This window comes from Arachis hypogaea, chromosome 20 (assembly GCF_003086295.3).
Source record: "Arachis hypogaea cultivar Tifrunner chromosome 20, arahy.Tifrunner.gnm2.J5K5, whole genome shotgun sequence".
Classification (NCBI taxonomy): domain Eukaryota; kingdom Viridiplantae; phylum Streptophyta; class Magnoliopsida; order Fabales; family Fabaceae; genus Arachis; species Arachis hypogaea.
In genome coordinates, this window is record NC_092055.1 from 2532671 (window position 1) to 2604759 (window position 72089).

Here is a 72089-nt window from a genome sequence, read left to right on the forward strand (position 1 = left end):
AACAGGAAGACATCATGGTGGCATCCACTCATAACTTCTACGACCGCCCCAACCAAGGGTACATCAAGGTGGAAATAATAACCATGGATGGCAGGACAATTCTAACTAGAATTGGAGGGACAACAATAACAGAGGAGGCAGAGATAATCAGGGAAATCAGAGGTGGAATAATAACAACAACAGGCAACAGAACCTTACAGAGCACCTCACCTAAGGCAATCCCAAAGACCACAGAACACCCAACAGCAGACCTCTCAATTTACTCATTCTTCTTTATCTCCTAATGAGGAGTTACTACAATCTTATGAGTGGAGACAACATACCATGGAAAATAACATCATGAATAACATTAATGCCAGTCTGAATGGTCTGACCTCTACTTTGCAAGCTCTTGTTTCACAGATTGGATCAATGCAAAATTCTAGTAACCAACCTTCAAGCTCCACTGGAATCCCCTCTCAACCATTACCCAATCCAAAGGGAGGCATTAATGCCATCACCCTGAGGTCTGGAACCACACTGCAGGAGAGGAATCAGGAGGAGCCAAGCTCACCAGAACACGCCTCAGCTAAAGAGGTAGTTGAATTAGAAGATGTTGAAGAGGAAGAGGACATACAAGACATAGCTAAAGAAGAAGAAGCTCAACCACCGGAGGAAGCACAAAAAGGCGCAGACACTGCAGAAAACACCACTCCTATTCCATTTCCACAACTTGCAAGGAAGCCCAAAAAGCAGCTGGAACCCGATCCTAAAATGGTAGAAATATTCAAAAAGGTTGAGGTAACTGTTCCTCTTTTTGATGTTATTCAACAGGTACCTAAATATGCAAAGTTTCTAAAAGATTTATGTATACATAAAGACAAAATTAATGAATTAGAAACTATTCCTTTAGGTAGTTCCATATCTGCTTTAATGGGAGGATTACCTGAAAAATGTAGTGACCCAGGTCCTTGTATAGTTAGTTGTACTATTGGTGGTGTAGTAATTTATGATTGCATGTATGATTTAGGAGTATGTGTTAGTATAATGCCTTTGTCTATATATGATATTTTGAGGCTCCCCCCTTAAAAAGGTCAGCAGCTCGTTCTGTGTTAGCAGATAAAAGCATTATTACAGTGGCTGGAGTTGCTGAAGATGTTTTAGTGAACATTAAAGGGCTTACATTTTCCACGGATTTTTATATCTTGGAGATGCCCCATAATGACTCAGATAAGCCATCATCAATCCTACTTGGAAGACCATTCCTGAAGACATCAAAATTCAAATTGGATGCTTTTTCAGGAACATACTCTTTTGAAATAGATGGCCGCATAGTAATCTTTAATCTGAATGGAGTCATTGACAACCCTCTAGAAGATCATTCTATCTTCCAGTGTGATGTCATAGATAAAAGTGTAGCTGAAGTTCACAAGGAAGAGTTAGAAGAGAGGCACACTGGACAAGGTCCAAGTGTGGGGACCCTCTTAACTGACAATGAGGGCACTTCGCCATTTTCACAAGCTCCAGATAATCCAGAGCCTGCCCATGATCAGAAGTTAGAATTGAAACCCCTTCCTCCACATCTCAAATATGCTTATCTTGAAGATGAGCAGAAGTTTCCAGTTATCATTGCAAGGGAACTCACTTCTCAACAAGAAGAGCAGTTACTTGATGTACTGAGAAGGCACAAGAAGGCAATTGGGTGGAGTTTGGCAGACATAGTAGGCATCAACCCTCAAGTATGTGAGCACAGAATATTTTTAGAAGAGGGAGCAAGACCTGTCCATCAACCCCAGAGGATATTGAATCCCACTATATTGGAAGTTGTCAAAAAGGAAGTGACCAGACTATTGGAAGCAGGTATCATCTATCCCATTTCAGACAGTGAATGGGTTAGCCCAGTACAAGTGGTGCCCAAGAAGTATGGAGTCACTACAGTGAAGAATGAGCATGGAGAGCTCATAGCAACTAGAGTTCAGAATGCTTGGAGAGTCTGCATTGATTACCGGCGTCTCAACCAAGCCACCCGTAAGGATCACTACCCACTTCCATTCATTGATCAAATGCTGGATCGCCTGTCAGGTAAATCAGATTATTGCTTTTTAGATGGTTACACAGGTTATTTCCAGATTCATATAGCTCCTGAGGATCAGAAAAAGACCACTTTTACATGTCCTTTTGGGACTTATGCTTACAAGAGAATGCCCTTTGGCTTGTGCAATGCACCAGCTACTTTCCAAAGGTGCATGATGAGTCTTTTCTCTGATCTTATTGAGGACTGTATGGAGGTTTTTATGGACGATTTTAGCGTTTATGGTGATTCTTTTAGCCTTTGCTTAGATGGATTATCTAGAGTATTAGATAGATGTGTTAATACAAACCGTGTATTAAATTTTAAAAAATGTCACTTTATGGTAAAACAAGGGATTGTATTAGGACATGTGGTATCTAATAATGGCATTTCTGTAGACCCAACAAAGGTGAATGTTATTTCTAGTTTACCTTACCCCTCCTTTGTGAGGGAAGTCCGTTCGTTCCTTGGCCATGTAGGTTTTTACAGGAGATTTATTAAGGACTTTAGTAAGGTAGCACTTCCCTTATCCAGATAACTGCAGAAGGATATTGAGTTCGAGTTCAGTGAGGATTGTAAAGAAGTGTTTGATAAGCTAAAGACCGCTCTGACTCAAGCTCCAATTGTGAGAGGACCAGACTGGAGCCAGCCGTTTGAAATCATGTGCTATGCTTCCAACCATGCAGTAGGAGCAGCGTTGGCTCAGCGTGAAGGTAAGGATCCTTTTGTTATTGCTTATGCGTCTAAGACTTTAGACACTGCCCAGTCCAATTATACTACTACTGAGAAAGAGCTTCTTGCTATTGTTTTTGCTCTGGATAAATTCCGAGCTTATTTACTTGGTACTAAAGTAGTAGTGTATTCGGACCATGCAACTTTAAAGTATCTATTAGCTAAAAAGGAGTCCAAACCAAGACTTATACGCTGGATACTGCTATTACAAGAATTTGATTTAGAAATAAAGGATAGGAGTGGTAACCAGAATTTAGTGGCAGACCACTTGAGTCGCCTTGAGCACATTAAGGATGATTCTACTCCTATAGATGATAATTTCCCATTTGATAACCTGTAAGCAGTATCTGAGGTAGTCCCTTGGTATGCACCTGTAGCTAATTATCTAGTTAGCCGCACATTTCCTCCAAACTTTTCTAAGCATCAAAGAGACAAGCTGAAAAGCGAGTCTAAATATTATATATGGGATGACCCATATTTATGGAGATGTGGCGCTGATCAGGTAATTAGACGTTGTGTGTCTCAATTAGAATTTCAGTCCATTTTAGAGGCCTGTCACTCATCTGAGAGTGGAGGACATTTTGGCCCTCAAAGAACAGCTAGGAAGATCTTAGACTGTGGATTCTGGTGGCCTACTCTTTTTAGAGACGCTGCTGAGTTTTGTAAATCTTGTCTCCCATGCCAAAAATTTGGTAATATATCCAGGAGGGATGAGATGCCTCAACAAATTATGCTTTTTTGTGAAATTTTTTATGTTTGGGGCATTGACTTCATGTGTCCATTTCCAAATTTTAATGGATATTTTTATATATTATTAGCTGTGGATTGTGTTTCCAAATGGGTGGAAGCAATTCCTACCCGCACTGATGATGCTAACACTATTGTTTCCTTTGTGAGAAACCATATTATTTGTCGCTTTGGATCACCACGAGCAATCGTGAGCGATCAAGGCACCCATTTTTGTAACAGGAGACTAACAGGATTAATGAGGAAGCATGGGATAATTCATAAGGTTGCAATAGCATACCACCCTCAGACCAATGGGCAAGCCGAGGTGTCAAACAGAGAGATAAAGCGTATCTTGCAGAAGATAGTCAAACCTCATAGAAAGGACTGGAGCACCAGGCTACAAGATGCACTCTGGGCATATAGAACAGCATATAAAACACCCATTGGGATGAGTCCTTTCCGCTTAGTTTATGGAAAAGCTTTCCATCTACCAGTTGAAGTGGAGCACAAAGCCTTTTGGGCAGTCAAGGAGTGCAACATGGGAATGGAGAAAGCAGGAGCTGAAAGGAAGTTGCAACTGCAAGAACTGGAGAGCCTTCGCCTAGAAGCTTATGAGAACTCAAGACTATACAAGGAGAAGATGAAGGCTGTACATGATCAGAACATCAAAAAGAAAGAGTTCCAACATGGGGATTTAGTCCTCCTTTATAAATCTCGACTGAGGCTCATGCCAGGCAAGTTGAGATCAAGATGGGAAGGTCCATATAGAGTAGAGAAGGCCGAACCATACGGAGTTTATCACCTAAGCCATCCCTCAAGCTCTGAACTTTCAAGGTTAATGGACAACATCTGAAGCTATACCATGGCGAGAAGATGCAGAGAAACAAGGAACTTGAGATCTTCCTCTTGGAAGATCCCCACATAGTAGAAGATTGAGCTAGTGGAGCATCCAACTTACGGGCGTTAAAGCAAAGTGCTAGGTGGGAGACAACCCACCATGGTATGATCGTTCTTTTCTTTATTTTTAGTTTTTCCTATTCAATGACTCTTCTCTTTATCAGTACATTTCGTGCATCTGCATACCTTTAATTTAAAAAAAAAAATTGCCACGCGACGCGATCGCATCAGCAACGCGTCCGAGTCGCATGGAGAGGGGAAAAAAATAAAAACGAACAGAGAGTCACGCTAGAGCGTGGCTGGAGGTGTGCCAATGGCACAAATCGTCCCACACGACCGCGTCGCTGATGCATCCGCGTCACATGGGAATAATGGCTTCCCACGCGACCGCGTGACCCACGCGGCCCCGTGCCCTGATTTTCGACGTAAAAAGGGTGCACAACGAAATATTGTGCGAGAGTGGTGCTGGATTGGTGCTGGACGCACAATCCCTATCACGCGACCGCGTCGCTGATGCGTCAGCGTCATTCCTTTCTGGAGCCCACTCACGCGATCGTGTGACCGACGCGATCGCGTCACCCCAATTTTGGCAAATAAATTAATTTGAACAGAGTGTAACTCGCGCCAGAAGCATAACATGGGTCACGCGACCGCGTGACCGACGCGACCGTGTCACCTTACTTGAAGCGCATTCACGCGCCCACGCGGCCGCGTCGCATGCGCCGCACAGCTCAACCTAAATTGCCAAAATATCTTATCTTTCTCTTCTCCAAATCCTAATTTTTCTTTTCCCTCCTTATTCCTTCCTTCTCCCTTCCCTCTTCTATCTCACCTTTCACTCTCTCTCTCTCTCACCTCCATTACCAAGGTTCTATTTTCTTCTTCCCTCTTTCCTTTTCTATCATTCTTATTATTTTATAAGTTATTTTCTTTTCTTTTCTTTTCCTTTTCATTTTTCATATTTTCTTTCTTCTTCTTTTCCTTTTTACATGGTGTTAGAAATTTATTTGAGTCATTATTCCTCATTATATGCTTGTGGATTGTTGCAAATTGTGTGGCAATTATATATTATTTTCTTTAAAGAGTTGCTTGCATGTTCACTTTAATACTTTCTATACCTTATTCACCATGCATGCTATGTGTTTGTGAAAAAGCTCATATGGCATTATGCACTTCTCTATTATACTTTCTACTATTCAATGCTTGCTTTTTCATAAATTCTCTTTACTATTGTATTACTTGAATTTAATTGTCAATACAAACATGGCGATTTATTACAAGTAATGCCTGATTCATGCTACTCATGGCCTTTGCCGGCATGCCAATAAACACCTTGCATTCACTTGTCCTTATATGCACTAGCTATTTTCCATTGATGGCTTTTCACATGTACTCGCGAGCATGTGTTAATGTCAGTATATCTTAATGTGCATCCATCACCACCTTTTCCGTTCCCTTCCTTGCTGTATATCCCTTTGAATTTAATTTACTTTCTCTTCCCTTTTTCAGGATGGCCACCAAGAAAGGAAAAGAGAAAGCTACTCCCAAACCACCAGCAAGAAGAGGAACTAAAAGAGCACTAGTGGCAGAGCCTTCTTCAACTGCAGTCAAGCCCTAAACAAAAAGAGTTAAGAGGATTCTCAAGGTTGATGAAAAGGAGAAAGCTTTTCCATCAAAGGACACTGCGCGATTTCCCAATCGCTACTTGATGAGCGGATAATTTATACGCTTTTTGGCATTGTTTTTAGTATGTTTTTAGTAGAATCTAGTTACTTTTAGGGATGTTTTCATTAGTTTTTATGTTAAATTCACATTTCTGGACTTTACTATGAGTTTGTGAGTTTTTCTGTGATTTCAGGTATTTTCTGGCTGAAATTGAGGGACTTGAGACAAAAATCAGATTCAGAGGTTGAAGAAGGACTGCTGATGCTGTTGGATTCTGACCTCCCTGCACTCAAAGTGGATTTTCTGGAGCTACAGAACTCAAAATGGCGCGCTTCCATTTGTGTTGGAAAGTAGACATCCAGGCCTTTCCAGAAATGTATAATAGTCCATACTTTGCATGAGTTTAGATGACACAAACTGGCGTTCAACGCCAGCTCTCTGCCCAATTCTGGCGTCCAGCGCCAGAAACAAGTTGCAAAGTGGAGTTCAACGCCCAAAATGGCACAAAAGCTGGCGTTCAACTCCAAGAATGACCTCTCCACGTGTAGACTTCAAGCTCAGCCCAAGCACACACCAAGTGGGCCCCGGAAGTGGATTTATGCATCAATTACTTACTTCTGTAAACCCTAGTGACTAGTTTATTATAAATAAAACTTTTTATCATTGTATTCGTAGTCTTGGTTACTTCAGTTCCCCTCTGGGGCCGAGACCAATGAACTCCATTATCACTTATGTATTCTCAACGGTAGAGTTTCTACACTCCATAGATTAAGGTGTGGAGCTCTGCTGTTCCTCAAAGATTAATGCAAAGTACTACTGTTTTCTATTCAATTCATCTTATTTCGCTTCTAAGATATTCATTCGCACTTCAACCTGAATGTGATGAACGTGACAATCATCATCATTTCCTATGAACGCGTGCCTGACAACCACTTCCGTTCTACATCAGATTGAATGAGTATCTCTTAGATCTCTTAATCAGAATCTTCGTGGTATAAGCTAGATTGATGGCGGCATTCATGAGAGTCCGGAAAGTCTAAACCTTGTCTGTGGTATTCCGAGTAGGACTCTGGGATTGAATGACTATGACGAACTCCAAACTCGCGAGTGCTGGGCGTAGTGACAGACGCAAAAGGATAGTAAATCCTATTCCAGTATGATCGAGAACCTCCAAGATGATTAGCCATGCAGTGACAGCGCATCGGACCATTTTCACAGAGAGGAATAGGATGCAACCATCGACAAGTGTGATGCCTCCAGACAATTAGCCGTGCTGTGACAGAGCATTTGGACCATTTTCCCGAGAGGATTGAAAGTAGCCATTGGCACCGAGGACATCCTTACATAAAGCCAGCCAGGGAAAGGAGTAAGACTGATTGGATGAAGACAGCAGGAAAGCAGATGTTCAGAGGAACGAAAGCATCTCTATGCGCTTATCTGAAATTCTCACCAATGATTTACATAAGTATTTCTATCCCTATTTTATTATACTATTTTCGAAAACTCCATAACTATTTTGCATCCGCCTGACTGAGATTTACAAGGTGACCATAGCTTGCTTCATACCAACAATCTCCGTGGGATCGACCCTTACTCACGTAAGGTTTATGACTTGGACGACCCAGTGCACTTGCTGGTTAGTTGTATCGAAGTTGTGACAATTTATGAATTGAGATTAGAGCACCAAGCCTTTGGAGCCATTACCAGAGATCACAATTTCGTGCACCAAGTTTTTGGCGCCATTGCTGGGGATTGTTCGAGTTTGGACAACTGACGGTTCATCTTGTTGCTCAGATTAGGTAATTTTCCTTTTGTTTTATTTTCAAAAATTTTTCAAAAAAAAAAATTTCTTTCAAAAAATTTCTCATCTGTTTTCGAAAAAAATAAAAGTGTTTTCAAAAATACATTTTTCTTCAGAATTTTTAAGAATGAATTCTAGTATTTCATGAAGCATATGAAGCCTGACTGGCTGTAAAGCCATGTCTAAATTCTTTTGGACTGAGGCTTCCAAACCATCAGCATAGAAGTAAGTTACCTTGATAAGTAATAAGCAGTATATTCTCTGATGTTACATGCTAAAGCTTGGCTGGCTATTAAGCCATGCCTGACCCTTTGATTGGAGCTTTAAACTAAAGAGCATAAGATTCCTAGAATTCATATTAAAAATTTTGGAATCCTTATTTTTCTTTTTCAAAATGATTTTCGAAAAAAAAATTAAAAGAAAATAAAAAAAATAATAAAATCATAAAAATCAAAAATATTTTTGTGTTTCTTGTTTGAGTCTTGAGTCATGTTATAAGTTTGGTGTCAATTGCATGTGCATCTTGCATTTTTCGAAAATTTTCATGCATTCATAGTGTTCTTCATGATCTTCAAGTTGTTCTTGGTAAGTCTTCTTGTTTGATCTTTGCATTTGCATGTTTTGTGTCTTTTCTTGTTTTTCATATGCATTCTTGAATTCTTAGTGTCTAAGCATTAAAGAATTCTAAGTTTGGTGTCTTGCATGTTTTCTTTGCATAAAAAATTTTTCAAAAATATGTTCATGGTGCTCATCTTGACATTCATAGTGTTCTTGATGTTCATCTTGACATTCATAGCATTCTTGCATGCATTCATTGTTTTGATCCATAACTTTCATGCATTGCATCATTTTTCTTGTTTTTCTCTCTCATCATAAAAATTTCAAAAAAAAAATCAAAAAAATATCTTTCCCTTTTTCTCTCATAAATTCGAAAATTAGATTTGACTTTTTCAAAAATTTTTAAAATCAAGTTATTTTTATGAGTCAAATCAAATTTTCATTTTAAAAATCTTATCTTTTTCAAAATCTTTTTCAAAAATCAAATCTTTTTTCATTTTTCTTAGTTATTTTCGAAAATTCCAAAAAAATATTTTTCAAAAATCTTTTTCTTAATTTTATTACATAATTTTCGAAAATAGCATCATCAATTAATATTTTGATTCAAAAATTTCAAGTTTGTTACTTACTTGTTAAGAAAGATTCAAACTTTAAGTTCTAGAATCATACCTTGTGATTTCTTGTGAATCAAGTCATTAATTGTGATTTTAAAAATCAAATCTTTTTCAAAACTAATTTCAATCATATCTTTTTAAAAATATCTTCTCATCATATCTTTTTCAAAAAGTTGATTTCAAAATATCTTTTCTAACTTCTTATCTTCTTATCTTTTCAAAATTGATTTTCAAAATTTGTTTCAACTAACTAACTAACTTTTTTGTTTGTTTCTTATCTTTTTCAAAACTACCTAACTAACTCTCTCTCTCTAATTTTCGAAAATATCTTCCCTCTTTTTCAAAATTTCTTTTTAATTAACTAATTATTTTAATTTTTTATTTTAATTTTCGAAAAAAACTACTAACCTTTTTCAAAAAAAACTATTTTCGAAAATCACTAACTCTTTTTCAAAAATTATTTTCCAAAATTCTCTCCTCCTCTCATCCCCTTCTATTTATTTATTCATCTACTAACACCTCTCTTCATCTCACATCTCTGCTCCTATCATCACCTTTGTGTTTGGATTCTTCATTCTTCTTCACCCTTATTCCTTTTCTTCTTCTACTAACAATAAGGAACCTCTTTACTGTGACATAGAGGATTCCTCTTCTTTTCTTGTTCTCTTCTCTTTCTTATGAGCAAGAACAAAGAAAAAGGCATTCTTGTTGAAGCTGATCCAGAACCTGAAAGGACTCTGAAGAGGAAACTAAGAGAAGCTAAAGTACAACAATCCAGAGACAACCTTATTGAAAATTTCGAACAAGTAAAGGAGATGGCAGCCGAACCCAACAACAATAATGCAAGGAGAATGCTTGGTGACTTTACTGCACCTAAGTCCAATTTACATGGAAGAAGCATCTCCATCCCCACCATTGGAGCAAACAATTTTGAGCTGAAACCTCAGCTAGTTTCTCTGATGCAGCAGAACTACAAGTTTCATGGACTTCCATCTGAAGATCCTTTTCAGTTCTTAACTAAATTCTTGCAGATATGTGATACTGTTAAGACTAATGGAGTAGATCATGAAGTCTACAGGCTCATGCTTTTCCCTTTTGCTGTAAGAGACAGAGCTAGAGTGTGGTTGGAATCTCAACCCAAAGACAGCCTGAACTCTTGGGATAATCTGGTCACGGCTTTCTTAGCCAAGTACTTTCCTCCTCAAAAGCTGAGCAAGCTTAGAGCGGATGTTCAAACTTTCAGACAGAAAGAAGATGAATCCCTCTATGAAGCTTGGGAAAGATACAAGCAACTGACCAAAAAGTGTCCTTCTGACATGCTTTCAGAATGGACCATCCTGGATATATTCTATGATGGTTTATCTGAGCTATCAAAGATGTCATTGGATACTTCTGCAGGTGGATCCATTCACCTAAAAAAAACGCCTTCAGAAGCTCAAGAACTCATTGACATGGTTGCTAATAACCAGTTCATGTACACTTCTGAGAGGAATCCTGTGAGTAATGGGACGCCTATGAAGAAGGGAGTTCTTGAAATTGATACTCTGAATGCCATATTGGCTCAGAACAAAATATTGACTCAGCAAGTCAATATGATCTCTCAGAGTCTGAATGGGATGCAAACTGCATCCAACAGTACTCAAGAGGCATCTTCTGAAGAAGAAGCTTATGATCCTGAGAACCCTGCAATAGCAGAGGTAAATTACTTAGGTGAACCTTATGGAAACACCTATAATCCATCATGGAGAAATCATCCAAATTTCTCATGGAAGGATCAAAAGCCTCAACAAGGCTTTAATAATGGTGGAAGAAACAGGTTTAGCAATAGCAAGCCTTTTCCATCATCCACTCAGCAACAGACAGAGAATTCTGAGAAGAATCCATCTAGCTTAGCAAATTTAGTCTCTGATCTATCTAAAGCCACTGTGAGTTTCATGAATGAAACAATGTCTTCCATTAGAAATTTAGAAGCACAAGTGGGCCAGCTGAGTAAAAGGATCACTGAAATCCCTCCTAGTACTCTCCCAAGCAATACAGAGGAGAATCCAAAAGGAGAGTGCAGGCCATTGAATTGATCACCATGGCCGAACCTGTAAGGGAAGGAGAGGACGTGAATCCCAAGGAGGAAGACCTCCTGGGACGTCCAGTGACCAATAAGGAGTTTCCCTCTGAGGAACCAAAGGAATCTGAGACTCATCTAAAGACCATAGAGATTCTATTGAACCTCCTTATGCCATTCATGAGCTCTGATGAGTATTCCTCTTCTGAAGAGAATGAGGATGTTACTGAAGAGCAAGCTGCCAAGTTTCTTGGTGTAATCATGAAGCTGAATGCCGAATTATTTGGTAATGAGACTTGGGAAGATGAACCTCCCTTGTTCACCAATGAACTAAGTGATCTGGATCAACTGACATTGCCTCAGAAGAAACAGGATCCTGGAAAGTTCTTAATACATTGTACCATAGGCACCATGACCTTTAAGGCTCTGTGTGACCTTGGTTCAGGGATAAACCTCATGTCCCTCTCTGTAATGGAGAAATTGGGAGTCTTTGAGGTGCAAGCCGCCAAAATCTCATTAGAGATGGCAGACAATTCCAGAAAATAGGCTTATGGACAAGTAGAGGACGTGTTAGTAAGGGTTGAGGGCCTTTACATCCCTGCTGATTTCATAGTCCTAGATACTGGGAGGGATGAGGATGAATCCATCATCCTAGGAAGCCCCTTCCTAGCCACAGCAAGAGCTGTGATTGATGTGGACAGAGGAGAGTTGATCCTTCAAATAAATGAGGACAACCTTGTGTTTACAACTCAAGGATATCTCTCTGCATCCATGGAGAGGAAGCGAAAAAAGCTTCTCTCAAAGCAGAGTCAAACAAAGCCCCCACAGTCAACTCTAAGTTTGGTGTTGGGAGGCCACAACCAAACTCTAAGTTTGGTGTTGAACTCCCATATCCAAACTCTAAGTTTGGTGTTGGAGAGTCTCAACAATGCTCTGAACATCTGTGAGGCTCCATGAGAGCCCACTGTCAAGCTATTGACATTAAAGAAGCGCTTGTTGGGAGGCAACCCAATTTTTATTTATCTAACTATATTTTTTCAGTTATATGTCTTTATAGGTTCATGATCATGTGGAGTCACAAAATAAATATAAAAATTGAAAACGGAATAAAAAACAGCAGAAGAAAAAATCACACCCTAGAGGAAGCACCTGTCTGGCGTTCAACGCCAGAACAGAGCATGGTTCTGGCGCTGAACGCCCAAAATGGGCAGTATCTGGGCACTGAACTCCCAAAATGGGCAGCATCTGGGCGTTTGAACGCCCGAATTGCACCCTGGAGAAGAGCTGGCGCTGAACGCCCAGAACAAGCATGGTTCTGGCGTTCAACGCCAGAAATGGGCAACAAATGGGCGTTGAACGCCCAAAATGGGCACCAACCTGGCACTGAACGCCCAGAGTTGTGTGCAAGGGCATTTTACATGTCTAATTTGGTGCAAGGTTGTAAATCCTTGAACACCTCAGGATCTGTGGACCCCATAGGATCATCTCAGGATCTGTGGACCCCACAGGATCCCTACCCACCTCACCCTCTCTTTCTCCATTCATGATCATCCCTTCTGTTTTCCATTCACCACTCACGTCCATACACACATCCCTCCATCTCCTCCATATCTTCTTCTTCTTTTATTCTTTCTTCTTTTGCTCGAGGACGAGCAACATTATAAGTTTGGTGTGGTAAAAGCATAGCTTTTTTATTTTTCCATAACCATTAATGGCACCTAAGGCCAGAGAAACCTCAAGAAAGAGGAAAGGGAAGACAATTGCTTCCACCTCTGAGCCATGGGAGATGGAAAGATTCATCTCACAAGCCCATCTCTAAGAAAAGGATGGAGCAAACAAGAGAGCACATTCATGGATCTCAACAGGCACATGAAGAAGCTCATCATCAAGAAATCCATGAGATACCTCAAGGGATGCACTTTCCTCCACAGAATTGTTTTGGAGCAAATCAACACCTCCCTAGGAGAATTAAGTTCCAACATGGGACAACTAAGGGTGGAACATCAAGAGCACTCCATCATCCTTCAGGAAATCAGAGAAGATCAAAAAGCAATGAGGGAGGAGCAACAAAGACAAGGAAGAGACATAGAAGAGCTCAAGGACATCATTGGTTCCTCAAGAAGGGAACGCCACCATCACTAAGGTGGATTCATTCCTTGTTCTTACTTCTTCTATTTTTCGTTTTCTATGTTATGTGCTTATCTATGTTTGTGTCTTCATTACATGATCATTAGTAGTTAGTAACTTTGTCTTAAAGTTATGAATGTCCTATGAATCCATCACCTCTCTTAAATAAAAAATATTTTAATTCAAAAGAACAAGAAGTACATGAGTTTCGAATTTATCCTTGAACTTAGTTTAATTATATTGATGTGGTGACAATGCTTCTTGTTTTCTGAATGAATTCTTGAACAGTGCATATGTCTTTTGAAGCTGTTGTTTAAGAATGTTAAATATGTTGGCTCTTGAAAGAATGATGAAAAGGAGACATGTTATTTGATAATCTGAAAAATCATAAAAATGATTCTTGAAGCAAGAAAAAGCAGCAAAGAACAAAGCTTGCAGAAAAAAAAAAGTAGCGAAAAAAAATAGAAAGAAAAAGAAAAAGCAAGCAGAAAAAGCCAAAAGCTCTTAAAACCAAGAGGCAAGAGCAAAAAGCCAATAACCCTTAAAACCAAAAGGCAAGGGCAAATAAAAAGGATCCCAAGGCTTTGAGCATCAATGGATAGGAGGGCCTAAAGGAATAAAATCCTGGTCTAAGCGGCTAAACCAAGCTGTCCCTAACCATGTGCTTGTGGCGTGTAGGTGTCAAGTGAAAACTTGAGATTGAGCGGTTAAAGTCAAGGTCCAAAGCAAAAAAAAAAAAAGAGAAAGTGTGCTTAAGAACCCTAGACACCTCTAATTGGGGACTTTAGCAAAGCTGAGTCACAATCTGAAAAGGTTCACCCAGTTATGTGTCTGTGGCATTTATGTATCCGGTGGTAATACTGGAAAACAAAGTGCTTAGGGCCACGGCCAAGACTCATAAAATAACTGTGTTCAAGAATCATCATACTGAACTAGGAGAATCAATAACACTATCTGAACTCTGAGTTCCTATAGATGCCAATCATTCTGAACCTCAATGGATAAAGATCCGATCGACCGGTCCGTTCCAGTTTCGAGGTTTATTGTTGAGAACAAAAACCGCTATCAATTAAGCATCAACACATTTCGTGTTCAATAGTGAGGTTGCAATTTTTCATCTTTTTATTGCAATATTTTTTCTGTAGGAGCAGCATGAAAGAGGTCCTGATGGAGGACCATGATCTATTCTCTTCATGGCAAATCTTGGTCCAAACTGCACTGAAGATGAACTCAGACAAACTTTCTCAGTGTGAGTTGTTGTGTTTATAGTAAAGTTGTTCTTATTGGAGCAGTGCTGGACCTACTGGTTCTTCTTATATCTTGATCTTGCAATGTTCATCTTCCACTTGATTTTGAGTTTTTACTATCGAGCTTTAATGTCTTAAATCCATTTTCCAGGTATGCTGGATTCAACATGGTCAAAATCCGTTCTAGAGGAGGAATGCCGGTTACATTTGCTGATTTTGATGTGAGTCATAGTTCTTGTTCAATCCCCTGATGGTCAGTGTAGTAAATTTTGCTTGCTTACCCCTTATCAATTTACTAACCTTTATTCTTTTACAGGTAGTTGAACAAGCTACTAAGGTCATGGAGCAGCTTCAGGGCAGCATGCTGTCGTCGTCAGATCGGGGTGGCATGCACATAGAGTAACTTCTAACCTAATGGTTTCTATTAATTTTAGATACTCTAGCTAGGATTGATGTCTTATGTCCCTAAATATTTTCTTGTAGATACGCAAGGTCTAAAATGAGGAAGCATTAGAAGAAAGGGAAGCAAGCCAACCAATGAATTTATGTTGTCTGAACCCTCTCAGGATTGTCATCATCAGCCAACCAATGAATTTTGCTTCACATGATTCCTAGAAGTCAAGAATTCAAAAAAGCATAGGACATTGTCAACATCAGCCAACCAAGATTTTTTGGTTTTATTAATTGCTTCAAAATTTTAAGATTTTTAAAATGGATAAACTCTATCAGTCTCATTAACTGCTACTATATATTCAGCATTTTTTGCTTTTGTTTTGTCATGTCTATACTTACCTCTTTTTTAATTATGAGATATTAAGATTAGTGCTATATTTTATAAAATATGAAGATATTGTGTCATGAGTCATGAGACTTGCATATATTAGAGTTTAGTGTACATTTTCATAAATAAAATGTTTCTGATATCATTCAAACTCAAAAAGGTGAAGTGTCATTATTAATTACCCTGTGATTTTAGTAAAAGGCTAACTCTGATTTGTCTGTGTCACTGTCCAAGTTGGTTCAGAACTTTAGGTGACAACCATCAAACCATGTTTGTTTGCTTCTCAACGCATGCATGTGCATGGACACGCACATGGAAAGTGAAAAGGGATAATTAAACCAACAATCTTTGAACTTAGAAGAAGCTACTCCATTTCATTTCATTTCAAGACCCCACAAACTCTCTCAAGTCAAAGAGGCCCTTTTAGGCACAATAGTGTGTACATGATTTTCCCTGAAGAATTTCAAAAGCTTCTATATTTTTTTACCTATCCTACTTTCACCCTGCTATTATACACATGCAAAATTAGATCACTGCAGAAACATAGATAGAAAGATGCAAAATTACAAAATAGGAGGGAAAATAAACAAATTTAGCATAACAAGAAAAAAGCAATTTTCAATTTTGATCAAGTATCAACCCCTTTCTAAATGTCATCTTCACATGAAGTCCTTCTTGCTTTGTTGTCCCTATCCCAATATGCAGGCTTGTATTTGTCAAGAGATATCTTCCCACTGAATGATTCAAGTGACTCCTCTAACAGAGGACCGCTGTAATGGTGCTGCCTCTGCAGCGGCTCCGACCAGATTCGGCCACTCCGGTTTCCCACATCATAACTTGGAGTTGAAATGTAACTTGTGTCCATGACCATGTCGCCGTCCAGTATACGAAGAACCTTGAATAAACAAGCAAAAATAATTTTAAAAACAGTTAGTCAGGGAACATGGTCAAATTCAAAAAACATGATCGAAACATGCAGCATTAGCTTTTCCTATTGATTTTAACTTAAAACAGAGTTTGATCAAATTATAATAAATATGTGATTGAGAATTCTTCAAAGCAATTTTTTCCAACAAAAAATAAGTTCAAGAACTTGTTTACCTGTGACATGCGTGGTCTAGAATGAGGATCTCGCCGTATGCATAATGATGCAGCATGCAACATGCAATAGACCTCATTTTCTAAGTATTGGTTCCCCAGCCTTGGATCAATCAGTTCCTCAATGGCATATTCTTCCAACAGAGGTGGTGCCTGTTAAATATCAAGACATTTACTCAAATTTCGACAAGACTTGGCATGAACAACCAGAAACATAAAAGGATATTAATATAGGATTTCTGATTGTTAATTATAGACATAGCCATACTTTAAATCTTAGGCAATGTTTGGTTGGGGATAAAATAAAAGGTGAAACTTTTCACAGAATGATTCGAGTAAAAATTGCAAATATAACTTACCCACTCAGTAAGACACTGCTGTCCCTTAGGCCGCATGAGATCCACAGCTTTTCTCCCTGTAACAAGCTCCACCAATACCACCCCAAATGAATAAACATCAGCTTTTTCAGTTATTTGGCCGCTTTGAGCATATTCAGGAGCCAAATACCTACACAATAACGACATATCTTAATTGTGAGTTCATATTTCTCAGACAAGTTTTGATTATGAAAACCATTCAGGACAAACACAAATACATACCTGAATGTTCCAATTACTCGGGTTTCCACACCCGTGTCTCCATCAGGTTGTCACCTCGCCAATCCAAAATCACCAACCTTGAAATCACAATATAATGCTGTTAAAAAAATTAGGCATGTATGTAATCCAACTCAAATTCAGCATACACCAGAGTTTAGAATGTAATCTATACAAGACTCAGAAAATTTTGTCTTTTACATCCAATGGTAATTAAATTTAAAAATGTAGATGGGTGGATATTCAAAAGTGAGGTAAAGGTGCCTTTTATAGTGTAAACTACAAACCTACAAGAATGCATTGTACAATAGGCAAGCACTACCATACCAGTGGTTCAAAATCATGAGTTATGAGAATGTTGTTAGGCCGCATGTCACGGTGGATAATGCATTCCACTCTGCACTCTTCATGAAGATATTGTAACCCACGAGCAGCTCCAATGGCAATTTTTTGCCGTGCAACCCATTCTAATGGTTCTCGCTGTCTCCCTGAAATAGTTTGAAATATTAGACTAATTTTCAATCATATCAGGAAAATATATGTCTTGTTTCAATCACTGTATTCAAAATGAAAAACATCGTCACATTAATCCTACTTCACCACCTGCTTTTAGTTGGCATCAGATTAATAAAAATCAAAGTAGCAAACATAAGTCTGATATTATAGTCTAGTGCAATTGAAAAAAATTCTGTAAGAACAGAAGTTCGGATGCAAGAGAGCAAGAGAAATCACCATATAAATGTGAATCCAATGATCCATTGCATATGTACTCGTAAACTAGTAGCCTTCTCTTATCCTCTATACAGAATCCAATCAGCATAACAACATTTCGGTGCTGAGCACAACTCAGGACTTCTACCTCTGAGCAAAACTCAAGGTCACCTTGAGAACTAGCCAATTTATGTTGCTTGACAGCAACGACTTGTCCATTCGGTAGAACCCCTCTGTGAACGGATCCAAATCCCCCCTCAGCCAGGAAGTTGGCCTCAGAGAATCCACCAGTGGCAAGTTCTAACTCGGCATAGCTGAACCATCTTCAAGTCAGTCACTGACTTGCCATTATCTTACACAAGAAATTAAGTAAGTATTTCATGAATCAGTTTAACATGAAGCCAACCCTTGAAACTATCTAACTAATACAAGGTTAGCATTGGCTGACGGCTCTGTGAGTTATGGTTAACAGATTGGCTTAGAGCATGAGAGAGATTTGCTCTCAGTATAGGTAAGAATTTCTCTGACCACGCTCACTATCTCAGATTTTAGAACTATATCAGATTGAAGAAACAAAAAATCATGAAATTTTTCAGAACAATATCAAATCAATAACAAAATTTCCAAACAATATCAAATCAATAACAAATAAATTCAGAACTGTATCATAATTCAGGCAAATCAAATTCATGAAAAATAAGTTATCTAAAAAAAACCTCAGGAGGGCAGTTCCAGAACTGTTTTGCTAGAAAAGGGGAGTTGAGGGAAGGGCGAAAGCGAGTCGGCTGCTTGAGGGTGAGAACGATGGTGAGCGTACGGCTTCTTGGACGGTGAGAACGAAGGTTGGGGACTGGGGGGGCACTAGTGAGTAAAGCCCGCCTTCTTGGTGTTATCATCGTTCTGCTTCTTCGTCGCCATTGAAGCTCAAGCTCTGAACTCTGAATGGGGATGATTGATTTTGAGTCTGAGCAAGCCGTGAGACACCTACTATCATTTGAGCCGCAAACACAATATCACCAAAACAAAAGGAGTAGTCTGGGTGCTCTACAAGTTCGTAGGCGCTCACAGTTTCCTCTGTTTTTTCTCCAACAAAATTATCTTTATTGGAAATGGAAACAGCTTTCCATTGTACAGAGTTGAGTTGATTTTTTCTTCAATTTCAGAAAAAAATGGGATCGAGGTGAATTGAGTTTTTGCACAATGATAAAAATATAATTTTACTTTTTAATGTTTATAGAAATTATATATTTATCCTTCTTATAAAAATATTTAATTACAAAATTACCCTACTTTAGTTAACATATTAACTCTTATTGAGTTAAATTAACTCAAACTAAAACTAAGCATCCAATTAAAACACGCCACGTCACAAGGGGTAATTTACATGTTGGAATAGAGGGGGTTGGGTAGAACTCACCTTTATTTTAACATCATATTATAAAAAATATTTAATATTATTAATTATTACTATTTACTAATTTTTTTTTGAAAAATCTTGGGGGAGACCATGCCACCTTAGGCCCCCATCAATCCGCCTCTGATGCTGGTTTTGGTTGTATCATTCGAAATTCTGATGGATGTTGGTTGAGAGGTTGTATTGAAAAAATCGAAGTGTGCAGTGTTCTTTTTGCTGAATTGTATGCGATTTGGAGAGGTTTACTTATAACTTGGGATAGTAGATTTCGTGAGGTTATTTGCAAAACAGACTGTTTAAAAGCTTGTTTTGATAAACCAAAGAATGTTTGGTAATGATATTCCGAAATGAGATTTGACAAAGCATGAACAGGAGCTTATGAATTGGAATTAGAGAATCTCTATTCTTTAATGCAGAGAAATACGAATAGTGTTGTAGATTGTATGGCTAAAGCAGCTGCTTTTAACGCGGACATTTATTCGAATTAGAGTCAACCATGGAAATATCACTCCAAACCAAACCATTTTAAAAAAACCAGTTTTTTTTTTTAAAAAATCCAAACCACATTGCATTAATTTTATGTGGCGTCGAGCTTCCCTCGGCGCTTCTCCTTCGGTCTTCTCCTTTCTCGTTTGCGGTTGTCATCCTTTGATTTCACCGTCTCCGTCTCGCCGACTTGCCGTCACAGGTGTGGTCACAGCGTTAGGACCATTACCTAATGCTCGTAGTCTTTGTTTGCTTATGATGTTTCTACCTTCCAAACTTGTTATTCTTCTATTTTTCTTGCCACTGGGTTAGGTTAATTTAGTTAGTTTACTAGTTTCTGATTCTTGGCTCAATGTATTTGGAATTGTTCTAAGTTGGTGATGTATGGTGGAGATTCACTATTTTACTACTGTTTTTCTGAGTTTACTGTTATATTCTGTTGAACCAGTTTGATTGATGTTTTTGTTGGATTAATGGATAATTTGCCAACGAGCTAAATTGGTTACTTGATCTGATTGTCTAAATTCTGTTAATCCATGATATTGATTGCTGGATTCTTTGGTTTTTACTTTATTATTGCTATTTGCCATGCTGTTATGCTATATGGTTTAGTGAATATGTATTATGTGCTGATGAATTGGAATTGCAATTTATTGATTTGATCATGCCGAATTTCTCAGCTATCTTGTTGCTTTTGTGTTATTAAGGCTGAATATTTTATCTCTCATCCAACGCACTATTTTTTTTTTTTTGTTCCCTTTTTTTGTATTCTTTTTCATTCTTATGTGGCTGGGGAAGAAACAAAAGCTATATCGAAGCTTTGCTTCTACTTTGAGGGAGTGGCTTTAGTCTTTAGCAAGAAAAGGTTGCTAAATAATGTAACAAGACATTTTGTTGCAAAATTTAATATCGTTTTGGGTTCTTAGCGAATTCAAAATAGATCCTATATCTGATTTGTACCTATGTACAGATACTAGTATATATTCTACGAATTAGCCCTGAAAGTTGGACAGAAATGACAGAGAGAGAAGAGAAGAACAATATTGGTATTAAAGTATTTGTGAAGGAGGTTTAGGAGTTTTAGAAGGAGATAGAAAAAAGAAAAATACATCTGTTAATTGTGAGAACAAACGTGGGGATGGTTTAAGAGTGAAAGTCCTCAGTTTTTGAGATTAGCCCATCATTTTAATTTTAATATTAATGCTGAGTTGTTTAAGACTTAAGAGTCCAATAATCCAGATATGTTGTAGTAAGTAGTCTATAAAAATATTAACAAAACTAATCAGTTGTTCTTTATACTATGTGATAGGGGTGTTCAAAACCGATCCAAACCAAACAAAACCGACCAACCAAACCGAAAAACTGAATAAATCAAAAACCGAAAAAACCGAAAAAATAACATTTTGCAGTTTTTTTGCGGTTTGGTTCGGTTTTTGGTTCTTCAAAAAAAACCCTAACCGAACCGAACCGAACCGGTTCACTTAAAAAGCCTAATTTATAAAGCCCCCTCCCTCAAGCAGATAACCTAGCTAGCCGCCACTCTCTTCACTCGACCACTCCACAACGCCAAAACTCCTCCTCCCACCCTCCTCTCTGCATCTGACTCGCCGGACAGCACAGTCACGGCGGCCCTTCCGCATCGCGCTCCTTCTTCTCGGCGCGATCCTTTCTCTGCCTCCCTTCCTCGTCGCGCTTCCTTCTCGCCGTCGCACACTAACCCTCAGTCAGGGAGCGAGCCCAGACCCCAGAGCTCCCCTCCCTTTCCCCTGCACAGCGCCGTCTCCGATATTGCAGTCACAGGTTGCTGATTGCAGCGTCGTAATTGTCCTCTACTACTCTGCCATACGTCTCCGTCTTCTTTAGTAGGATTTTTTTAATTCTGATGATTTTGGGTTTCAATTTGTGTTTATGATTCTGAATTTTCATTTCTATTTTGATGATTCTGTCATTCAAATTCTGTGTTTAGGGTTCTGATTTTTTTATTGTATTTTCAAAATCTGTTATAATTATGCAGTTATGGGACTTGGTGTTAAACCTCTTTTATTGTTGATTTGTTTTTTATTGATTATCAATGTTCTGAAAACCGGATCGGACCGGCCAGTCGAACCGATCCAACCGTGAACCGACAGCTTAAACGGTTCGGTTTACTAACAGAAACCGCTATTTTAAAAACCGGATATGAACCGCTGAACCGGCCGAGAACCGGTTGGTCAGACCGGACCGGAACCCGGCCGGTTTATAAGAAACGACGCCGTTTCCTTCTTTCGTTGAATGAAAAGGTTGCACGCGTTTCTCCCCCAGCCCCATTCCTTTCTCTAACTCTTCCCTTCAGCAAATGCCCTAGCTTCACCAAAGAAAGAAACCCTAGCCTCCACCAATCTTGTCGCCGTCTGTCGGAGTGGGAAACTGCTGCTGCCGCCTCCGTTGCACTCAAGAACTTCCGTCTTCGTGCTATCGGCGTTCGCTACTTCGATCTCACCAACCCCTGTTCGCTCTACATCCCCTGTTCGCTCTCACGAATCGCCTGGTCGCCGTCGTCTGCGCGCTCAACAGCTCTTCGTCGTCCGTCGAAGGTCAATACTCACTGCTAGTGGCTTGTTCTTTGTGTTTTTTTATTGTCTGTTCAGAAATCAAACCCTCTTCGTGCTTGTTCATCGATGGTCAGTGATAGTCATTTCTAGTGTTTTTGTTTTCATTGCTTGATGATTATTGATTAAGTGATGCGTTGCTGTTTTCTTTTTTTACTTTGTGCTTGAGATTGAATGCTCTGTCAGTGCTTAGTGCTTGTTCTTAGTTGATTGGCTTTGCTCACTACTCTGGCTTGTTCTGGCCTGCTCTTGATTGATTAACTCTGTTACTGACTTATTGATTGATGATAAATTGCTACTGATAAGCTGTTACTGTTTTGTTAGGGATAAATTGTTACTGTTACTTATAAATTGTTAGGGATTAGCTGTTACTGTTTTGTTATGTTTGTTGCTTAATGGTAAAATAGAAATCAAATCAAATATTGTTTGTTGCTGAATGATAATCTTTGTTGCTGAATGCTGTTGGTAGTATTAATTCTGTGCTGCTATTAATTCTTTGGCGGTGCTGCTGCTGTTTTTAATTTTGTGAATGATTTATTAATTTCAATGAAAAATTTGCCACAGATGTTGAGGGACTCTTAAGCTTATATGAAGCTTCACATCTTAGGATTCATGGAGAAGACATATTAGATGAAGCTCTTTGATTCACCTTAAATCCATTGATCTTTGTTGCCTATGTTAGTTAGTGTTTGTTGATGGCCTGGAGTTTTGAGCTGTTTGTTAGATGAGTTTAGTTGTGATAAATTTTGATAACTGTTATATTTTGAGAAGGTTTGGTTCAGTAATTAGGTTGAGCTTGAGTTTAGATTGTGATAAATTTTGATAATTGTTATGTTTTGAGAAGGTTTGGTTCGGTGATTAGGTTGAGCTTAATTGTAGAAGAGGTCTTGCTACTTAGTTGTAAGATTGTACAGTATTAACTTATTAAATGATTAGAATTGCATTTTGTTTGAACAAAATTGCATTTTGTTTGAATAGTGTTGACCTATTGAATAGTATTCAATGATTGGAATTGCATTTTGTTATAGATGGTGGTGATTTTCTTATGGAATGACTAAGTTTGTATTACACTACAAGTATGTGTTAGGCGTTTATTTATAATTTATTTATTATTTTATTATTAAATGGTTTTTCCGGTTAGACCACGGTTGAACCGGTTGAACCGATGAATTAGTGAACCAGTAACTAAAACGGTTCGATGACCGGTTCGGTTTTCAAAACCTTGTTGATTATTATTCCCTATTGAGTATTTATTGTTGATTTTTTGGAAATGTTATTGATTATTTGTTGAACCTATTTTATTTTGTTGTTCTGCTGCTTCTGTTAAACTTTTATATGATTCTTTGTTTCCAATTTTGATTTTTAATGCATATATCCTCGAACTCCAGCTCTATCTCCTGGTTTATCTGCAGCTCTGGCCGGCTCTCATGGTATCTCAGATAGTCATGAATGTCGCAACCGGCTGGATTTGTTTGAATTTCTGCTTCTGTTTGAATAATTTATGTTCTATGTTCAGTGTATTTTGAAATTGCTAATTGTTGTTGATTGTTGTATTTGTTTATGCAGTTTGTTATATTTGGGGGTTTTAGCTTATGAATGTGTATTATTTCTAATTGTTAGGGTTCTAGGTTTTGATTGTTAAAGAAGGTGTGTTTTTTAGTGTTAAGGTTCTAGGTTCTAATTGTTGTATTTGGGGGTTTTAGCTTATGAATGTGTATATTTATTTGATTAGAGAAATTGCTTTGATAAGATTGGAATATATGGACCACGTAACATTATATTCTTTGATAAGATCTCTTGGATGTTGTACATGTATATGTGTTGTGTGTGCATGTTTTCTAAGTTATTGGGTCCTGTTTACTGTGCAGTGCTCTGATTTCTTTTGGTCATCTAAGATATCTTCATTTGTTAATTGTTATGTTAATAGATCACGCTTTAAGATACTGAAAGATGGAATGATCAACTATCATGTATTTCCAAATTTGACTTGTGATTTAGTCTATTGGTTCACGTTAGATAGCTAATTAGCAATGTACTGATCACTTATTAACAGTGGTTTTAAAAATTATGGTTTGAAAATTGAATTTCTAGAAACTGGTTTTAAAAGTGGATTTTTTGTTAAAATATCTGGTTTGAAAATTGGATTTTTAAAAACTAGTTTTAAAATTGGATTTTTGGTTGAAGAAACTGGTTTTAAAACTGGATTTTATAAAAAAAAACCGGATTTAAAACGGTTTGTATGTAAAACCGAATTGAAAACCGGTTTGTAAGTAAAACCGGATTTAAATTCTAAAACCGGTTTAAAACTGGTTTTTATTTTTTCAAACCGGTTTAGAACTGGTTTTTCTCTTCAATCCAGTTCTGGTTTAGTTTCATGAACCATAAAACTGGTTCTGAAGTGGATCTAGTTTGGATTTATAAAAATCCAAACCATGTCCACCCCTAGTGATATTCAACATTTAATAGATTTAGATATGAATCTAGCCAATTAATTTAGCTTTGCCTTTTTCTTTCTTTCTTTTTTGTTTAGTCATAAAAAAAAAAGGTAGGACCAAATATAGGATTTTTTTTTCTTAATTTAGATTAGAGAAAGATAAGATGTGATATGTGTTGAATTGAAGATTGGTTTGTGATAACACATCTCTGGGCAAATATAAACATGTGATGTGCCTCCTAGTTCCCTTTTGGTGTCTGCAATTCCTTTTCCTTCTCATCTTTTTTGGTTCCCGATAAATTGTATTGATTTGTGAGGAATCAAAATCAAATCATGGAAAAATTATTCTGCTTTCTTGGCCTCGTTCGTGTTTGATTAATTTTCTGTCCTTGGATTCAGTTTCTTCACATTTAGGGTTTTGAGGAAATGGCTGCGGCTTGCAAGCGATTGGCTCAATTGTCGGGCTTTAGGTCCTCAACTTTCAACTCAAGTCTCAGATTATTTTCCGCAAAGGGAGGGATTGGTGATACAACCGCTATTGTAATTTAAATTTACCTTCTTACCATTTTTATTTTCTGTTTTCATGGTTTTTTGTTGTGTTTTCTAACTAATGTGCAATTTTAAGCTCGATAATGAGTGTTAATGAGTGGTTTGTCTTACCATTTTTTGTCTTGCTTATGGCTTTTGCTTTTTAGACTAGGGGACTTGAGGAGCAAGGACTGCCCAAAAAGCAGGCTGAGGCAATAACTGCTGAAGTTTGGGAAAATTTTCAAGAATCATTCTGGAAGAGGGTGAGGTCTTTTGATGTTTGTATTCTTTGTTTGTGAACTTTACCACTTTCTTGGAATCTAAAATAGTAGTTTCGTGTACTAACATAAATTTTTTTTCCCTCCTTTTTCTTTTTGTCCCTTGAAAGATTGAAATGCTTGAAGAGTCCAATCAGTTGAAACCCAAAGCTGAAGTGGAGAGCTCACAGGTATTTGGAATTTGTGCATATCTCATATTCTCATTTAATCATGAGATGAGAAATTTGATTATATTGATATAGATTTGATTATATTGATATAGATTTAAGATGGAAAATTTATAATGTAGATGAAGCTGCAAAGTGAGATTGAGAAACTGAGGATTGATATGGAGATTAATCACAATAAATTGAGGTCCATTTTAATTTAACTGATTGACCAGTTGACCCACTAGTTTTTTTTTGTAACTTTATCCTCTTTAAAGTGCAACTTAGTGCAACTTTGTGGATGTGGATTGTGATGCAGGTTAGCCATAGATGAAGCTAAGAGGACTTTCAAAACAGAGTTGTCATCCATAGAAAATGAAGCTGAAGGATATTCTCTAAAAACTATTTTGAAAGTGTCTGTCTTTGTTTTTCTTGGCCAAATGGGTTTTTTTTTCTTGGCCGAACATATAGATAGTTTAATTTAGGATAGTTTAATTTAGGAGTATCTAGTACTGGTTCTGGATCAGACTTTGATGTAGTTTCTCACAATTTGTTGTTTCTATTTGAATTCTCTTTATTTCTCTCTTCGTTCATCATTACTTATCAAACAAAATGAATAAAATTCTTACGGTGATAAAAGAAGAGAAGATGAAAACAGAGATGCTGATGTAATTTTGAGGGTTAGAATTTTACACCAATGAAGAGACTAGAATAAATTGAATAAAAATATTTAAAATTAATGTCCGCTATTAATATCATAAATTTGATCATTTTATGATTAGAATTAAATATTCTTATCATGATTAGACCGGTGACATTATCATATATTATTATTATTATTAAGATAATTAAAAGTATTTTTAATTAATAATTAATAAGTAGTTTAATTATGTATTAAATATTGATTTGATATAATTATAATGAAAATATGTTTCTAAATTAGTATAATTATGTATTATTTATTAAATATTAATTATAATATTATTATACTAAAGATATTTTTTATAAAATAATTTAAAATAAAAAAAACTGCATTCATTTTGGAGGGAAAATGGAATTACGAGGAATCGACACCTCACCTTTATTAGTTGAAGGAAAACCAATTTTAGTATATTAAGTAGATAGATAGAGAGCATGAAAAATAAATATATTTCTATGTACGTTTCTATATTCATAAAATGCAAAATTCATTTACAAAATGGAATAAACTACACTTTATTGTCACCGAGGACCAGAAAGCTCAATGGCTTCAATAACAAAGGAAGGTTCTTCATGAACATCACTATAATTTTGGGAGAAACTGCATGCTCTTTCTTCATATAAGTTAGACCCTCCTTGCGGCTCCTCCGGCTGCGCCGAATGCCCAACCAGGCCTTCTAGAATCTTCAAGACTTCCGACATCTTCGGCCGCAGACTCGGAAGTGACTGAGTGCACTGTAAAGACAGCTCCACTGCCATTTCTAGGTCAACTGGATCAAAGCATCCCCTTAGATCCCTATCAACTAACACTTCTAGCCGCTTCTCCTCAAATAATGTCTTAACCTTCAGGAATTCAGGCCAGTACACATTACTCAAAGTTTAAGGTCAATATATACTCAATGATGGAAAAAAAATGGATTACATGAAACTAGAATTGAGCAATAATGACATGTTGCATTGATTTTAAGATTACTTGGTTGTGAAGCAACAAAACATTTGAAAAAATTTACTTGTTACTTACCCAATCAAGAATCATTCCCTTTTGTACTTGACCATTCCCAGCATCTAGTGCCTTTTGTCCTGTTATGAGCTCCAGAAGTAATATGCCAAATCCAAAAACATCTGTTTTCTCAGAAGACTGTCCAGTGGAGAGATACTCCGGGGCAATGTGGCCTACTGTACCGCGCACGGCGGTGGTGACATGCGAATCCCTTTGATCCAACAGCTTAGCAAGGCCAAAATCCCCCACCACAGCTTCAAAACTTTCGTCTAGCAAAATGTTTGCAGCCTTAACATCCCTGTGGATTATTTTAGGGTTGCACTGCTCGTGTAAATACAGAAGCCCGCGTGCAGCGCCAACAGCAACTCGCATTCGCCTGTTCCAGTCCAGAGATGGCTTTTCTCGGCATGTGTCTGCTTCGGAACAAGGGAAAAGATAAAATCCATCAAACACTAAACATATCACAAGTTAATAAAAGAACAAACAAATTAATGAATAATTGGTAGCACCAATACATAAGATTTAGGCCTCTAACTACCAACTATACAAGGAGAATCACTGTTTCTTGTTTCCCCATGTAATGGAATCAGTAATTGACATTAATTTTGAGACACATTGTCTTAACTATAAGATAGGATGAACAACAAATGATAAGGATTAATATGAAACAAACCTCTCAAGCGATCAGCAACACTGCCATTAGGCATGTAGGGATAAACAAGTAACCTTTCATCTGGAGTCATACAAAATCCATAGAGACGCAAAAGGTTACGATGCACGGCCAAGCCGATCATCTCAACTTTAGTTTGAAATTGCATTTCTCCAGTGTAATTGGGATCTCAGCCTCTTCATTGCCACCAGCATTTTGTTTGTAAGGCATCCTTTGTAGACAATGCCAAAGCCTCCTTGTCCAAGGATGTTCTTTTGACTGAAATTTCCAGTAGCAATTTGTAGTTCACGGAAGGTGAACCTCTTCAAACGGCCAATATCAAATTCACAATCTTGCTCCACTTCAGATGTCAATTATTACATATTGTCAGAATATGTGCATATCTAGAAGCAATAAAAAAGGTAATGAAGTTCATTTAAGGAGGTACCATAAGATGTATAGAGGATGCGTGATCTGTACCAATGCAACTAACACACAAGCATCACTGAAATTATAAATGTGCAACTGATGCCAACAACAACAGAAATCACCCTTTGGTGATGACTCTTGACTTTCTGAGATGATCCTGTATCTGTAATTGAATCATTATCTGTAACATAGTCCACTGATTATTGGGTTTTAATAAATAAAAGTTAAATATATTACCGTTTAGTGGTTTTGAAATGTCCATACAATGTTCCGAAGGAGATGTACAAAGGAAGTTATTTCCTAAAATACTATTATGATAAAAGAAGTATAGTGTCAGTTAATGCATGATTAAAGAAAATTAAAAAAAAATACAAGTGTTTATTCTTTTTAATAGGATAATCAGAATTTAGCTGTTGCATATCTATTCTATCCTTCTTATAATAACATGTAATTTACCCCCATGACATGTCATCTTCTAATTAGTTGCTATGTTAACCATAGTTGTCCATAGTGAATAATTATGTAATTTACTAAAAATTCAATCTTTGATTCTTCCCAAATTAAGCTCTCACACAATGAGCCCTAATCTTCTGTATCTCCTTCCTCCATATCCGTTTGTCCCTCTGTCTCCTCTCTCTCTATGGATCCTACTTTCATCACTACCGTCACCCAAATACGTACATTCCTCTTCCTCCGCCGTATAACCACCACCATCTCCGTCAGGTTCCCAACCACGTTCTTGTGAACCCTACCGCATTCAATTTCAACCCTCCCGTTTCTTTACCCCCCAATCCACTCTTTGTTCCTCAGGTTCCTGTTCTTTTCGGGCATGATTCGCGTCACCGTAGTTCAATGCTATCGCAGCCTCCTTCAAATTCTAACCCTAGCCGCAGTGCTTCCAGGTTCAGTAAGGAGTGCTTTGGCGGAGCAAACCGCCGTTGCCGTGTGGTTGTTCCTCCGAATTCCAGTATCGAATCGAAACTTTGCTCGGAAGAGGCGCGAGACTCTTCTCTCAAGACAACGGCTTTGGAACTGGATAGGTACGATTACTATAGAGCAGATAGGGTTCATGAATATAATGGCATTCCAAAGAAACAGGTTAAGAGAAAGAGTGCTTTTCTTAGAATCCAGGCGCCAAAACCGAGCAATGGTAAGAATGAGGATGATGAACAATTACATTGTGATGATTGTGCTGTTGTTGACTCATTGGTTATTTTAACACTAAAAAAATTATTTGGATTTACGTGCATATCTACCTTAGTTCCTTTGGTGCTTGGTTTTATTGCTTTGTTTATTATATTCTGAAATTGTAAGTCATGTAAGGTGTTAAATAAGCATATGGTTTCCTGGTTTGTATCTCATCAAGTGTTTGTAGGTTGGAACTACTGAATGTTTTGTCTTTTTATCACAAAATGTAGAATCACCATTAATAGATTGTTCCAACTCTTACTTCCTTGTGCAATTTGATTTTAACATGCTGATTTTTTATGTTGTAAGATATGATTCTGATTGGACTGAAAAAAATATTTTTTGCAAATCCTTGTTTGGACACAGAACAGCATAGTGAGTTCAAATTCATAATGATTAATGAGGTCTGATAAATAAATGTCCTACTCCCTCCGCAAGTGAATTATGGTTAATATTAATAAACATGGCATAGAGAGTTCAGAATAATTAAAGAAAGGGAACCGAGGAGTTTTCACGGTTCTTCCGGATTTTAAGCATTTGTTTAAAGATAGGTTTGGAGCAATGATTGAGTTGTCTTTGTGTGCATAAAAATAATTAGCTTCTACATTTTCCTTTAATGTTGAGTGTTTCTTGTTTTAGAGGTTCTTGGTTGCCTGAAACTTGAATTTAAGTAAATGGTGGAAATGTGTAAAGTAAAGTGGATTTTTTTTCTTCTTTTCATTCTATTCCTCTAATACTTGAAATCTTAGTTCATAATCATTAGCAACTGCTCCATTGTAGATTGATTTTGCCTTTGATGATGCTGATGCTATAGAAGAAGGGACACTTGTTGCTATCATTGGGCGCCGTCGTCACAAGTAGTGCCGCCTTCCTCACGGTATCCTTCCCTCTCACCTAATATTATTATTATCAAGATCGGTACATGGATGGATAGACGATAAGCATAATTCCTTTGTATTTTGGGGGTACATGGATCAGATATTTTTCCATCTACACATTCAACTTATCATTCGCAGGTCTGCAAACTCTCTAAATTGCTGTTGTAATGAATAAGCCTCGTTCTTTCTGCAGTTTGCTTGACTTTAATATTCATTCTGAAGCAAGATTTTAGACATCCTAACCACTTCTGGATTTGTTCAAGGCAAGTGGACCTCCTGGGATTGGATTAAGGCCATTAAATTCTCCAAATACAGTCTCTAGTATGGGTCAGTATGGCCAGATCCTCCAGCAGTATCAACAGCACCAGAAGTAGTCGCAGTTCCACCTTCAAATGTCAGCCGTAAATCAGTCGTTTCGGGATCAGGGCATGAAAGCTATGCAAACTGCACAATCCACACCAGATCCATTTGGTTTGCTTGGCTTGTTAAGTGTGATCAGGATGAGTGATCCAGACTTGACATCTCTTGCACTTGGATTGATCTTACTACACTTGGATTAAATTTGAATTCATCTGAAAATCTACACAAGACGTTTGGGTGTCCATGGTCCGATGAACCTGCAAAGGGTGATCCAGAGTTTAATGTGCCACAATGTTATTACGCAAAGCAGCCCCCTGCTTTACATGCGAGGTTTTTTAATTATGCCATAGAATCGATTTCTTTATTTGCAAATCCTTCATTAGGCTTACTGCTTGTTGCATGATGCAGCAAGGTTACCTTTCAAAGTTTTCGGTGGAAACATTGTTTTACATATTCTACAGGTTTGCAATTACCTCTTACTTGATTTCTAATTGGCTTGCTTAGTATTATAATTAACCAGTTTTTTTTCTTGGTTGCAGCATGCCCAAAGACGAAGCACAATTATATGCTTCAAATTAAATGAGCTGTATGCACATACCCTCCAATTCATCCTTTTTTTGTTATTTATATTTTATTTTTCTGTGGTTAGGGCTTATTTCCAAATTATGTTGGGATTGTTACAATTTGGGAGCAATTAATGGTTAAATCAGTCAATACTTGGTAACCTTTATTTGTTTATCAGTCACGGATTTTAAGTATTCCTCCTGCAAAACTTGGCAGGAACTCCTGAATTAAAATCTAAATTGTTTTCCTCTGACTAATAATTTCTAACAAGGTAGGTGATTGTTGCTTTCGGGCACAATAGAGGATGGTATTATCACAAAGACAATCGTTTCTGGTTTATAAGAGTTTCCAACATGGAGCCGCTTGTTAGAACGAACACATACGAGAGAGGATCTTATCACTGTTTCGATCCAAACACATTTGAAACTGTTCACAAGGTTAGCTTTATACATAATAGTATTCGTAGTGTTCTTAAAATGATATCTCGTGGTCCAACGTTTATTGTTTTCCTTTTATCCCTGATCCTATTTTAGGCCTCTAATGAAAAAAAATCCTTGCAGGATAACTTTGTTTTACATTATGAAATGTTGGAAAAGAGACCGCCTCTACCACAGCATCGAGTAGGAATCAGAACCTTTATTGTAGAGTTTCAACTGTAAATTTTCATTCTGGATTTTAATTCCTCAGAATGTCATTAGCATAAGTATTCCTTTAGTTTGGGCTTTCTCGTACTATATGTTGCTTGAGTGATCCAAGCATTTCTTCTTTAACTGCTCTAATTTGAACAAAAGAATTATGATACGTAGGTATTTCGATAACCTAGTTATCTGATGGATTTTGTCTGCCCCCTAGCTCCAATGCACACAAAAGAAAAGCACCTTTGTCAATATTTGATATGGTTCCTAGGAATTATGCGTCAGAGTTAACACCTAGCTGAATAATGATTTAATTAATGTTAACCTGATATCTGAATCTGACAGACCAAAAACTAATTTGTTACAAATCAAGGTTTCATTTAAGAGTTTGTTTTTGGCTAATGACTTGTATGCACAAGGCAGGAGTTGATTATAGGATTGTTTAATTTTCCAAAGTTACACTCCCATTGCATGACATCATTTTGCCCTTTCCCCTGTTCCATTGTAGTTGGGTCAGACCAGTAAAAGTATATTTATTTCATTTCGGATTATTTAGTTCTTTCGGCTTTCATATTAAAACAATTAGAATGTTGCTTGATATTTTAAGTGATCTAATCCATAATTATCTTGGTATTTTAACAAATGGTTATGAAAAATTGTCTTTAGGTTCTAAATTCTTTGGTAGCATCATTGAGGCTCTGGCTCAGAATACTTGTTCAGCATAATATGAGTATTATACTTTAGTCTTTACTCTTTAGGCACACTTTTAAATATTATTGACTAATTATTGGATAAAAACAATAAATCGTGTTGATCCCGTCACGTTGCTCCAAACATTTTTCACTTATTTTTCTTTCATTAGAATTAGAATTTATAATTTTCAAATCAACATAATGTTGGCCAAGTTCAGCACCACTAATATCTATGACAACCAAGTCTTAAAACAAGTCTTTTCAATAAATAACCAGAAAACATTCCTGTTCCTAGTGCTTTACACTTAATTAAATTGATGAAATTAAATACCAAAGCACGTAAAAAAAAAGACATTATCATCACAACAAAATGTCGGACACCAAACCTCAATCCGAGGAGGTGGAATGCATAGACCAATAGTTTAATACATTCAAAAAAGTTGAATCAACATTTGGAAAGTTTAGCATCCCTGGTCAAGAGTACCGAAGAATTTCGAAGCTAAGACAATTCATCTGCAAGAAAGAAACCAGGCAACATCTAACTCAGTTTAAGGAAAACACACACAGGATTAAATAAAACTAATGCAGATGCCTATAATTTCTATATCTATTTAGTTGGAACCTAACACAATGGACATATTGAATTCCATCTTGCCTCAGAGAAACACAATGTTCAAAACATACATCACGAGAGAGGCAGTGGCTTGATGAGTGTCAATGGCTCAAGCCATTTTACTTGTGGAATACCCTTCTAAAGCTTTTAAATGTTATAGAATTAACTACTATATTAAACATGATTCCACATAAAAATGTGACTATATTTGTAGAACTCCAAAGTGTGAAACAACTTGTCAGTTGCCACCATTCAAAATTCACCTTTGCCTTAAGATTACATTATGGTCTTGCTTTCCATCTCAATCTTATGGCTATCTTCATCTTCTGAATCTGCATAATGGAAATGAAGCAGTTTGAAATCAAATAATCAGTTGGAAGAAATTCATATTAAGCTTTTGAAACTTCTACAGGCTGAAGCTTCTACTGAAAATAAAGCAATATAGTTGACGTAAATCCATCAAGATTTATTGAATAAAAGTAAACTGCAGACAGCAATGTGTTTAGGCACAAAGATGTCCTAAAATCATATACAATTACATTGAAGGAAGCAATTTAAGGGGAAGAAGTCAACCAAAACCTAGCTACCATATCAATACAGATACCAGATTCAGATGACACATTAATAACCCGTGCCAGAACTTCTAAAGCATGTCTACTTCCATGAACACACTAAGCATGCAAAACATATTGAGAACAATGCTCTTTGAATCAAGAGTTTACATTAGCAAGCCAGGATCTTTCAACTTACCAGATCGAACATCATCACTAATTTTTCCTCTTGCTTGAAGTTGTCTAACAAGCATCCGAGATATCATCACCCACCAGTATATATGCAGAACAAGCAAGCAATATAGAAGACTGTTGAACACATAATAATATTTTCGACCCTCCACTTTGTGCTTTTCCTTATCCAATGTGAGCAAAACTTCATAGCTGGCAAAGAAAGATGTAAAACTAATGAGCATCGAAAAGCAAGATTATACAGACAACCAACAACTGTAATATTACACTTCGTAATCAATTGTTGAAATTTATACATGGAAAGATCTTCTTTCTAATTTAGTGAATCTTTTATATGAGCTATTATTTGATAGGAAGGGGAAAATACAACATAGGATAAAAGATTACCGAAAAGAAACCACAAAGCTAAAGGAAAACAAATGATATCCCGACCCCCCTTTTATTCTTTTTTATTCCGCCAAAAAAAACACACAAATTATTGTCAAATGCATTATTCGGAGGACTGGAGCAAGTTATTATTCACAAATGCATTGTTAGCAGCAACAACTAATCCCTAGTAACACTGAACCTGAAATTACAACAGCAGCAAGTACAGCAACAGGTAATCCCTAATCACACTGAACCTAAATTTCAACAGCAGCAAGTAATCCCTAATCACACATTCACACTAAACCTAAAATTTCAACAAACATTACAACACAGTAACAAGTAATCCCTAGTCACACTGAACTTGAAATTTCGACAGCAGCAAGTAATCCCTAATCACACTAAACCTGAAATTTCAACAAACATTACAAAACAGCAACAAGTAATCCCTAATCCCTAAACAAAAATTTCAACAATGATTTGATTTTCAATTTTAGCAGCAACAAGAAAATTTAAACAAAAATTTCATGAAGTAAAGAAAGAGCAGCATCACAGAATCAGCAAAAATTAGCAATTTCACAGTTTCACATTAAAAATCAGCAAACAGAGGCTATGGGGAGAGAAGACTGAGACACGAACTGAAGAACTGAAGAACTGAAGGACTGACGAATTGAAGAAGTGAAATCAGCAAACAGAGGCTCTGGGGAGAGAAGACTGAGACACGAACAAGAACTGAAGAAGATAGCTGTGACACTAACCTTCGACGGAGACACGAACGGCGATCGGGGAGACGACGGCGAGCGACGACACGGCGAGCTGCTCCAAGCCAACAAAACAGAGAAGCCACGGAGGACGGACGGAGGACAGGGGGAAGGAGGACGCTGAGCTACAAGAGAGGGCTTGGCCACAGACGATGCCGACAGCACGGACGGCGGCAGCAGTGCGGCAGAAATGTTGCAGGGAGGACCTAGGGTTTTGGTTTGGGGATTTAACTTTGCTTCAGAGTACAGTGATTCACGAATTGGTAGGGGGGTTGTTGGGGGAAGGGGTGAGGGTGTAAACTGTAAACGCATTAACGCAACGTTGGGTTTTTTTTTTTCCCCTCAAAAAAATCAAAATAGGGTCGTTTATCAAGAACCGAAGAGTTACCGGTCGGTAGAACCGGCCGGTTTTCAGCCGGTTCGACGGTTTGATAGCGATTTTCTAAGAAGAGGTTATTAGAGATGGACCGGATCGTTTTTACTGCCGGTTCCCAATTGGACCGGTTCAATTGGCCAGTTCGGTCCGATTTTCAGAGCATTGGTAATTAGCATGATTTAATCAAGAATCCTCACAGATATAAGTATATAACCATTTCAGTTTGAATTTTGCGAAAAATAAACAAACACAAACAAATTAAGAAAATTATAGATTTGTATCTCCAAAGAAATTACAATTAAAAAACAAAAAAAAAAATTTGCATGACAAGACAATAATAAATTAACACACCTAACAATGTAAGACAGCACAATGAGAATGAAAGTAGCCACATGGTGACCCATGGACACCCCAAAGTCAGAGCACCGTGTCTCCCAAAATATTAAAGCAAAGAAGGAGTAGGAATATAATCCAGCAGCATACATGTAAAGTGCCTTCAGTTTTAACCTGAAATGTTTAGAGCTTACAACTCTATCACCAGACTTAATTTGAACACAAAATTTATAGCAAGGGAAAATGATTGATGAAAGATATTAAACATTGCAACTGGATAACTATAATAACTGGGCTTGTAAGCAAATAATCTTACTTAATCTTTTGATCTGGCCAGACCTGGCTCCCTGGCCCCACCCAAAAATTTCTTCTATTAGTAAACCAAGGTTCATCATAAGCTACGGACAGAGCAAGTACTTCTGCTGACAGAAAATAAACACATTTCCAGGCTGATTCCTTGAACTTCCTAATTTTTTTCTTCTCTTATCATTCTGGAAATCCAGCTGCTTATGCCCCTTTCCAAATATCAACCGTCTACCCAATTTCTGTAAATGTTGTTTACTTCAGTTTATATGAACAAACTAGAACCAGAAATAGAAAATTCTAAAAGTATAGAACGACCACAGTGCAAGGCCACCAAATGATGACTCCTATCATCATCACAGTTTGATAGATAAAACAAGTGATGAAAAGCATAAAGAAAAATAACATGAAAAAATGAGACGAGAAAAGAAGCTTATATGTTACCAAGATTATATAAAGTAAGAATGTAATCACCTAATTCAACATAAATATTTAAAATCAGTTTTACCATCTATCATGAACGAGGGAGGGGGGATGAAGCATGCAGATATTCGTTGTCTTTGGAATTTCCAATGATGAAGGGTCAGCATTTTTGCTCTTTTAACAAAAAAGTATGTTAACATCATAAATTTAATTAGCTTGTGAAGAAAGCTAACCAAACCCTCACTGATAAACACACTAATCCAATAAAGGAAAGCAAAAAAAGGATCAAAATGTTGATGCTGAAGCCCCCAGTAGAAATAAAGAAGATATCATAAATTATCAAGGCATATCTGTGAAGATAGCATAGAATCAATTTTGTTATTTACTTTATATATGATCAAATCACATCAGTGTTATTTTAATCAAAATTATACCATTAATTTGCATTGAATTTTGTGAAAATTGAACATCAATAAGACTGACAACTCATATTCATGCATATTTGAAACTCTTATATATTACCATCAATTTTGATCTATAAAAGAGTATGTCTAATGATTTTAGATTGATATAAAATTTTTTAGATTTGATCTACAATGCACAAACTTCTAATCCAACCTATTCAACGTAATAATTTTGATATAATTCAAGTTTCTATCTCTTCCTCTCCTACCTAAGACCCTCAATCTCAACAGAGCTCCAGATAACAGAATTGGATTGAATTTAGGGATTCAAAAACACATTGAAGATACTGTAATCACCCCCAAGCTAAACAGTGTAAGAACCATCTCACACATCTGAAACTATAATAACAATAACGCCGCACAGAACAACACTCCTTAAACTGATACAACAACTCACACATATTATACTAAAAAACTCAGTAACGAGTAGCAAACGTAAACAACAATACATTCAAGTCAACGCCACCATGAAAACACTACTGAGAAAAAAATTACGAACTTAACGTAGAAGCCCTTGCAATCGCAATTGTACTTTCCTCAATATTAAAGGCATTAATATTAAAAAAAAAAGGAACACAAGCTAATAAGAATAAGTAAAAAAATCCAGTATGAGTAACTAAGAGAGAATTAGGGAATATTCAAATAAAGTTTGCCCAAGTTAATTCTTTGGTTGACATGTATGCTAAATGTGATTCGGGGAAGCAATTATGATTTTTGCAAATTGGGCTCTTCAAAGTTCAGTTCCTTGGACAGACCTGGTCTCGAGTAATGTTCAGACGGGACACCCTAAAGAAGGTATAAAGCTATTAATTGATATGTAAAGAGCTGAAAAGACTGCAGATGTAGCTACCTGTGCTAGCATCCTAAAAGCCTGTGCAAATTTAGCCTCTCAGGCTCTGGGAAAGCAGTTACACTCGCACATTAATATTTTGGGTAATTTTCAGTTGGTCTACCAATCTGATATTTAATACATTACTAGTGTTATCGACAGTATATTTGTGAATCTAGTAGATTCAAACAAATTTTGATAAAGCTTTTTGCGGCTGAAAGCCTAAATACCTTACGATATGAATGTAAAAGTGTTCTTTCAAGTTTCTTGTCGAGTCTTTTCAAAGGCTATGCACTGAGGGAAAAAAAGAATATTCAACATCAAATCACATTGCAAGGCTTGAATCACTACAGAAGCACTGGAGGTCAAATCATTCCTAAAGCTCAACAAAATAATAGACACATTACCTCTCTTCAATTACTGCTCTAAATGCGTCCATGAATACTTCAACATTATGGTTTGAACATTCACATTCAACTTCTAATTATACTGTTCACAAATCAGAGAGGAGAATAGTTCTGATGCTTAAGAAAAACGATATTTTCACCCGACTGGTCGCAACTGTAAATTGAAAAATGGTTGGCAATGAATTACATAAACCTTAACAACAAGATTTGTTGCAAAATTAGAAATGCCATCCTTTCCCTCCAATGCTTCTACAACAGCAAGAGCCTTATCTGCCAGAGGTCTAGGAAAACTCTTGGACTACAAAAGGAAATAATAAACAAAATGTAAGTACTCATTCTATGGCTCCTACTAATGCTCAGCAGCAAACACAAAAGCAATACATACGTTGATGCAAATAACATCTTATTCTTACAATTGCAACTCTGTCTCCAGGACTAACTGAAATAGATTCAGAACTTGGAGCCTCCTGAAGCTCAACACCGTTCTTCAATTTGTTCTGTTCATCCTGCAGATGATGAATCTATTGCGTTAGACCATATTAAACCCTCTAGATATATATTACGTTTACAGACAATTTATTGTATAGAATTACCAGATCATGAAGAAGCATATCCACCACAGGAGCTGCTACTATTCTTAGTAAATGCCTATGTAAAACAACCTGCCATCATTTACATGTCAATTTGCACATTTCAACAATGATAACAGAAAAATAAAACTTCTAAAAAACATAACAGAACTTACATAAGAGTAAAAACTGGAAATGCAATACATCAAAAGAATTTAAAATTGCGTCCAATTGTTGCCAACCAAACATTGAGAGAAGGATCATCAAGGGTTCAACCAAAACAAAGGCCCAAGAAAGAAACCATAAAACCTTAATCTGGACATCACTTTGACAATGCATAATCGATCGCAAACATGTCAGTTACAGCTGGTGTCCAATGCACTCCTGCACGAACTGATCCTTGAATCTCGCCTTCCTTCACAAGTCCATTAAACAAAGATTGGAAGAAAGATTCATCAACCGCTACACCACCAGTTCCGCCCATTTCCTGCAGTAACTGCTGCAATGAGCTCCACAACACCGTCAAATTTGTTGGCACTGTGATGCCCCTTGCTGCCCCCCGAACCATTGCATTCATGCGGGCCACATAGGCGGGAGTATACAATTGCCCTCCCTCAAGCCTTCCTTTCACCTGTCCCAAAGATCAACATCACGTAAAATATAACTCCGATGTCATTCCAGATCTTACATAACACATGAGAAACACTATTGCGGTGGGTCGTGGCTCAGTGGTCAGGGATAAATAACAAGGAACAGAGTTGACGAGAAGATGGGTTTAGAGAAGGATAGACGATGGTTTTAGGGAATAAAAGCTCAGCAAAACAGAGATTCTGGTGAGAAGCATTGACGAAGGAGTTAGGGAAGGATGGAGAAGAATGTTTTGTTTTGGGCGGGTTTAGGTTTTCCTTTTGCCCCAAATTTTGGGAAAAATTGAAAGAGGCGCTTATTTATCTAAGATTAAAATTTTTTTTAAGGGGTTTATAAAATCATGTAAATAGAATTTTGAAAAAATGAAAAGGAAAAAAAGACTTCTCCTATTAATATTGCATGAATTTATAAAAAGTCATAGTAAATGATATCAGTAAAATAAAATATTTTTTGGAATGCACAATAATTTTAAATTGGATGAAACATTATTCAAATCTAGTGTACTGACCTGCTTAAATATTATATTAGTAGTTTAATATATTCAGTAGCTTTTTAAAAGATTAAATTTTCTAATTTTAATTTTAATCTTATTAATTGGACATAATAATTTAAACATTACAAATAAAAACATTAAAAAACGTTTAAATTTTTTTTAATTTATATTATATAAAATTAATAAATTTAAATTAAATAAGATATTAAACAAATTTATTATGTTGTAATAACAACATAATAAATTATAAATAATTTATACACATTATTTTTAATTATTTATAAACGTTATTAACTTTACTTATCTATTTTTAATAGTATCTAATTTGAAGTAGAGATAAAAATTCATATTCAAAATAATCTTTATATTCATACTTAATATCAATTGATGAAAAATTTTTTGTTAAATTTTATGTTTAATTTTTTAAATTATCTTTATTTTTATTTTTTTTCAAAACATTAATATACATTTTTGTAATATCCCTTCACTATATTAAACAATATTCTTTTTCTTATTGTATACTAATCTCTGTACACATACCTAATATTAACTATTAAATTATATTGGCCTTCCTTCTTATTTTTTTCTTCTCCCGTTACCTTCTCTTCACCCGATCGTTATGAGTTATCACCACGTATTATCATCGCAACTTTCACCCTTGTCTATCACTATAATCTACAACCATCTATGCTGTTAACTTTTATGAGTTGTTGAAGGTTTGTGGAAAAAATTAAGACACAAAGCATTTATAATTTTTGGTCAAATTATCAAGATTTGATGTTAGTAATCCTATAAAACAATATCAAAATTTATTATTTCGAACTAAGTTAAAAAAAAAACATCTCATAAAAAACAGCTCATGAAAGTTATATCTTTGGATTTATCTTGAAAGCTAAAAATTAAAGTTATATGATATTAGCATCTTTTATTAAGCACATAAATAAACATAAAAAAGGCTCAACAATAGGTTCGATTAGAGAACAAAATATCCTATAATAAAAGAATCACTTAAGCTAAAACGTGCGTAACAAAATATGACGTGTCTCGGAAAATATAAAATGCGATGAAAATAATAAACTATATATCCTTTTGCAGTCGTGACTATTTTTGTAGTATTTCTTTCATATATGCACGTGCCTTATCCATAACTTCTGACTTCTTTAAATTGAATTCCTTGCTAACCAAGTCGATTGCTAGCCTCATCCTATCACTGTCATAGACCTAATAATTTTAAAAAGTACGAAGCAATTAGAATAACATATATATACCTGGATACATATTACATTTTGTCCTAATAATAATGAAAAATTTAGAAAATGAATAAAGTTGGTTACCGTGATGCCAAAATCATCAGTCCATCCGCACTCTTTCATCCATTGAGCAATCCAGATACCGCAGTCATTACTGTTTAGTTAAATGTGTGATTGTACTAATTCATCAGTTTAACCGAAACACATGATTTGTACATAACAAACTCAAAAGACATGACAGCAAAAAAAAAATTTAAAATTAATATTACTTACGAGCCTTTCCTCTGTTGTGGCAGGTCGGACGGTTCCACGACACGAAACTCAGAAATCCTAGGTACAGTGATTTCACTAGACATGTAGAAAGATTTGTGTTCTAACATTCGTTCGATGAATATAGCCTATGTGACATAAAATATTGTTGGTTACTGTGTAGTACAAGCAATGTAACGGGTTAATTTTTATTACCTGTCTAAAATGGATAGATTATAAAAAATTTAAAAATAATTAATTCGGTATTAGTGTTAACAAATGAACCTTCATTTCAAATTAAACAAACTACTAAATTACTTACAAACCAAATATAGCAATGATCTTAAATTACAAATTCAAATCGTAATTTCAAACGATGTCGTGTTTTTTTTTTGTTATATACAAAACATTCAAAATTAATAGAGAATAAACGTTTAAAAACTAAATGTACTTTTAACAAAATCAAACTGGACCACTTACCATGGTTTTAACTGATAATAGCCTACCATAGTTTCTGTCTGGTATTTTACAAGAATCAAGCACAAAGATCTTTTCTTTTTTCACGTCTACGGTCATCAGGAACCAATGCTCATTGAGGTCGTTGATGGGGACAAAAATCTACTTATTTACAAAATAACGAGGATTGTGAATCTATGCTATTAAGATAAACATACAATTTGGATTAAATAAATCATATATTCTTTACTAAAAAATAAAGGACTTATTACCCTTGACAAATACTCAATCTTATGCATGTACTTATCCGCATATTGTTTCCTTAGTTGATTGGGTGGTCTAGACCATGTAAGTGCTAGTTGCTTGAGTATATTGTGAAAAAAAAAATAATACATCAAATTATTCATATGCGGCTTGAAACTTAATTTAAACAAAATATCAAATACAGATTTTTTTTGGGTATTTTTTTACTGAAACTTACCGAAAAGGTTGTTGGCAAAAACCATATGGATGGCAACTTGTTAAGCTTTTTATGCTCTTGTGTGAGAATGCAAGTAAGGGAATCTATAACCTACAAACAAATAAATTTGTACATTTTCAATTTTACGATATATAACATTAACATTTTGTACTTTTTTAATGTTAACTAATAAAAAATAAATATTTACATCCTGGATGACTTGTTCTCCTGGAACTAATGTGGCTAAACTTTCTCTATTTGCATATGCGGTACGAGTTGACACCAGTACTTCATCCCTTTACGAATACACATGCAAATATTTATCTCATAAAATTGTCATTACGAAATGATAAATTAGACCTGCATCAAATCGAATAGTGTTATAAGTATTTACCGATTAACTTGCCACTTTAAATCCGGGCCAAAAATATAGGCGGCACAAGCAACTTCATCCGTCGTTAGAATCATGTCCTCCGGTGGTCTAAAACTAATGGGCATCCACTGCAAATACGACACCATCATCATGTGTAATTAGACAATAAAATTAAAAAAAGTAATACTAAACAAAGTCATCACAACACATTCTCATGTTTTTATACACATACCTGTGGAACTTTCGGGCCACATGAACGCCGCGGCAGCTCAAATGATGAGGTACCCTTTTTACCAATATATATTTCCGTATTTGAATTCAAATCTAATTCAGATGATCTTCGTGGGGAGGCATTTGGTTTGAATATCTCCTTGAGATTCACGTCATTTGCGTGGTTATCAGAATCGTTGCTAGTGGAGAATTTGTGTAGGGTGGGTTGTACAACTGTTTTTTGACATTCTTGGGATCGAATGAATTTGCTCATTATTTTATCTATGTCGACTTTATTATCAGTTTTTGAATTATTAATATTCGTGGTATTATTAATAGCTAGATTTTTTATGTACGGATTGTCTGATCTAGTTCTATTAACGGCGTACAATGGATAAGCCATTTGGTTTTGTTTTTCTAGGATTTTCGTCAGACAGGTTATGGCTGTTGTCATCTTATCAACTGCATTAGTAAAAATAATATCACAATGGTGGTGGTACTGGTTGTAGGTGGGTGGTGAGTGAGCTTCAACGTCTTGAGAATGGTTCTTCTTAAGGGGCGAACTCACCTCTTTTTTTACCCGTATTTAAACTTCCATGAAAACTGTATTTTAAATGTTGCAAATAATACACAATTTAAGAACACTTATTTAAAGCATCAGCAGATACTAAATAATTAATAAACGTTAATATTGTATTCTAAATATTACATAAAATTTAATAAAAATTAATTCCTATTAAAACATGATCACAAAGTTTGTATCTTATTGAAGTTGAAAAATTGATTACTTCGTTGTTCACTAAATGTACGCTGAAATATTAATCTGATACATTGTTCAATAAGCTCTGGTGCAGAACGAAATTAATTACACAGGAAAAAATGGTTCACGTTTTAAAAATTATAATTAAAATTGATCTACAAAAATTTCATAGGTTGTTTAAAATCTTGTACTAAAAATATGTACTAATAAATAATAAAACAGGTTTTTTCCTATTATATTAAATATTACGGGATAATAATTAAGAATTAAATTAATGTTAAAAAAAACACAAAATTGAACGTACATCTATTACTCAAATAAACCGACTATACTATAAAGAAAATATTTAGTTGTATAATAAAATTGGACCGGTTACCTTGAGGATGTATCTATTATTTGTTTTAGTGTTCTTTTCCTCTGTTTTGTCTTATTCTTGTTCATGCTGTCCGTTGATTCGCTTGTTACGTTGATGGTATATCTAGCTCTTTCCTTGCTCGGCCTCCTACCTCTCCCCCTCGAAGACATGTTTTCGTGATAATAGTTAATTCAAGCTAAAATTAACTAAATTTTTTCTCGTATGAATAGGTAAATTATAAAAACTTTTGACTAGAGTAGATCCATGTGCTCCGAATTTATAAGGGCTACTGATAGAGTAGATTTCAAAATTTCAAATTTCAAATATTGAATTTTGAACAAATCAAATTTAAAGTTACAGAATTCAATTTGTTTTCAATCTACATCATGTCAACCACATTTGAAAAAAATACACTAAACTATTAAATTTAAGTGATAGTTTCCCTTTTTAAATTTATCCAAAAATATCTTATTCCAATATAAAGACGCAAACACATTTTTTAATATATCTTTAGAAATTGCTACTAGCAATAGCGGTTTACGTAAACACATAATCCGCTATAGCCAGCTGCATATTACATGCAAATGGGGGAACACATAATCCGCTAGAACAAAGTCGTAGTTTCTGTTTATCGATGCTTGGCCATAAACCGCTACTGGCAATAGCAGTTTATGTGCATAGAGACACGTGCGTAAATCGCTGGAGGCTATAATGATTTAGTTTGAAAAAAGATATTTGTTGTTTCTGTACCATTTAAGAGAAAAAAAATAATGCATTTAAACTCAAAAAGCATTAAATCGAATTTATTTTTAACCGAATTGCTGAATTTCTTTAGTTTAAAATTTAAATGGTATTGTTGTTATTGTTTTCATATATCGTAGTTAATTAAAAAATAACAGAAATTGATAGCGATAATTAATATTATTCTATTACGCCTATACATCTAATATTCTTCAATTTTTGAAACCACATATGTAATATTTAATTTGTAACCATACGGTTTGGACTTTTTTTTATAAATCATTGGAAATTTTAGTTTTTAAATTTCAGTTTAGGTATATCATTTATTTGCAACTCATTTTACACATATTTAATCTTATTTAAATTTTCGTTTCCAACAAATGCTGGAACGATAAACTATCGCTTTTAATTCTTTTTAAAATTTGATTTTTTTTTAAATCGAATTTGTAACTTTCTTAATTTTAAAATTTAGATGGTATTTTTTTAAACTATTGGAGATTCGTTTACGAGTAACGATGATCATGAGATTAACGTTGATCATGAGCCATCCTCTCTGTGTAGAAGATATCGTTGGACAATTTAGTTGGTTAGAATATCTCATTCTTGGACTATTAGATAGTTTTAGTAACAAAATACGTTTGTCAAACTTTTTAAATAATTGTTACATAATTCTTATTTAATTTTAAATATAATTTAATCTTTTATATACTATTTAATTATTAATTTTATCTTTTATTTTATAAATTATTATCTCTTATTCATGTATTATGTAACACCCTACTACACAGTGTTTTATGCTTAAGTCATAGAACAGAGGTAGTGTGGTATTACAGACCTTTAATAGTAAGGATATACATATAATACTGAAAGAAATAATATACTAGGAGCCTTGAAACAGAGCGGGTAAACAAAAATCGCAAAATAAAAAAGCGCAACGCTCAAGGAATAGGATTACTTGCGTGCTAAGAAACCTAATAGGAACATGATAAAACAATAAACGAAGGGATAAAGAAAAGCCAAGGAACAGCATAACTAGCCTCTGACTCAGCCTGCGAAGCTAAGGCTGGCCGGAGGATACATATATACATATAAACATAGATAAGTGTCCCCAAAATATACCAAAATACCAAAGTAAACTCCTATCTCTCCCTCAACCTCTAAGAGGAGCGGCATACATAAGTTACTTGGAGAGTAAGCTACACATATATATACATATATACAAATAGAAACCAAAATACACCCAAGGACTACTTCGCTTTCCAGAATCCAGATGCCTAGCGAGGAGCCTCTCGACCTGCATCTGAAAAATAACAATACAATATGGAATGAGAACCGGAGGTTCTCAGCATGGTAAAAGTGCCACGCGTATAAGAAATACGGTCCTGAGAATGCCATAGGCAATCCTAGAACTCCGTTATTCAATTATCCAACTTAAGTACTAAACAGAAGCCATAAACAGGGGTAGGTATTCTAAATCTGCCTAACTTACTCAAGTTCAAGCTTAACCTAACACCAAACCATTTCCTCCGTTTCCTCCATCCTTTCATCATTCAGAATGCAACAGAAACAAGCAACCAAACAAGTTCACGCACAAGTAATGATCAAATAGTACAAATAGCAAGTATAACAAATAGCAGGTAATATATATCAATTAGGCATACCCAGGAAATGCATAGCAATCAATACAAACAAATGCATATGATGCATGCCTGTCCTATGGCTGATGGGGCCCATCTGTCGGTTATCCAGCCAACCCGACAAGTCCGAAAACCTTAGACTGTCCCCCGTCGCGCATCCCCAAGAGTCTATGCATAGAGTTCACATTCAATCATCATATAATCACTCAATGGGGCTATCCATACCCGGGAATTTATACGTGCCCGGTCACCCTTACGACGTAGGGTCAACAGAGTATCGAGATTCAACCTGGAACACGTGGTGGCGAGCCACGGTTCTTACCCAGGGAAACTCGTATCTCAGATATCATTATTCATAAGCCATTTCATAGTCATAATCATTATTTAATCATTCATCAAGCCATGGCATATTAACTCCTTTTATTAACAACCTCCCTTTCACATTTTTCATCGTTATTCCCTTATAATTCATCTTGATTACCCTTTCCGGGTCCTGACCAAACTTTTTATCAAACTCTTCTCATCCTTCTTAATATCGAATAATCTTAAAATCAACCCAACTCTAACATTAAATCAATCACATCACACGAGGATTGAACTTTAACTTCTCGAACTCATGACTATCACTAAGACATCCTCAACACTCTATTTTCTTTTCTATTTTTAATATAGCAAATGAACTCGGAATTGCACAAACTTTATGTCCAGGCGTTCATATTGAAATAAGCTTTCTAACAAACTAAATATCATAATTTTATGATTTTTCTAGCCTCAGAAATAAAGGAAAAACCGTGACTGCTCTGCAGTGCATAAAACCCAAAAAACAGCAGCAACATGTGATATTCAAAATTCAATATAAAATCCAAGTTAAATCCAATGACTTTGAAAATTAGTGTAGTTAAACTTTACTCATCCAGGTTTCTTTCTCAATTGGTTTTGAGTCAATACCATTTTTAATGAAAAAGTTACATTACCTGGAAATTAAGTAAAAATGAGACAAAATCTGTTTTAAAAACCAACAAGCTTAGTACCTTTCAATTGGAATAACTTTTATTACAAAACTCCAATTAAGCTAAATTTTGATTTGAGAACCACTAGCTCATCTAGAAACAAGTGTGTCTTGGTTGCAACCCAATTTCTATTTAATTCTAAGAGTTACAAGCATTGGAAGTTGATGCATAGCTTGCTAAAATCTGTTTCTTTTCAGTTTTGACCACCAATATTCAAAAATTCACAGCTCCCAATCCTCAACTCTTAAAATTCTGAAATTTTAGTGAAATAAAGCAAGTTAATCAAATTTTATAACAAAATTGGTTTCGCTCCAAAACTCAACTCGTAGAAGTCGCAGCAAGACAAACAAGTTGCTGCCCTGTTTGATCTTTTCTGCTGCTGGACAGATTTAACAACCTAACTTTAAAAATTTGCCATAAATTGTATATTTAACAAAAAGGTCCCAAATTTTTCAGTTTAGTTTCTTATATTCCCAAGTTTAGCCCAAACTTGGTCTCATACAATTCCGATCATTACATAATTAGTTACAGCATATACAATACCACCACAACACAACTCTACATCCTTATTAACAAACACCAATTCTAATCCATCATAAATAAATATAAGAGCACACTATTAATAACTTTCACACCTCATAATTCTAATGTATAAATTCACTAACAAATCTATTCTAACAACATTACAAGGCTAATCATTAAATACAACAAACAATCTAACTTATTCTATGGTTCCTCTAACCTAAGTTTTCACAACACCGTAAATATTAAACGTGCGAAACTTAAACCATACCTTGGCTGATCACTTAATTCACCCAAGGCAGCTTCTCAACATAAAATCACAGCCCCTCCAAGCTCAATCAAACAGCCCCAAAGCAAGCCTTGTCACCAACAAAGCTCCAAGTAATCCAAATTCAAGTTCAATGCATAAGCACCCTCTTAAACTACACCTAATACACATATATATGTTCTAATTCAGTTTTTTATTACCAAAAACAAGATTGAGCTAGGGTTAGGGTGTTCTTACCATACCCATATGCTCAATAGCTTGAGCCCACAAGTTCCGGAAGCTAACTTGAACCTAGAACACAAAAATTGGACAAGATTCACTATAGGTTTTCAAGTTTACCAAAGAAAGAGGGATAGAGATTCTGAATTCAATAGAAGGCTTACCAGAGAAATTGTTTGGATAGAAAGGTAGAGCTCAACGCGCTGAGCGCGTGGCCGCGAACGGTGCGGCAATCGGAGCCCGGATGAGGAAGTTATGGTAGTTGGAAGGAATGGTGAGGGTTAGGTTTCTTCTCTTCTCCCCCTTGCTGTGTTTTTCGTTGCTGTGGTGAAATGGAGAAGATGAAGCTGCTGCTTCATTTATGTTAGGGGCCCGGTTGAACCCATGGGTCCGGTTTGGGCCCCGGTTCAACCGGTTTGGTCCTTCCGGTCCGTTTTTGGACCAAATTTTAGAAATTGGTATCAAAATTTTCGTTTCGACGAGCTCTATCCTATTTTGATATTAGTTTTGTATTTTTAGCTTTCCTAATTAAAATTCAATTTATTAACTAATAATTTACCGATTTTAGCGGGGTTTACATATTATATTTAATAATGTTAAAAATAGAAGAAACAACGAAACACATCTTCCATTAATCAACAATTTTTTGTCCTTGATCCATCTTTAAACACCAATAAATTCGTGTTTCTTGGTAAATCAATCGAATTGGCCGTACAACACCGTCGTTTGAATATCGTATGTTTCTTCAAGATTCAACTGATTAGTGGTAACACCTTTAATTTCTAATTTTTATTTAAAATTATACGAATATGTTTATTTAAATAAAAAAATTAAAATAATAAGAGTACATTTATTTAAAAAATTTTAATTTAAAAATAACATAAATGTATTTATTTGTAAGTTAACATTTAACAACCGTAATTTATTTCTTTTAAACAAAATCTAATAAATAAAATTAATAACATCAGTACAATAATACAAACACATGCAATTTAATAAATCATTAAATTTTTAATTACAAAGTACTACAAATTTTATAATTTAGATTATTAATTATTTAAATAAAATTAAATTTATCAAAAGATAAAAATATACTAATACACTTCAAATTGTATTAAAATTATACAGGTTTGATGAGTCCATAAACAAACTTTACTTAAATAAATAAGTCTAAGTCAACGGTGAATTTTGTGCAAACATTTCGAAAACACATTAATAATATTAAATATTAAAAAGTAACATGATTTTTTTCAGAATTGCATTTTTTTTTATCTATAACAATATACCATCAGAATACGGAGAATCTGTTCTCAAATTCTCTCTTCCTATTTTACTCCGATTTTTATAATCTAAAACTAGAAATATGTACCCAATTTCTGTCAATTCTACATTAAGTCAGCACAAAAATATATAACTGCTTCACTTTCAACCATCAAAAGAGATTTAAAAAGAAAAACCGCTCAGTCTCAACGTAAAATTATAAAGATAGATTCGTTTGCAAAATAATTTTTACACGGTAATTTTTAAAAATAAATCTTCCAGCAAATAATTTTCCTCTTTAACATACATGTAACAATATATAATGGGAATATGAAAGATGTAGTATCCAATTCTCTTTTTTCTATTTTACCCCTATTTCTTATAATCTAGAACTACATGCACGTACTCACGTTCCGTAAAAGTTTACATTGACTCTCGAGAAAAAAATGTAACTACTTCACTTTCAACTATTAAGGAAATTTAAAAAATCTACTTACTCTCAACCTAAAATTTAAAAATAGATCAACTTACAGAATAATTTAAACAAGCTGATTTCTTAAATTAAATGTACAGAATAATGTTTCTCTTTAAACTATTATCATACTATGTTAATATACTCTTGATATTTATACAATATATTATGATAATTGGTGTCTACATTCAAGCTTTAATAAAATAGGTTTATTATTAAATAAATTCTTTCGTCAATTATGTTAAATTCAAAAATCTCTAACCATTTTTTCACATATATTTTTGCTGGATGTAAATTAATCTTACAGATTTTCTTAATAGGATATTTTTATTCGTAAAGGAATTAAAATAGTTGAACAAGGCTAGTTTTTTGTTAAAAGAAATTTATAAAGACAAATTCTTCTCGTTAAATTATAAACACACCTTTCTAATATACTCTAGGTACCTACACAATATATGATATCAATTACCGTTTATATTTAAGTTATAATATTGTTATTAATGAGATAGGTTTATTATTTTTCAAACAATATAGAGACAATAATGTTTGTGTTAACATATCATGATCTATTTGACATATAATATTTATTCATCTGAGTCCATGAGGTGCTTTAAAAAATAATGTTTAAGTAATTTATTTATTTTTGTAATTTTTTTATTTTGAAATTCAAATTTTAGTACATTTATTTTTATTCAAGGCTTATTTTTTTTATTTTATTTTAATTCTGTTAAAACAAGTTATGAATTTTAATTTTAGTTTATAATTTTTCGGATAAATAAAACGCTAAGATTAATTTTATAAATTAACTTAGTGAAACATATTTAAGATTTAAATTAAATTTTGAAAGGCAACATTTTTAACATATAGTTTAAACGGTTTGCCACCTGTGCAAAGAGTAACTTGAATTTGAATATTGTTAAAGGCCATCAGATAAAAATTCGTAACAAATTCCACATGTGTAGTTGAATTAATTTAAAATTGAAAGAAAAAAATTTAACTTAAACCTCCTATTTTTTAGATAGTATTATCTTTTCAAATTTCAAACGACAATGGAAACATTATAAATAACTGTTAGAGTAGTCACTACTATTCAGGCCTCCCTAACAACTTGTTTTATGTTTCTGTGTTATTCACCCTTTTTAGCATTCACATTACCATTAAAGTGACAGCATGACTGGTCGTGCAACTAGGAGCAGTTCAAAGAGATTCGTAACGTCAAGTTTTTTATTAATTTTTTTGGTATCTAATTTTATTTCATTTTAATTTTTGTTTAATTTTTATTCGTTCCATACTATGCTTCGTATTTTATTGTCTACGTCTTAGTATTAACGTATAAAATTGTAACTGATGATTAACTTATTTAAAACTCAATCTGACATTATTTACGTGTTTTTACTTTGTTTGAAGAGTAAACTCAACGCAAAAAAAAGATATGAAAAAAAAGGTCACGCACAAGATGCTGTTTGTGACATATCCTCCAGGTAAATCTCAATTTAAAGGTATTTCTAATATTATTCAATTTTCACATTACCAACTCCAGTGAAACATTCACGAATTGGAGTCCAAGTCAAAAGGGACGACCAAGAAAATAGAGTATGAGATTATATACTAGTATTCTTATTCAAAATTTTAATGGTTAAATTTTCACGCATAACTGGTTAAATTTACACACCCTAATGGTAATATTATTAGATTACATACAAACATGTATAAACTTAGTTATGTTCATATGATTTAATGGTTAAATTATTAAAATTATATAAAATTATATAATCATTAATCTTTTCAAAATATAATTTTGTTATTATGAAGATAAAAGTTATATTTCTCATTTGTTTGTTATTCACCGATAATGTAAAATTATTTCCACTGTTAATTAATGGAACTTGGGAGGGTAAAAAATGGTAACAAAATATATACAAAGCTACGTTCAATCATGAAAACAATGCAACATAAGGAATAAAAATATAAAATTTAGTGTTCAGTTTTTATATTTTATTTGATAATAAATTACACATAAAAACTAGAATATAAAAGTGTATTTATCATTATTTTTCATACAAAATTTTACAAAATATATATAATGACAAGAAATTTATAAATAAACAATTGATAAGAATAATAAAAAATAAAAATTAAGTTGATATCCTAATTAATATTTCACGTCTTTCGTATAAAAAAATACAAAATATATTAATTTTATGTTTCTAAATATCATATATGTGTTTATATCTTATTTACTAAATATAATTTTATAATTTTATTTTCCTGTTTTAAACATACTGTTAACTTATTTATTTATTTACAAAAATTAATCTAAACTTTAACTACTTAGGCCTGCGAAATAACATGGGAAGACTCAAATAATTGCAATGCAGGATTGATTGAAAATATTTATTTTGTTTTCATGAATTTAGATTTTGAAACTTTTTTTTTATTTGTGTTTGAAAAAAAATATGGGATACACAAGTCATAGTTTTCGATATGTGTTTAAAAAATTTTATTAAATTGGAGTATACAGATCTACATTTCGGAGTGTATATTCCAAATTTTTTTAATTTTTTAAACTCAAATCCGACGATCCGATTTCTACTTCCTAAATAAGATCATCACACTTTTAATACTAGAATAATTTACAATTAAAAAGCATCCCATTGTTAAATCAGTATTAAAAATAATAATGTGGAAATATGTAGTGAAAGTCTATGATAATAGATGTTAGGGTCGGCTCAAGTGAAAAGAAACCTCTAACTTTTAATTACACTCCAATTCGGGGATGCCCTATCGGAGGTGTCATTTGTACTGGAGCCCGCCACAAACTGTGGTCTCCCCATTTATTGCGTAGGTGCCGTGCCAGAAATGCCTGTTGCTCATGTCAATCCTAATTCATGGCTACCACATCTAAACTAGAGTGTAAATTCAATTCGCAGACGCGCCGCCTATGCTTTTGTGAATTTTCGGAACCATTTATCTTCATGCTTTTTTTTGGAAATAATATAGTTGTGATATTTGTCTATATAAAAAAGCCTATGTATATTGATAAACAAATTTTCTTAAAATTGATTTTATAAGAAATCTTTTCTAATCACAGCTATGACTTCCTAATTTAATTTACTTTATACATTAGTTATTTGACGTCCAGAAAATAATTCACTAATTATTCTTTATTCTTAAATTTCAGTAACAATAAATTTTTTATAGAGCACTTTTAAGTTTTTTTTATCAATCTAAAATTAGACTATGATAATCTCAGCAACTATGTTATACTTTTAAGCCATGTTATATAAATAATTATATGTTTGAGTACATTAAAAATATTTTTAATTCATATCATATTGTAACTATAATATATTTTATTAAAATTATTATGGCTCCTTTATCATAAAACTTAATTTTATGAACAAAAATTTATAACGGACTATACTGTGTATTAATTTATCATAACATTTGGTTTTGATAAGAAAATAGCACTTTATATAAGTATAATATTAATTACTTAATTAACACCTTAAGTTTTTAACTGTAATAATATTTGTAATATTATGTTAATCTAAATAATTAATTAGTTTTTTTTTATATATTAATGACGAATAAAAGAGTGATACATTGTGCAAAAAATCTTGTAAACTATCTCTTTAATCTTTTGAAAACGTAAGATGTTTCATTCCACTAGTCATTATTAAAGAAACACTTTCATATTAATCAACTGCAAAATTTCAATCAACCGGAATTTACAGGATGGATTTGCTGGTTACACTTTTTTTTAATAAATTTGAACCGTTTTAATAAATTTTATGCATAAATTCATTAATCAACCATGAATAAATATTTAAAATTAACAACTATATATTTTCGGCTTTATAAAAGTCAATTGTCTTAATCTTATTTGTTTAGTATTTGACTATCAATTTTATTTTTTACAATTTAATCCTATGTCAAGTAAATTAATATTAACTAGATTCTTGTTACGGTATTTTTTTCTTTTTGTTATTTTCTCACAAGAAGAGACCTGTATGACAGTCTAAAAAAAATTTTTTTAACTATAATTTAATTTCGCACTTGTGTAGCCAAAGTCTTTCCAAGAAGAACACAGAAGCCTCCTTCGACAATTTATTTGTCAGCAATCAACATTTAGATTTACTCTCAGAACCAATGTATCAATGTTTAATTGAATACATTGATTCAAAGATTTTGAGAGTGAAACAAGAGGTACAAATAACGATACGCCAAGAGTTTCAGAATTTGGCCCAAACATTAACTCCTCCTGCAAACACCGTAATGTCTACTGCTGGAGGTGAAGAAGCAAATGGCAATAGGGTAAGTAGAATTAGTAATCTCTGTTTTAAGGATTACTAAAGTTTGCCAAATGCGAATTTCATACTTAATAGTAGGTGAATATAGTAACATATGAACAGTACGAAATTGTGTTTAATGAAACTGAAAATGATCAAAATAAATATTTGTAATGTATACATTTAATATGCAGGCGACTAACCGTGATGGACAACTGTGTGGGTTGGATGTCGTCAAATGTGAAGTTGAAAGATGGCGTTCGTTGACAATACCAGTAAGTAAAAATTATTTTATTAAGAACATGTTCATTATGAATAATTTGACTATGATTTCATGATTATTTTTATTTCAGTTGACGTTTGAAATCCCCAGAGATATGCTGGTCAATGAAGAAGAAGCAATGGTAGCTATATACTTATATAATGCTAATGCCTCTCCCGAGTAAGTATCTTGTTAATATACATATAGATAAAAGTTGTTAAATATTTTATTTCACGTGGTAAGATTATTTATTTATTTATCTATTTATTTTTACAACAGTGAGAAAATACTTATATACGAAGGTGTGGATGGTTGTAGAAGATCATTCGATGCACTTAAGCCTATGCGACAGATAGATGCTGATGTAACATTCCAAATTTTTTTCGTTAAATTTTTTATTTTTCAAACCTCTGAGACTAACTTTATTTGTTACCTTTAAACTTGCTAGATATTAACAATGGTTGCATGCAAAATGACTCATGATGAAAAAAACCGTTCCGGAGGTCCAAAGATATGGTTTCTTCCGCCTAGGGTCTCCGTAAGTCATATGAATTCAAGGTCTACTATATGCTTTAATAAAACAACCAAAGTGAATCATAATTTTCATTGACTGTAAAACTTGATAGGAACAAGCACTTTCCTTTTTCTACCCACCATCAGAGGTGGTAAGGAACCATTCAGCATACTTATCTGATGTTAGCAGCTTATCAAAGGTAGCTAATGTATTTGTTTTAACTTTGAAACCTACCCATCTACTTTCATTTGCCATTATATGTTTTTATAATATTGGGTTTTTGTGATTTTTAGATTTATGTACCAATTAAGGACCTCTTTAAACACTGGTACTTATTATGTGTTGACGTGAAGAAGAGGAAGTTGATATGTATAGATCCGATGCAACAACGACCAAGGAAAACCATAAGGGATCGACAGATTCGACAACTAGTGAGTTATTCATGCTTATAAATTGAATTTGTCGCCAATAACTCATTTAATTTTCAGCAACAATTACTTATAATTACAATTCCTGTCAATGTAGGCAAATTTCATTGACTGGATGATCCATGAACATTTGGCCGATGAGAGAATAGCGGGTAAGTCAGAGTTGGATGAAGTTGCATATCAACTCGGTGAATTTCGGATATACTATCCACAGAATCTTCCACAACAGGAGAACTCGTAAGACAAGTTACTATATGAATTTAAGCAAATTCAAATAAGTTTCTAATGAAAGTGAAGCAAATACTTTAATTCGTGTGCCTCAGGTTTGATTCTGGAATGTGGGTTGCTAGATGGCAGATATATGCTGAGACCAGAAATTCATTTATCATACCAGTGAGTATAATATTATAGTTGTTGATATTGTATCCTTATTAAATAGAATATTCACTAATCTATTAATTTCACAACATGCAGCCAGTGGACGATACTACACGCATGCGATTGGCCTTAGACTTAGTGCTGAGTAATTACAATAAGGCCAAAGAAAAGACCATCGAAGCCGCAAAGAATTTGGTCACCAAAATTAACTGAAGTGCAGCCATTTATTATGTTCATGATCCGAGTCTTATTTATTTTTCTAAGTTTAAAATACTTTGAATTATTTACATTGACAGGATTTGGTATTTTATTTTAGTAAGACTTTATATTATAGACCGTTTCTAAATATTTGTTTCTAATTCTGCTGTTTTTGTCGATAGTAGTGTGTTGTTTCCGTTTATTTTACTAAAATTGTAAACTAAAAAGAAGACACGTTGCAACCTCATAATTCAATGAGGAGTTACGCTACAAAATAATTACAATTTTACCGAAATTATATAGCAAAGGTGTTAAAAAACTCCCGCATGTTTACACAAAAACTCTACTCCCTCTGTAATTTAACTGATAGCGGTTTTTGTTTTGAATAGTTTGGGTGGTAGAAACCCCCCCCCCCCAAAATTAAAATCTCTGATATTCAAACAAGATACTCTCGCGCACAAACCCGCCAAACCAAAAACTCCAATAGACCCAAACCCGCGAAAAATAAAGCACTCACCTAAATTTGTGACCCTATCTTCAGCCTTTCCTTCAAATAGGCACTCCCAGGAGTGTCATCGTTGTTCATAGTGGCCCTCTTCTCGAACTGCTCCTCACGTTAGTGGGTTTGGTATTCTCTTTCTTGAATTCCTGTTGTATTTAACTTTTTCCCCCTTTTTTGCAGATGACAAGTCAAGCGGATAATTAGGTCAGATGTTAGTTTCTTCTCCCTTTAGAAAGTCTTGGAAAAATGAAGAGAAACTTGTTCATCCCAACTCATGCTACATAAAATTTTGCCCATTTCCAGAGGATAGGGTTTACAAAAAGTTTGGTCTATTCATCATGACATGTCTTCCAGCAGAGGCTGAGAAACTGGAACTTGATATTCATCTTGCTGATGGTAGATATGTTATATCAACATTTGTTCCATTTGGAGTAGTAGAATTCGACAAAGATGAGGTAAATGGCATTTTATTTTGTGTTAAGCAAAAAAAAAATAATAATAAATTTTTTTTTTTAAGTTTATGATTGGACTCTTCCTCTTGCAGATTAAGATGGCTAAACATCTTTAAGAGATGTTCCTTAAAATTATTCTTGACCGATCAGAATTTGCGTCTAATTGTGTAACCCTAGGTAAAGGTGCTGAATCTCGCAATGATTCTTGAAATTGTTCTTGTACTTTGAATAGTATCTTCTTGTTCATCCCAATTGTTGTGTTCAGTTTTAAAACTTGTTGTAGTCCATCAATTTTAATATCATAATTTGATATTATCATGCTTGTGGCAGGCAGTTCAAGAGGTTGTCTGCTTCGGAATTAACAGATTTTGGATGATTTCTTATTATGAGTGGTGGATTCATTCTTCTGCAGAAGACAGGTCTTCTGATTCTCTACTCCTATTATCGTATGTTATACCACTATTTTTTTGTTGATTAGGTATACTGCTATATACTGAATTTGTTTTAGTCATCCTGAAAATCACGCTGCCTCAGATATCAGCTTAATATATCATATGATTCCGTGGTCAAGGACCAATCAAATTATATGTGGTCTTCAATGTTTTAGAGATGAGCATTTTCGTAATACATAAATCTCAGATATAGGGAATAAGTAGTTCTCTATATGTCGATCCGTATTGTCAATTTTCAATCAAGAGTAATGTTAATGTGAGGAAGATACTGGCGTGACAATGGAAGGGAAATAATTCAACTCTGACATCAGTATCAATATGCTATGCTATCTCCATGTTTTTATTTTTCATATGGTAAGATATGTGAGTGGCAGTATCCCTGCTCTTCCAAAGAAGTAAATTCACCATTTGGTTTTGTATCAAACCTGAATTAGTACCTTTTGGCAGGAAAATGATCCACTTTAATTATAGGTCAACTCATAATAAATTATTCTTCTTCTCCTTTATCCTCCTTCTTTCAATGTTGACCTGAGGGAAACACAACACAATCCCTTGGCCATAGGGGGAAAGAAGAAAACAAGAAAGACAGAAAGAGCCACAAAAATCAATATCACCGCCAATCATCATCTTGTTGGAATCCAATCTAATTCAATAAAATATCACACGTAATTGTATATTCATATCCCTAATCCTTTCTTAATTTTTACCCTTTTTCTGAATCAATTTTGTCATACGATTAATCATCAGGAAATAGGAATTTCTATCCAAGTTCTCCTATTGCTTTAAAGTTATATTTTTTGTTAGTTTGTTTCACTTATGTTGCTTTGTTGTGTTCTTTGATTGCAATAATAATTTACAACTTTTATTGGGAATTTGGATTGATTTGTATAGACCAATATTGGAAATTTTTTACTGGTTTTTGCGTGACCAATTATGGGGAAGCCAACAGGGAAAAAGAAAGATCATGAAAGTCCCAAGGCAAAAGAAGCTAAGGTTCCTGCTATTAATAAGACTATGGACCGTAGCGCCTCAAAGGCCCTTGATGATGACACTGCCATGTTCATCAACATGGCACAATAGCTCAAGGAAGAAGGCAACAGGCTATATCAGAAGAATGATCATGAAGCTGCCATGTTGTAGTTTGCGAAGGCGTTGAAGCTCCCGCCTAAGAGTCACATTGATGCTGCACACCTTCACACAAGTATGGCCGTCTGTTACATGCAAATGTGACTAGGGGAGTACCCTCATGCCATCAACGAATGCAATATGGCGTTAGAAGTCTCACCTAGATATAGCAGGGCTATGTTGAAGAGGGCAAAGTGCTACGCAGCATTGAATCGGTTGGATTTTGGCAATGAGGGATGTTAGGATTGTTTTGAATTGGGAACCTAATAACCTTACAGCATTTGAGATCCAGGATAGTCTGAGAATTACAATGGAAGAAAAGGGCATCACTATAGATGAGACTGAGATTGCTTTGGCTACAATCGCAGAGCCTCCAGTTGCCCGGTTGCGAAAAGTGGTGAGGGAGAAGCTAAAGAAGAAGAAAGGTCATCACCAGAAAAGTGACGAGAAGATGGAAGAGGATAAGGAGGTTGTGCACAAGGAGGTGGTGCAGACGGATCATGTGCAGGAGAATGTGAAGAGTCATGTTAAGGAGGAGGATAAGGAAGTGGTCAAGCACACAACTGAGAAACACAATTTGGAAGCAAGACCTGTTAAGTGGCGAGAAACTGCGGTTACAAGGACAGTGAAATGATAATTTTCCCATTCATAACTTGAGAGATGTTTTTACATGTATTCTTGTGGTGGAAATGACAGTAAAAAAGCTTTGGAGACGCATGTATGGAAACACGGGGTGCATGTGCTTGACCTTATAGTAACTATTACTGACTGGATAATTGTGATTAGTTGACAAATGCTTAGGTTCATGTTTCCTTGAATTATAATTTGATGTTGCTGTCTTTAGTACTACCTGAGATTTCTTTGAAGAAGCAATATGAGTTATTGATAAGGCTCCAGAGACGTTAGGTCAGCTAAGACATGCTTAGTATTATTTATGGGAGAAGGATCATCATATTTCAAATTTGAATTATTTTTATATGGAGATTTGTGTGAGAAATAGGCTTTGGTAGGATGTTAGGAAGTATTCCGCAGCTAACTGAAAAGCTTCTTACGGGGAAGAACAATATTATTTATCCAACAGAAAACATTTTGAGGGATTTCATGGCCTTGTATACGTCAAACTTTAATACAAGACCCGACTTACAAGAGAATTTACATGATTGATGTATTTTAACTAAATATATATAAAACATTAATAAAATAGGAAGCGAAAAATATATTTATGTTTTTTGTGCACTAATTCTAATAATTTTATATAAAGAAAAAGGTATTACTTTTGTAGTTTTTACAAATAAATTTATTGATTTGAATAATAAAATTATTCATTATTTTTCGTAAAATTGGATTAGTTTAAATATAAATTGGTTACTATAATTTGTTATTTTTTTAAAATTGACACCCCAAAATATTATATAAAATTCGTTTCTAAAAGATATATTACATAAGAATTTTTTTAAAATAATTTGTTGAATTGAAATTAGAATTATATTTTTTATTTATTAGATTTTTTGAAATTATGAATAATAAAAATATGTCTTTATTCTTTACAAATATGTATAAAGTAAAATGCTATATATTTGATACAACAATCCGCGTATTGCGCGGGCATTTACCTAGTTGAAAATTATAAGAGAATATCAATCACAAACAGAAAGAGTAAAGCAGAAACCAGGGATTGCATCTCATAGTTATGTGCAAAATAGGATTGGCTTCTGAAATGACATAATTCTTCATGACTTGATTTGATTTTTGGTCAATGTCAGATTCCATGACGTAACTGACTTCGCCTAGTAGAATAAGACTTTGTTATTGCTGTTGGATTGCATGATAGTGCATATAATTCAATATTTTATTTTCTTCTAATCCTTTCAGTTAAGTTGTATTTATATAATGTCAATGATGACATTGTATCTCTTTGATTGCAGGGATTTTTTGTCATATTTTTTTTATTTTCTCCCCCTCCATGCTGCTTTGAATAGCTCATTGATGGTTGCTGAGATTGGATTATGTTTTCATTTCCATGTCAATTTTGAATGAAGTTGGGATGTCATTGTAGAAGGCATTGTTATATGTATATTTTTTAAATCTTTTATTAGGGTATTATGGTGTAAGTTTGTCATTCTTTTCGATTGTAATAGCAGTATATGATTTCATTTATTGGCAAGGTAGTGAGGTGACCTGAATTTTTCAGATGGAAAAAGGAAAAAAACCAGTAAAATGATTGTTCAGTGTGTTGATCAGCTGAGGTTTGCTGATTATTTTGGTTGTCAAATTTCCATTTTGTAACATTATATGATTGTCATATAGCAAAAAGTATGTATTTTCATCCTGTATTCCTTTGTTACTACTTATATACTATCCTTTTCCACTGTTAAATTTACATATTGAGGAAACGTTGGTGTTATACTTATAGGTTGTTATTGGCTCATTGTATGTTATGTTGGGGTGTGAAATTTGAAAAACGGTTAGAAACAAATCAGACCATATGAGCTTCTTAATTATTTTATATTTTAAAACCTCAACACTAACCCGGCAATTTTCCAGCCTTATAAATAAAGAAAAAAGAAAAACCTCAAATCGGAGGTTCCGAGTTACAACCCTTCAAATTTGAATTTGTCATTCCATAAATCAAAGCCTCTGGTTTTTTTGCTTTTCAAAAACTGCGGTGCAGGGACAAATAATTTTAATATGAATTGTCAGAATATCCCCCAAAAACAGAAAACAAAAAAAATAAAAAAATTCAGATTCTTCATCTTTAGAAGCTGATAAATAGTATCTCTGGGGAGAAGTCAGCTTTTAGCTATTTCATTTATATAAAAAATAGAACTCATACAAAATCACTTTTTCTTTATTCAGTAGTCAGGTTTTGCAAGCCACAAAAAAACCAAGCAGTCGATCATCTCAACTGTCTTCTAGCCAAACATAACAATATAGAATGGTTCTCAAAAGGATGGCCAAGACCACAGTTTACCATACCATCAGAGGAAGGCAAAAGTAAGATAGATGTTAATGCTCACCAAGTTTATTATACATGATTTTAAGTTCAGAATCAACAACTAAAAAAGATATATGCTTCAAACTAGTGAATTAAATTTTATGGAACAAAACATACAGCATTCACTTTTGTAAAAAAAAAAATAAAGCAAAATGAAAGAGCCAAGAGAGATATACAAAGTGAAAGTAAATAGCAGTAAAAAAGATGCATCAAATCAGAAGGCTACTGAAGTGACTGTTGTAAATAAGGGATATACAATTAGTTCTTTTGCATCATAGGAAAACGAAATTCAAGAAAGGAAGGAAGGGGGAACGACGAAAAAAGCGGGAGATAAATATGTACAAGTATTATTTACTCATTTTCAGTCATTAATATGTGCAAAGTATTCAAAACAGAAAAATCAAAACCAGCAAAGAAATGACTGTTTTACTGAAAACTGAAAACTTATCCAACATTAATAAGCAAAAGATAGAGCAGGCCATATAAAAACTCTGCATAATGCCTCATCAACCATTAAATTGTGTAACATCACCTTACCCCAAACTTTAATAGGTATAAATTCGTCCATTGTGCAATGGTCTCACCATTCTCCATTTGAACAGCATCCACTGGGTTGATGCCATATAACCCTGCATGCTGCAAAATTGGATCAGATGAACAAATTAAGTATAAATGTCAAGCGTGATAGGAAACTAAGTTAACTCTTCAAGGAGGCCAATTGGCGAAGCTAATTTTCAACAAAATAGTGTAGCATATGCGGTGAAAGTATTTACCTACCTCACAAAACTTAAGAACTGACATGTGGCAAGAGTGGCATAAGCAAACAATACCAAGAAGCCCTGTATTGCTGAGAAGAAGGTATCCACCTTTTAAGATAATATAAATACAAATGTGAGTTGTCAATATAAGTAGAATGGATATCCCTTAACTGCAGTTGGGGTAAACAGAATCTTGCATCTCTCCCACAAATTATCTGGAACAATGATTAACTCCTCAGTAGCTACCTTGGCCTGCATTCAACTCTTTTTTAAAACTAACATAGTCATTCTGAACATGAATATCTTTTTTAGAGAGAAAAAGAATTATAGAAATAAAAAACGCAGCAAAGGCAAGGGGGAAAGACACGGTAGTAAATAGAAGACACGAGTTAGCGTTTGTAGTTATAATTTGGTGGTTAACATCCGTATACGTAATTACTTACTACAGTACATGGGGACACTTCAAATGAACTAGCATTAAGCTCAAATTCGTTTATTGATAGAATAAGTCGAAAAGCAATTTCTACAAATTTAATAGTAAATGAGCAAAATGACGTAATCTTCCTAGTTCAATAAATGTGAATTCAATCAATGAATGCAAAATATACAATCATCAATAAAAGGTAATTAGTAAATGGAACGAAATAACCAATCATCCAAAAATCTGAATCATCTTCAAGCTGCCATTCCAGTTTCAGGGGCCACAACAGAAGACCCAGCTGGTATGGAACCCATCCCGGACTCTTCGTTACTTGTAGACGCACAAACCGGGATATTGGGACCAAGACTTGATGTTTTCACTTGATCAATAAAAGCCGACTTAGCTGCTGAGGTTGGTGCTGTTCCACCACCAATGTTACTATCTTTTTCCATCTTATGCTGATTTTTCACACTGTCATGTCTTTTGCGCTGATCACAAAGCAAACACCACAATCCATTACAAATGCATGAGAGTAACATATTTTATAAATCCATAACACAATATGACGGATCAGCATACAACAAATGTCTAGACATAGTTATAGTATGAGATACCTTAGGGAGGATGCTGCTGATATTCGTTTCTGTATCATCGTCTACTGGCTCCTTTGGGATTCTACCAGGAGCATTAGGACAACTTTTGTTGTAGTGCCCTGTCACACCGCAGTTTGAACACTTTCTCTGTTGCTTGAATTTTGAGTTTTTCTTGGGAGCTCCCTTACTCTTCACCACCAATGGGTCACCAACGCAGTCATCGTCTAAGTTAGCGTTACGTGGATTTTCACCTCGCTTTTGGAGTTTTGTAATTGTGTCGACAACACTATTCATTGCTTCCACAAAGTCACTTGAATTCTTACAGGCCAAATCCATCAACCTAGAACACTCAGCACCCAACACACCTAAACGACACTTTAGTACCTTATCAGAATCACTTGGATCATCGACGTTTGACTTCATGAAGTCACTCTAGGCATTCTTCGTCCAACGCTTGCACACAAGCTTTCTGGAATAACTTCAACGTGTTGGTGCTTTAGGCAGGCGAATATATGCATGCAGGGAATTCCTCTATTTTCGAACCACTTACACTCGCAACGGAGAATCCCCCGAACTCTGTCAAACTCAACCACATGATGAATCTCTGGCACTCCAAAAATGTTACACTTGAAGTATAGTTTTCCACCATCCTGAATTACCAACTCTGTATTCATTGCACAAGCACCCTCAATTTCCTTCCTGACCTCCCGGAACATTTTACGAGTGAAAGTCTTTGCAGCAAAATCTTCAAGTGTCGGCAAAGAAGTCACAAGTACTGGAGCGGTATATTTACTATTGAACTCTGCGACTCTTTCATTGTTCCTGTAATGGCTAACCACGGTCTCCATGTTATTGATGAATTCAAGAAGGGTATCTTTCTTTCTCACATATGCTTTTATTAGAGAGTTAATCCCTTCACACTGGGATGTTGTCCTGATTCGCCCAAAAAATTGGTCCCTCAAATATTCAAGAGCCCATAGATTCCTCATCTCATAGGTTTGGACGACCCAAGAGTTGCTTGATAAGTTATACCTGGCCACCATGTCTTCCCACCTGACCTTAAACTCTTCAACACTCACATTGGCATAAATCAATTGCTTGAAGTCCATTAGAAATCCACTGTTCTTAACCTTCTCGCATGCATTCCTATGTAAGTGCCATGCACATAGTCGTTGTGTTGCAGAAGGAAAGACCTGTTTAATTGCTTCTCTCATTGAAAGATCTCCGTCGGTGACAACTGCCGTAGGGTGTTTACTCCCCATTGCTTCCAAAAAAGTTTCCAAGAGCCACTTGTATGAACCAATATCCTCATTAACAAGAATACCACAACCGAATACGACGGTCTGCCCATGATGATTGCTACCAGAAAATATAACAAGTGGTTTATTGTAGACATTCCTATTGTAAGTCAAATCAAACGTCAACACATCCCCAAAGCACTCATAATCAATGCGGCTAGTCCCATCAACCCAGAACAAATTTTCCAATTGATTCTCATTACTTAATGTGTACTTGCCAAAGAAATAAGAATCGTTCCCAGCTTTACCTCTCAGATAGCTTATTGCAGCATTTGCATCACCACCCTTCACCTTTTCCTTCCTATATTGAGTAATGAGGTTGTACATGTCTTTTTGGTTGAATGGCAAGTTTGCATATCCACCTTTTTGAGTAGCCAAGTATCCCAAGATGTGACAGGTCCTGATGCCTATGTCGTGCAAATTCTTCGCTTGAGCTTTATCCGATACACTGAATGTGCGATACTCAGGCATCATGCTAACGTCGAGTGGAGCAACTAATTCATGAGAGTGCTCTTCGTAGAACGAAACAACCTTCCATTGTTGAATTTTTTATCTAGTCTTGCACGAATTCTAGCCGGGCAACAACTTCGAGTTAGGGGTCGGTGGTCCCTGATTCTTTCGTCCTTTTCAACCTCTTCCTTTCTTGAGCCCGCCTGATTGTAAACAATTTGGCGCATAATTACGGAACCATCGCTATCGCGTCTGACTTCATCCAACCTCACAGCGAAACCGTGCATCATTGCATAAGTCTTGTAGAATCGATAGACAGCTTCCTCATCTGTAAACTGAAGTTGCATGATATCTTCTCGTGACAGCTCTGCTATTCTCTTATCTTAAGGTCTATCTTCATCAGCCTCTGAATCGTCGTCTAAAAAGTCTGGATCGTCTCCTCTAGGGAACCCAACATCGGAGTCTGATCCGAAAAAATCGCTATCCGACGGATCCATCTCCCAAAAACGAAGATACACCTCCAATTTATAAAAAAAACAAACACATCATGACACAATTAACATTTCAAAGATATGTAGACTACAAAAATTACCACTAATTCACATAAAATACAGCAACACCTTTTAAGGAACTAAAAGTTTTTAATACAATCCATCCAAGTGTATTTACTTTTATGTCCCTCGTTTGGTTGACTATCTTCTTTGTATCTTAAAGATCTAAGCATAACAACATATATTTAGATTACTTTTTTTTTAAATGAGCATCAATGATTTCATCACTTTAGAATTTCATTTGTAATGGTCTGTACGAAATAGAATGACATTCTCACCAAAATTGAGGTGGCTACGGTGGTTGGCGTGGCTGCAGTGCTGCGGGAAGCGGGGCTCGGTAAATGGGTGGGTAGAGCTTGATTTGCCTTTTTCTTTCAATTCAGAGAGGAATGGGGCTGAGGTGCATTGAGTTTCTGCAAAATGATAAAAAAATATAACTTAACTTTTTTAATGCTTACAGAAATTATATATCCAGTCCTCTTATAAAAATATTTAATTACAAAGTTGTCCTATTTTAGTTAAGATATTAACTCAAACTAAAACTAAACATCCATAATAATAAGCATTAAATCATATCCAGATTCAACATGTATAGCATTTAGTTCAGTTAGTACAAGCAACTACATTTATCCCATAAAACATCACTAACCAATAATAAACTGTTATTTAGAATATCCAAAAATTATGTACATTTATTTCATCCAAGCCTATATAAATCAGACTTCAGATCCATACTTTGTTCTTTCCTAGAATAAACAATTCGATGGAGTCCTCAATAAATCTATGTTCTACACAATTCAAATAAGAGACAACGGAGTATCAATTTAAGACGCATCCATGTCCCAGGTTCCCCGCACCTTTTTTTTATTTTTAAATATCATTTCTTTTCTCAGTAAGAGCATATGTAAAACTACATTAAATACAATAAATCAGAGGAATGAAAGAGTCAAAATAATGTCATAGTCCGTACTCCATATAATATCCTCACTGCCTGAATATAGTATGTTGTCTAGTTGAAAATGTGTACTATAATATCGGTGCCCAAGATTCAGAAAAGAGTTCATATAGTTACAGTTTTCAGGATCTCATACTCTAACATGCAAGATGATTATTAGGTATACATAACATCAGCTAGTAACAAGAAGAGTGTGGCATTCTTATGTCTAATACATTTCAAACTCTTACCAAATCTTACCCTTTGCAATTCTGGAAAAGTTTAATCTATATCAAGTAACGAATTCATATATACTGGATTAAACTGCAAAAATTAAAGAAAAAAAAAACCACGTGCAAAAGCACCATTCCTAGAGGAGGTAATTTATACAGTCTAACATAATAAATGCATCCATGACCAATTACACGACATAATCTCGTGACCTTAAGGTCATACAAAGATAACTCAACCATTGCTCCAAGACATCTCTTTTATCAAAATGCAAATAGTTGAAGATAAATTTCAAACCAGCATAACAGCACCTTTTCTGTTTGTTGTACAGTATTGTAAGACCTCGTGTAATGCCACTGGTTTGATATCTAACACTACCTCCAACCAGGTTACAAGAGTAGGATCAACAGCTGCAAGAAATGCAGTGGGGTCATGAAGGTAAACCCCTGCACAGAAAAATACACATACATTAGAGAAAAAAAAAGCAAAAAAAAAAAAACAGGTTAAAGGCAGTATAAAATGCAGAGGCAGCATCTGAAAAACCAAGGATTTTCCCGTTTCAGAAACAGAAACGTCTACCCAAAACATGTTATAGTTGTGAGCTCAAGTTAAAGATAACTATAACAACAAGAAAAGATTATAATTACTATAAGTGAATTATATTAATTTCACAGATTTGAAGTCAAATTCCATCTACTTGCGCAGGGACCCAATTCAACAAAGCAACCGTTGCTTACCAACTTTTCGTTTTTCTATACAGCAACTCGCTGACAAATGCTTTCCATAATCCCACATAATCATCTTTTAATATTTGGTACACAACGCTTACTCTTTCTGTCACTAATTAATTGCAAGAAGATAAAATAAAAAAACAAAAGAAAACACCAACAACAACACGACATCAGCAACTATAACATGAAAAGTTCGGAAAAATAACCCAACAACATCGAAGGTGTGTCTGATCAAAATTAAATCTACTCTTATGCCAATTACATACTTCAATTCCAATTAACTCAGTTCAGAACAAAATTAAAGGACATCAAGCAAACAATGAACAGCACAAAACTCGGGCTAGAATAAACCAATATAAAAACTTTTTTTTTTCTTCTCCATTCGCACCAATCCGCCTACTCGACTTCTTATATTAAAAGTGATTGGTGTATTTGTTTCAATACCCAAGATCCGGGGGTAACAATTCCATTTTTGTCTAAATTTCGGAGTAAATGGGCTTCTAGGTGTGGGATTTCCTTAGTGATTTTTTCAGGACCGTGGCTTGTCACATGAGTTTGAATTTCATATTTCCGTATGTGAAAAGAAGTATAAATATCTTCATAGACCAGACGTTCGCTGATGAGTACAGCATCTTCAGAATTGTAAATACTACAAAATGATTCCAAGTCACAGCAAACAGAATTCAAATTCCATCTAACGAAGATCATGAACAAAGTTAAGTAGTTAACCACGATAAATGATTCCTATTCCCCAGTCACAGAAAATAAGACATGCAGAACTAAAAATCATGAACAACTTAGGTTAAGGATCTTAATGATAAAAAGTCTATTATTGAATAATGTGTATTTCTTGATTCAAAATTGGTGTCTTAGGCATCAACAAGTTAACGACTGTGACTAGGACAAGTATAAAAGGATACTATAGGAGTATAGTAGATATAGTAGAAAAATTGATCTGATTAAAAACTATGATGAGTTAAATATCTCTTTAATAGAAGTTCCAATGATATACTGTGATAACTTCAGTGCAGTATTATTAGCTGTCAATCCTATTTTACATTATAAGTCTAAATATTTTAAGACATACTTGTATCTTTTTAGAAATCATGTAAATAACAAAGAAATCGGAATATACCAAATCTCAAAAACTGTGCAAGTGGATGATATTTTCACAAAGGTTATACACTCATAAAAATTTCTACACTTCAGAGACAAACTTAGCATTAGTGATCAAGGTCAAATCAGCACAGCAACAGCAGTTTTCTAGAAAGCATAATTTAGAGATGATGAAGATCAAAGAAAAAAGAAATAGCTTAAAAAATAAGAAAATTAGAGATAATGATAGGAGTTACGGTATGTATATATCTTAGTAAGGACTTTCTTAATTATAGTTAGTAATGGGTCAGCACAAATTAGTTAAAATTAGCTTAGTTATGGCTAGAGGTTAGTAAGAAGGAGTACATGCTAACAACTTATGTTAGTTAGTTTATCATAGTAATTTCCTTTCTCATTGTAATTCACTTGGCTTTCACCTCATGTCATAACAGAATCATCTCATTGTGATTGATTCAATGTATCTCTCAACCAATTCCTCTTCTTCCTTCTCTACCCTCTAAGGCTTGGGGTTTTTTATTTCAAACAAAATGATTCTAAGTCACACAAACAAAATTCAAAATACAGCTAACAAAAATTATGAGCAATATTAAGTAATTAACCAAAACAAATTATTCCTATTTCTTAGTCACAGAAGATAAGATATTCAGAACCAAAAATCAAGCACAACTTTAAAATTTCAGAATTAGTAACCACAAGCATCAACAGCGCAAAACTCAGGCTAGAATACACACATAAATGAATACTATACAATTACAAGTTTCTTCAAATCCTCTACCAACTCTTTAGGGTTTAGTTATAGCAGCATACAACACAAAATATCTGTCTAACCTTAATACTTATAAAATTAAGCATACTACAGAACAAGAGCAGTTGGATAAGAGGGCCACCATCAACACCGAAACAATCACAAGCATACAGAACATGTGAATATTATTATACCAAACATAATAATAAAATAGCTCTTCTAATGCATCTCCGAAAATATCCCAAATAAAGAAAACTACATAATCTGATCCACCTGGTTCAGAAAGCTACATACATTAGAAAAATTAAGAATCAACTAAGAGAAAAATAAAAAGAAAGCATGGTTGATTCGATTCAATTGACTGAGATGAAGAATCAAACAGGGCTGAGAAGCTGAGAGTTAAAATGTTAAACCTCAATATTCAAGTAACATGACTCCATTATTGTTATTATTACACCCTTCTGATGTCACAAATTCAATACATATTATGGTCCGTTGACACTAGTGTATTCACAACTTGGCCTCATCATTCTGATTCATACCTTAAGTAGAAGAAAAAGTCCCAATAAGCTTTCATTACAATTTTTTACAAAGAGTTGGGGCTTTGGTTCGGAGTTCATGCCATTGATAATTACGAGAGGCATGAAGCCGTGAATCAGTTACATAGGCAGTGCAAATTTTAACAAAGTTCACCACAATGAGTAGCAACAAGCAAAAGCACTGAAGGAACACTCAGTAATATAGGTAGTTCAAATTTTAATAAACCTCATCATGATGATTAACAACAACAAAAAGAACTGAAAGAACAGTGAATCAGTAACATGGGCAGTGCAAATGTAAATTTTAAAAGTTATCAACTTAAAATTTATCATCAAATACAATCAGCAAGCAAAGATTATTCAAGCACTGACTGAGCATTCTGTTCTGATTCTGTGACTGAGAAGCAATAAATTCAGCAACAAGTGCTAGTTACAGCAACAAATTTAACAAATCCTATTAAAGTACCGATTTACAGCAAAAATGCGAATTTATTGATTACCAATTCAGCAACATGCGGGAACACAGGGAGAAACATATGCAAATTAACCATGCACAGCCAGCTGTTTAATGCCTTTTTAATCAGAATAAACAACCAAAACTAGTGCATGGATGATATGCACATAAAATCAGATGAAAAAACCTGTTTACAGAGGTCTTCAAGGAACTCAGACTATGTACTGGGTTTCATGTCATTGAATTTAACAATGAATGAATGCTTGATGAGCTCAATTATCATTTCGCATACATATTACCATAGTTCTCACTCACTAACAACGTACCTCCTAATTGTCTATAAAACCCTTATCATAGGCATATCATATTTCATTAAAAAATCAAAACGCATACATAAAATATTTATTAGTGTTTAACCAATGCAACCCATTAAGTCCTAACAAAATTAGAATTTAAATCAAAGGGATGCACTAATCATGGACTTCAACACCACATCTAACTTTCATAGTAAACAATCTCAAATACAATGATCACCAATATCCAGCGAATAAACAATAAATATACAGCAACAAGTTAGCAAATAAACAAGAACAAGACCTAAATAGAAAATCCAACAAATGAAGTCGCAGCAACCGAACAATTTGACAAATTAGAATAACAGCAGCCCAACAATTTAGCAAATCAACTTAAGAAATTCAATAACAGAAAATCACAACAAAAAAAAGGTAACACAAGAACACGAACAATTAGCAAATTAAGAAGTTCACAATAACAGTTTAAACATTTACCAGAAGAACACTAATGCAAGTGCAATCATCATGCTAACATGTTTTCTGCAAAGATGCTATTTGTACAGCTAAAATTTCTTAATTACTATGATCCAATTATTCTAATTTCACATGCAATCAACTTAATAAGTTTCTAAAAGCTAGAAAGTATAAAACCAACCAGAAATATAGTTAAAGCAATTCATCAAACATGTTGAGTGCGGTAAAATTAAAACGAAATAAGAGAATTCAAAGCTTGATTTCATCGTGATAGAGAAGAGAACATAACTTTTGTAACTTTAATTTAGTCTACCAAAACATCCAAACCAATACCAAATAAAATAAGTACTTATTGTAATATAAATCATAGGTTGCAGAGTTTGAAGAAGAGTATTGGTGTTGTGCGAGTGTATTGTCTGGTGGCGGGTTTAGGGAACTTACGGCGGGGACAAAAGAGAGCAGTTTGAAGGCTGTGTGGAGCGCGCGGGTTGGTCGCAGAGTTTGAAGCAGAGCAACGTGGCTTCCAGACGCACACGAACTCGAACGGTGAACGGCGATTGAACGCGAACGGTGAACGCCGAGCGAACGCGTACGGCGAAGAATGCGATCGAAAACGCGAACGTGAACGGCAAACAAACGGCGACGGAAGCGGGGCTGAGCAGACAAAGACGACGGACGCCGAGGTCGAGGAAGCAACCGC

The 72089-nt window shown here is 34.8% G+C and overlaps 3 protein-coding genes, 3 long non-coding RNA genes, 1 other non-coding gene and 2 pseudogenes across 13 annotated transcripts; 3 read left to right on the top strand and 6 right to left on the bottom strand.

The window, feature by feature from the left end:
• Positions 1 to 10260: 10260 nt before the first annotated feature.
• On the bottom strand, positions 10261 to 10368 carry LOC112787919 (small nucleolar RNA R71). The gene has a single exon (XR_003195303.1). It is a non-coding gene; the product is annotated as a small nucleolar RNA R71 (small nucleolar RNA).
• A 5239-nt stretch (positions 10369 to 15607) lies between these two features.
• Positions 15608 to 18776, bottom strand: LOC112783714 (proline-rich receptor-like protein kinase PERK13; annotated as a pseudogene).
• Positions 18777 to 21092: 2316 nt separating this feature from the next.
• LOC112783231 (uncharacterized) lies at positions 21093 to 26120 on the top strand. 4 transcript variants are annotated; one of them, XR_003193343.3, is made up of 6 exons: positions 21093 to 22138; positions 24987 to 25127; positions 25283 to 25378; positions 25504 to 25563; positions 25656 to 25747; positions 25859 to 26120. XR_003193343.3 is itself a non-coding variant. In XM_025826071.3 (6 exons), exons 2-6 carry the CDS (start codon positions 25014 to 25016, stop codon positions 26022 to 26024), a joined length of 501 nt encoding a protein of 166 aa, XP_025681856.1. In that variant the 5' UTR covers positions 21093 to 22138; positions 24987 to 25013; the 3' UTR covers positions 26025 to 26120. The 4 variants fall into 4 exon arrangements, 2 of the variants coding, with proteins under 2 accessions (XP_025681856.1, XP_072086569.1); XM_025826071.3 differs by having other exon boundaries at positions 25683 to 25747; XR_011879086.1 differs by having other exon boundaries at positions 21835 to 22138; positions 22718 to 25127.
• Positions 26121 to 26760: 640 nt separating this feature from the next.
• Positions 26761 to 28620, bottom strand: LOC112783526 (probable LRR receptor-like serine/threonine-protein kinase At5g45780; annotated as a pseudogene).
• Positions 28621 to 28666: 46 nt separating this feature from the next.
• On the top strand, positions 28667 to 32215 carry LOC112783325 (uncharacterized). Of its 4 annotated transcripts, none has more exons than XR_011879090.1 (7): positions 28667 to 29466; positions 30285 to 30381; positions 30576 to 31072; positions 31151 to 31203; positions 31282 to 31328; positions 31578 to 31743; positions 31867 to 32124. It is a non-coding gene; the product is annotated as an uncharacterized lncRNA (long non-coding RNA). The 4 variants fall into 4 exon arrangements; XR_011879088.1 differs by having other exon boundaries at positions 28793 to 29466; positions 31282 to 31462; positions 31582 to 31743; XR_011879089.1 differs by having other exon boundaries at positions 28837 to 29466; positions 31282 to 31462; positions 31867 to 32215.
• A 664-nt stretch (positions 32216 to 32879) lies between these two features.
• LOC112783324 (uncharacterized) lies at positions 32880 to 35453 on the bottom strand. The gene is made up of 4 exons (XM_072230466.1): positions 34995 to 35453; positions 33997 to 34181; positions 33510 to 33578; positions 32880 to 33146 (listed from the first exon to the last, which is right to left on the bottom strand). The coding sequence occupies exons 1-3, from the start codon at positions 35426 to 35428 to the stop codon at positions 33523 to 33525; spliced, it is 675 nt and encodes a 224-aa protein (XP_072086567.1). The 5' UTR covers positions 35429 to 35453; the 3' UTR covers positions 32880 to 33146; positions 33510 to 33522.
• A 10383-nt stretch (positions 35454 to 45836) lies between these two features.
• LOC140182860 (uncharacterized) lies at positions 45837 to 48805 on the bottom strand. Its single transcript, XR_011879097.1, has 4 exons — positions 48636 to 48805; positions 48490 to 48543; positions 48256 to 48412; positions 45837 to 46115 (listed from the first exon to the last, which is right to left on the bottom strand). It is a non-coding gene; the product is annotated as an uncharacterized lncRNA (long non-coding RNA).
• A 7723-nt stretch (positions 48806 to 56528) lies between these two features.
• Positions 56529 to 57811, top strand: LOC112785299 (uncharacterized). The gene is made up of 4 exons (XR_003194225.3): positions 56529 to 56981; positions 57081 to 57232; positions 57322 to 57406; positions 57560 to 57811. It is a non-coding gene; the product is annotated as an uncharacterized lncRNA (long non-coding RNA).
• A 5423-nt stretch (positions 57812 to 63234) lies between these two features.
• Positions 63235 to 65668, bottom strand: LOC112783529 (protein FAR1-RELATED SEQUENCE 5-like). Its single transcript, XM_025826511.1, has 4 exons — positions 65555 to 65668; positions 64124 to 65402; positions 63595 to 63938; positions 63235 to 63468 (listed from the first exon to the last, which is right to left on the bottom strand). Exons 1-4 carry the CDS (start codon positions 65666 to 65668, stop codon positions 63235 to 63237), a joined length of 1971 nt encoding a protein of 656 aa, XP_025682296.1.
• Between the last annotated feature and the right edge of the window lie 6421 nt (positions 65669 to 72089).

Bases quoted from the DNA above. Each gene is read 5' to 3' on its own strand.
- LOC112783231 (XM_025826071.3), top strand. From the start codon at position 25,014: ATGGCTGCGGCTTGCAAGCGATTGGCTCAATTGTCGGGCTTTAGGTCC. The intron at 25,128-25,282 runs GTAATTTAAATT...TTTGCTTTTTAG, and splicing joins TTGGTGATACAACCGCTATT to ACTAGGGGACTTGAGGAGCA. The intron at 25,748-25,858 runs GTCCATTTTAAT...ATTGTGATGCAG, and splicing joins ATTAATCACAATAAATTGAG to GTTAGCCATAGATGAAGCTA.
- LOC112783324 (XM_072230466.1), bottom strand. From the start codon at position 35,428: ATGCGTTTACAGTTTACACCCTCACCCCTTCCCCCAACAACCCCCCTA. The intron at 34,182-34,994 runs GTTCGTGTCTCA...TTTCTTTGCCAG, and splicing joins TTCAGTTCTTCAGTTCTTCA to CTATGAAGTTTTGCTCACAT. The intron at 33,579-33,996 runs GTAAGTTGAAAG...TCCATTATGCAG, and splicing joins TAGTGATGATGTTCGATCTG to ATTCAGAAGATGAAGATAGC.
- LOC112783529 (XM_025826511.1), bottom strand. From the start codon at position 65,668: ATGCAACTTCAGTTTACAGATGAGGAAGCTGTCTATCGATTCTACAAG. The intron at 65,403-65,554 runs GTAATTATGCGC...CAACAATGGAAG, and splicing joins GACGCGATAGCGATGGTTCC to GTTGTTTCGTTCTACGAAGA. The intron at 63,469-63,594 runs GTATCTCATACT...CTTTGTGATCAG, and splicing joins TCAGCAGCATCCTCCCTAAG to CGCAAAAGACATGACAGTGT.